At 40.1% G+C, this 60948-nt stretch overlaps 3 protein-coding genes across 5 annotated transcripts; 1 reads left to right on the top strand and 2 right to left on the bottom strand.

The window, feature by feature from the left end:
* Positions 1-606: 606 nt before the first annotated feature.
* On the top strand, positions 607-18290 carry elavl3 (ELAV like neuron-specific RNA binding protein 3). Its single transcript, XM_088007634.1, has 6 exons — positions 607-1288; positions 7692-7908; positions 7995-8098; positions 10566-10719; positions 10816-11041; positions 12819-18290. Exons 1-6 carry the CDS (start codon positions 1280-1282, stop codon positions 13144-13146), a joined length of 1038 nt encoding a protein of 345 aa, XP_087863760.1. The 5' UTR covers positions 607-1279; the 3' UTR covers positions 13147-18290.
* Positions 18291-20011: 1721 nt separating this feature from the next.
* Positions 20012-24994, bottom strand: prkcsh (PRKCSH beta subunit of glucosidase II). 3 transcript variants are annotated; one of them, XM_015011586.2, is made up of 18 exons: positions 24929-24994; positions 24468-24590; positions 24250-24366; positions 24070-24165; positions 23934-23991; positions 23736-23853; positions 23240-23369; positions 23016-23100; positions 22619-22697; positions 22438-22521; positions 22189-22353; positions 22015-22108; positions 21731-21800; positions 21553-21642; positions 21395-21469; positions 21211-21310; positions 20942-21101; positions 20012-20476 (listed from the first exon to the last, which is right to left on the bottom strand). In XM_015011586.2, exons 2-17 carry the CDS (start codon positions 24556-24558, stop codon positions 20955-20957), a joined length of 1599 nt encoding a protein of 532 aa, XP_014867072.2. In that variant the 5' UTR covers positions 24559-24590; positions 24929-24994; the 3' UTR covers positions 20012-20476; positions 20942-20954. The 3 variants fall into 3 exon arrangements, with proteins under 3 accessions (XP_014867072.2, XP_014867070.2, XP_014867071.2); XM_015011584.2 differs by having other exon boundaries at positions 24818-24937; XM_015011585.2 differs by having other exon boundaries at positions 24909-24934.
* A 1156-nt stretch (positions 24995-26150) lies between these two features.
* pde4a (phosphodiesterase 4A, cAMP-specific) lies at positions 26151-45185 on the bottom strand. The gene is made up of 15 exons (XM_015011582.2): positions 44196-45185; positions 42019-42204; positions 40810-40846; positions 40561-40631; positions 39796-39845; positions 37954-38066; positions 33186-33279; positions 32907-33070; positions 32598-32696; positions 31639-31803; positions 31445-31544; positions 30932-31086; positions 30704-30826; positions 30300-30482; positions 26151-30077 (listed from the first exon to the last, which is right to left on the bottom strand). Exons 1-15 carry the CDS (start codon positions 44390-44392, stop codon positions 29574-29576), a joined length of 2241 nt encoding a protein of 746 aa, XP_014867068.1. The 5' UTR covers positions 44393-45185; the 3' UTR covers positions 26151-29573.
* Positions 45186-60948: the final 15763 nt, after the last annotated feature.

The raw sequence follows: 60948 nt of genomic DNA, 5'->3' as shown, positions 1-60948 counted from the left end.
GGATAAAAGCTAGAAATTTAGCCCTTTTCTCAACCTTTTTTTTTTTTTTTTTTTGCTGCGTGGACAGTAATTAATTCAGGGGGTCTAATTTGGTATTCCCATGTCTGCACCTGACCCAGTGGCTAACCATCTGCGTTGCACGGGGAGAGGCCCAGAAATCGTCCACTCCTTGTTGTAGTAATGTAGTAAGGATGCAGCGCTTTGTCTCTGGCCACCACTCAAACCCAATTATTGCATATTTCTGCCTCTTTCTCCTCCACTGCTGGCTGTGTAGTTATCGGCTGAGCACTTGTGAATTGCTTTTATCTTGCCTGTTTGGGTGGAGGTGTTTGCTGTCGTGTCAGAAAGGCCCAAATGAAGACTGATACATAATGGAAGGAGCTGTGCCAACGCAGGACTAAGTGAGAAATGTGCTGAAGGAGAAAGAAAGAAAGAAAGAAAGAAAGAAAGAAAGAAAGAAAGAAAGAAAGAAAGAAAGAAAGAAAGAAAGTCCACTGCCTTTTGCTGCACCCATCTGTTCTGAGAGTGCAGGTGGAGTCCTATTCACTGCGCTCTGCATGTGTGTGAAGAGAGAGAGGAGGGAAGGGGAGGGGGTGGGGGCGGGGGGGCAGGAAGAAAGGAAGGGCAGCGAGAAGGAGGGAGTGGAGAGATGGAAGAGGGGAGAGAGGGGGAGGACTCTTGGTGATCTCTCCTGAAGGGGATAATGGGAGAGGAGCGCATTGCAATGGCTGCCATGTAGTACCCTCCCTGCACAATTAGCCAATCAGCAGCGCGCTCTGCAAGCCAGGAGGACGCATAAAAGAAGAACATTGCAGCAGAGGCACAGAAGGAGACTGCGAGAGGAGCAAGGAATTACACACACACACATACACGCACACGCAAAAAAGCAGCAAAACCAGAAAACCCTCCCCTGGACACACCCTGCTGAGGATCACTGCTTCTCTTTTTTTTTTTTTTTCCCTGAACCATCGCCCACGCCACACGGAGAGAAGCTTTCTCCATCATCATCCTCCAGAAGAAAACTCCTTTTTCCCCCCTCATTTTCATCCTGTAGAGGACATCAACAATTTCGCAGGGCTGAGATCCTTTGGCGAAGACTGTATTTTTTTTTCCTTTTTTTCTTTTTTTTTTTTTTTACTTTTTGCTCCTAATTGTACATAAAGGCCATATAATAATATAAAGGCCCAAGAGCGCAGAGAGAGAGAGAGAGAGAGAGAGAGACTTCCGCTTCAAGACCTGTGAAAAGAAGGACCTAGATTTCTTTCATTGTACGTCAAGAATGGTTACTGTACGTATGCCTCTATTTTTCTTATTTTAGAGAAACGGGGGTGGAAGGGGGGATGTTGCATCATTGGATCTTTTTGTGTAGTATTTGTTTTGGATGCGCACATGTGATGCAGCCATTGATAAATTAATTCAACACGAATTCTCTCGTTTATTTTCCACAACTCGGTCTGGTTTTCAGCAGCGCTCGCCACTTGTGTCCACATGCCGACACACACACACACACACACACACAGAGGGGCTTTGGGCTTGTCGTTTCTGTCCAGTTCACCATGCCATATCATTCTGATGAGATTAACGATCGATACGGGCATTTAGCAGTCTCACGCTGTGTGATGCGCCACACCGGCCGGCCGCGCTCCAGCCTACAGACAGCCTCGGCGTTGGAGGAAAACATTATCCTGCCATTTTAGATAGCTCTGGCTTTTTTTTTTTTTTTTTTCATTTTCCTTTTATAGTGTATGCTTACATCCCAAGCATCTCCTTTATGCGTTACTTATTTGTCAAGAGTGAGCTTTGCATTCGACATTGTGCGTGATAGTAGTGATGGAGACGGGAGGGTGTGGGGGGGGGGGGGGAGACGCAAGGATGCTCCGAGTTCAGAGGAGGAGGGGTTGGGTGGGGGGGCGGCTTTCTTTACCTGGTGCTGCACAAGGATGCTGGAGACGGGTTTGTGAGACAAAACATGATGCCTCGGAGGCTGAGGGCCCATCCAACAAGGCGAAGGAGGGAGGGGAAAAGGGTCGAGTCACTCTGAGATAGAGGGGGGTGGGGTGAGGAGAAGAAGATTACGCATCCGTTGGTTCGCTTTGAATTAGACAAAGTCCAAAATTCCTCAGGGTTCTCGTAGCGATGCAACCGAGTAAATGGGCTGGAAACCTCCGAGGCTGTGACGGCACCACCAAGGCCGCGCCCGGACAGCACCATTTTTATTTTATTTTTTACATATATATATATATATATATATATATATATATATATATATATATATATATATATATATATATATATATATATATATATATATATATATATATATATATATATATATAAAGCGCATTTCTCCAAGAATCATAGCGCTGCACACACACAACAAGATGGCCATGCCTGCGCTGCGCTTGTCGGATGAAAGGAGATGCGCTGATAAATTAGCTTTGCTGTGTGCGCCGACTGGCTGGATTGGGCGTGTCTCTGTTGTACCGGAGCATCAAACGAGGGCCTTGAAGCCTTAAACGACCTTTTCCGCTTTGCCTCTTGACATGATCCGCGGCTGAATGCACGAGGTTTATGTATGCAGACCGTTGAAGATTAAAACCATTTCCATAGAATTACAACAACGAATAATAATAAAGAGTAAATCTCGTCGGAGCACTGAAAAAACAAAAAAAGTGTGGAAAAAAAAAAGCATCAAAATAACTGAATAGCATATGGGTCATATTTAACTTGTATAAAAAGCCTGGACATTTTATTAGATGACTAATTTTAGTACAGAAAATAAATAATTCACAACATAAAGGACGCACACGTAAGATCCGGAACACACACACGCACTCATAAACGAGCATTTACTCGATAAACTGTCCTTATATTAAACAATTATTGTATTTTCTCTTTGTTTGAGCCCCGTTGTTACTTCCAGACCTATTATATATATATATATATATATATATATATATATATATATATATATATATATATATATATATATATATATATATATATATATATATATATATATATATATATATATATATATATAGTGGCAGCAGCATCTCTCCTCCACATGGTCCGCAGCCCCCCGTGCCTGTACCGCAGTGCCAAGCAAATAAAAGCGTTGAGTCAGACAACCTTTCCAAAGCACTTACACAATTCAAGGACAAGGACAGGCGAGGCCATCACTGTAGAGCGTTTCTTTGATCTTATAAGGTAAAAACTTCTCGCCCCATTCACTGGGCCTTACATGGAGTAAAATACTAAAGACGTGAATCCTTTTTTAAATTTTTTAAAAATTATTATTTTTATTTATTTATTTTTTTTATTCGGTTTTATAGGTGAGGGCAAATTATGCAGAGTGAAAATATCAAAAGAAGCGATAAATGCGATTATATAGGCAGAGATCTGCTTCTTGTAGGTCAGCATGTATTTACATATAAAAATGAATGACCTTTGTTCATGTATTTTTTTTATTCTATATTTAAGCCCTTTGATAAACCGCATTTATTTTACTATGGCGAATCTATTTTTATTCATCATGTTAATGTATTGTAAAAGAAGAGAACTATTTTATTGTAGCACAATTAAATATAAGACTCTCAAATAAAAAAAGAGGAAAAAAATAATACAAACATTATATACTATATAAACAAAACAGGCTTTGCACTGAGGATATTGGACATTTCTTTGGGTTTTTTTTTTGACTTGGAGATGGCAACTGTAACGATCATTGTTCCCGGAGAGTCCTGCAGCCCCTGGCCTCGACACAAAGCGCCACTGTTTACATTAATATTCATAGTGCTGCCATAGCCCTCTGCGAGAGGGAGAAGAGGAGGAACGGGTGGCTCTTTTGTTTGGTCGTTTCAATACGTTTATTCAGCAAATAGGCGCTCTGGTTTATGAATGCCAGCAGAGCTCACCAGTTCCTTGATTTAAAGCAGGCGATGCACAGCAGAAACAGAGAAATCAGTCGATCCTTTAAATTGTCTAAATAGGTTTGAAATATTCCTTTTACGGATCGGTGCTTAGAGGTTCGAAATGAAGAAGGAAAAAAAGAAATACATGAACAAAGTCGATTTTCTTTTGGTCGTTTCACGGCCATCTGTGTCTTCAAAAGAGCCTGTCCGAAAGCCACTCCCTTTTCAGCACGCTGGATAGCGCCCCGCATGATCCAAGGACTTGTGAGACAGATTTGTGTCCTGCAGCCTTTGACGCTGTCTGCTGTCATCTTATCAAAGCGGTCCATAACACCCAGGGATCTTTGCGATCTTTGAGAAATCTTTTATTTTGTCATCTGACTGTGTGGAGTCTCTGTTCGTGGCTGACAAGAGCTGTGACTCCGGTCGTCCTGTTGTGTTACATCTGCCACCATGATCCCCTAAGCTGCAGAGAATGTGGCTAATGCCCTTTGTTTGGGATAATCCTGTAATATGTGTTATTTAGATGGCTCATTTACACTTTACACTAGCATTCTGTTTTAGATTATTGTCTTGCACACCTAAAATCATTTGTATACAAAGAGGAAGAAGCTGCTGCTTAGGTTATGTTTTGATAAAACAAAATGGTTGGTCTAAATTATTTCCTAATGCTATATTATATACGGATTTTCTACTTCTGTCAGTTATTATATATGCTGACCCTTAGATAGCTAATGCTACTAGAAAATGTACATCCAGTTCCTATGGAAATAAACACTAAAATCACAGCATTTCATTGTAACACCCAATTTAAACTGCAACATGCAAACTTTGTGAGACACATGCTATTCCTCTGTATTATACAGCCCCAAGTGCTCCAATGCATTTGGAGCAGAAATGATTTGAATGCATCACAGGACAGAGACCACAAGACATACATTTACATTAAGTCTTGCAACGCTCCTTTGTTTTCTAATTTAATTGTGCACAGTGTAGGTAGTGTGTGTTTGGCGAAGGGAGGCAGGGCCTCTTGTTTGCGTGCAAATCTGGTTTCATGTGTTTGGTGGTGGAGGCTGAGCTCTTGTTGCGTGCAAGTCTGGGACCGTGTGTGGGCGAAGCTGATGCACTCCATTAAATATTAAGGGAGGTCTCACAGAACCCCTAAAATAGAAATAAAAACAACAGGCAGCGGGGGTCCCAACGTGATGAAAACAGCTGTGTTGGTGTGTTGGAGATTTAAAATAAGGAATTTTTTTTTATCATGTTTCGTCCTTATCAGAAAGAAATAAAAAGGTGAGCAATGTATCTAAGAAACTGTTAGTGATCCTATTTATTTTCTGGTTCAGTATCTCCGAACTTATGATTGCACTACATGTGCATACTAACATTTATTTAGCAATTCATGCTTTTATTTGTTTTTGTTAGAATTATATACCATCTTCAAGTAAAGCATAAATCTGTTAAATGTATTCTTATCTTCATGCTGTAGCTGGCTGTTGTTGTTAAATGCTTCTTTTAATTTATCTATTTTTGCTGCTTGTGTGTCTGAGAGGCACCGTGGATTTATGAATTATATAACCTCACACTGTTTGCTGGAAATGCTTACTCTGCCTCTCTGAGGTTTTCCAGTTGGAGAGTCAAATTTGCCCTGAAAATGTCTTTCCCCCACCCTTTGTTTTATACAGCTTTTGCTATTACTTGGACAAATTTTGTTTATTCCACCCCACAAAGTAATGCACTACTACTAGCATGAAAACAACAAAACAGTCTGTTTCTTTATAAAACATTAAAGGGAGTCATATCATTTTAGGTATCTTTTTAGCTTCATATCAAAATATTTACATGACAGGCTGTTGTTCTTTTTGCTGTTCAACCTTTGTACATAAAGGTGCATTTGATGTATTTTAGTTTTTACACTGTCTCAACTGTCACCACGCTGTTCTTTGTTTTCTACAAAGACAAACATTATCAGCATGTGTACGACATACATCTAACCTGTGTGTCTACTGCTAACAAGCTCAGACCAACAAATAGTTAAGTAAGGAAGTTTGTCAGCCGTTAGAAACACTGTCGTCTTTGAGGGGCTGTAACCAGGGCAACCTGAGTCAAGGTGAGTCTCAAAACAAGGCAGATGGATGCTGAGGTTAGGTAAAAACAAGTTTATTAGAAAAACCCATCAAACTTAACAAAAAAACAAAACAGGAATTTGTTCAATTTTAGTACTTTATTAATTCAGAGAGTGTGGAAACAGAAACAATAAAAGTAACAAAATTATGATCTACAACAGAATATCAAGAGAACTTTAATGAAGTCAATGAGGCACTCACAAGTCGTGAGAAATATTGTCTGTCAAAAATACATTTAAATTACATCTGCAGTATTTCTCCATCAAATTGGTCTTTCTTAGAATAACATTAGGGAATAATTTGTGGAAGTTGATAATTAACTCCTTTTATTGTTTGTTAGAATATTTTAATTCCCCATGAGATTCAGCGAGGGTGAGCCTCTTGCCATAAACAAATAATAACAAATTAACAACCTGCAGTAAGTCAAATATAGAGTTTGAGGTAACTGTTTACAAAACGACCCAACAAGCATTAGTATTTACTCAGATTGCAAAATTGCGAGCAAGAATGGTACAAAAAATGCAAGAAAATAAAAAAGAAATACAAAAATGTGGTTGGATGATGTAACAGGTGTACTAACAAGTCATAGAAATGCTCCTTAATCAATAACTTTTAAAATAAAAAAATTAGACAACTAAAAACTATTAACTAATTGTACCAAAATCTAGACTTGATTGTAGACGTGAATGTAGACCTAGTGTTTAAATATAAAAAATCAGACAACAAAACAAATAGTTTTAAGCTGTAGTAGAAAAATCTCGTCACCATTTTGTATTCTTATTCTCTAATTTTTCCCTTTTGTCATTATATTTTTTGTAAAAGTCTGGTTTTTCCAGAATAATAATAAAGTACAGCTCAATTCAGTGTTATTAAACTCGGTATGAATAAACACACACACACACACAGTCACACACACACGCACAAACATTTGCTGTGACTGTCTATGATATAATATACTATAATATTGATCTGGTCTCAAAGAGCTTGGTGCCGAGGGAGAGGAACTGGAGCAGGAAGTCTCTTTGTTGCCGTTTTCTGGTATTCTGCATGGCTCTAATTAGGTGCATCAAAGCAACACAAAATACTCCACTATACACCATCTCTATGCTCACTTAAAAACTGGGAAATTAAAGGCCACAGAGTCCAAAGACAAAAACTGTTTAGAAAAAAAAAAAGTATTTTAGCTAACCATGATATGCATTATTTATTGGAGCGCTAAATCCATCTGACAGCTCCCTTGGTTTTGTGCCAGTCTGGTAGCCACCATTCTGACCATCCGTCCCTGTGTAATGATGTAATGATGTTTGACCCTGGAAGAGTAGGTGGGGGGGGATGGGAGGAGTAAGGAAAAGGGACTGTGACATCTGCAGGACCAGAGGCGGGGAGTAGGAGAGCAGGAAAGATGGAGCAGAAGGGGGAAGGGAGGATGATAAATCAGACCTTGTCCACCTCCATTTTAGCAACGCTGATTCTTGACCTGCACTTCTGATGCTTAGAGAGTGAGCAGCCTCTGTGTGCTCTGCTGTGCGCAGCCTCTATTAGCATATGTATCACTGTAAGCTAAATAATGGATTCGAAGCATGTTTAAAGGTTTACTTTTGCAGAGTCTATTTGTGAATAATGAATCTAATTCCACCCTCTTCCTCAGCAGATAATCAGCACCATGGAAACGCAGGTGTCCAACGGTCCAAGCGGAACCAGTCTGCCCAACGGCCCAGTCATTAGCACAAATGGCTCCACAGATGACAGCAAAACCAACTTGATCGTCAACTATCTGCCTCAGAACATGACCCAGGAAGAATTCAAAAGTTTGTTTGGTAGCATTGGAGAGATCGAATCCTGCAAGCTAGTCAGAGATAAGATAACAGGTACAAAATTGGCATGGGCTGAAAAAGTCACTCCAGCTGGTTTTGAAAAATCTCAACATCCCCTGTCATTCTGTCTTTTCCTGCAGGTCAGAGTTTGGGATATGGTTTTGTAAACTATGTGGATCCAAATGACGCAGACAAGGCTATCAACACACTAAATGGTCTCAAATTGCAGACTAAAACAATCAAGGTGGGCAGAACTCGATGCTTTGAGAACAGAATCACTTCAAATTCATTTTGGATTCTTGACAACATTCCAGACAAAAAAAAGGAAGGAAGTGGAGATTATGTCAAGGGGGTTTGGTGAAAGAGGTGGCAACGGATGTCAAAGCAGGAGGGGAGCAAATACAGGGGGGCAAAGGGTGGGGGGCGGGGGGGAGGCTGGAGAGGCAGAAGGGAGTGGTAGCATGAACAAAAGAAGAATGAGAAAGGGTGAAAGGAGAGGGAGAGAGTGGAGGTCAGAAAGCAAGGGGCGGACAACATGCGGAGGGTTTTTGTGATGGAAATGCAATTAGGCAGCCTGACTGTGGCACACATGGGTCAGCGCAGGTTAGCCCATCTGTCCTCAATCTAGGCTAATTAGGGAGCTTCTTTGTCCCAAAATCAGATGACGGACAGAGAGGTGGTGGGGAGTAGGGGGGGGGATCAAATTATTAATCTCTAATTTCATCCAATCTCAAACTTGATCAAAGGCTGAGACAAACTGCAGGATCTACAGAGCAGATGCTCTGACTCAACAATGAACTTTAGGTCAAGTCAAAGATAAACATACATCAAGGAAATATCTAAGCAAAAAGCCAATTATTATCACAGTGACCGCAAAGATCATTCTTAAGAAGGAAAATGTCCACTCTTAGATATAAAAACACAGTAGCTGATGTCAGTACTCCAATCTTCTCCCGATTTTACAGAAAGCTTCAAAGAAAAGATCAAGGTGTGGGGGAAAGTGGGTGGAGGTGGGGGGCGGGGGGGGATGATGGAGGGGTCGAGAGCAGAATGCCAATGACGGGATTAGAGGCCATATGGGCTTGAGGCACCATCTGTACTGTGGGAGCGACAGCGAGAGGGTTAATTATAGGGCAGCCTCTGCTCCCCGAACGGAGCAGCTCCCCCCCGCGCCTCGTCCAGAACCCCCTAATCACCACGCAGCACAACCCTCCTGCTCACGCAGTCCCTCTGTGGACACAATAGACGCTGGTCCTTTGTGCTGATTTATGAAATCAAAGCACCTGTATTCATCTGAAAGATAACATGTTGACCAATTAACTAGCACCGAGTAGTTTTAATAGTAAAACATGGGTGCAAAACGACTGTACGGTTTTCACAGACGTCTGTAAATATATTTAGTGAATAGTATATTCATAAGTTGGGAGAACTCTTCCCAGCCTTAAGGTGCGTTTCACTGTTTGCTCGGTTGGAGCGTTTCGCTCACCCCCCCTCCACCCACCCTGGAGAATAGAAACAAAGAAAGGAGGCAGGACAGAGGGAGAACGGCTCAGCCTATCTCCAACAACACTCACACTGTCTCTCCATCACACACAAACACACCACTCCTAACAAAGAGCTGCAGTGGACTATCTGTCACTCAACCGTTCATGTTTCCATAAACAGGATTTATTTTATTTTATTTTATTTTTTTAAAGAGGCAACAAGAGGTCAGCCTCTTACACAATCACTTAGATATTACTTTTTCATAACAGAAAACAGGCCACTGAAATGAGACTGAGAAGAACAGCCATGTGGGATACGAACAGATGCATCAAAAATGACGCTGTACTAATTAACTCACTGGAGAATTTGGGAAACTGTATTGACTGAAGCCGATGTTTTTCAGTGCAAAGCAAGGAAGTCCCATGTGATTGTTAAGCAATGATTGGATTCAGCTGCAGTAATGGTTACGCAGCTGTTAAATAGTGTGTCTGTGATGAATCTGAAAGTCATGTTTTAAGGTAAATACAGACACAACTTTGTCTGTAGAGAAGAGCGAGAATAAGTGGGATTCTTACTTCAAACTACTACTTACATTGTAATTTAAAGGTTATTTACAGTACTTAACATGAATATTCACACTCCTTGAACTTTGCAATATTATAAAAACAAACTGCAACAAATGTTTGAGGTCTTCTATGGGATGGCCAACACTAAGTTGAGTATTTTTGTGAAGGTGAAAGGAAGGTTGAGCATAAAGGCATGTGTAACGACATTTTCTGTTTGTAAGATGAGAGTAAAACTGAACTTTTCGGCCAACAAGCACAATATTAGTTGTAGAGGAAAACTAACACTCTAAGCAATGAAGCATAGTGGTGGGAGCATGATGCTGTGGGGATGATGGACAAAGGTTCACCTGCCTTCAGGAGCAGCCAGAACTACAATTGACTGATTTCCATCAAAGCATATTCACGTGTTAAAATTGTTCCATCAAAGTTCAAACCTAAATTTATTTAAATCATCCATTTGATCTATTGAAAATAAAATAATTTTGTGACTAACATGTATTTTTTTTCTTCCACTTCACATTGTTTCAGTACTTTGTGTTTGTCCTGTTGCTCTAAATTCCAACTAAATACATCATACTGTCCGTAAAAGTATTCAAGATGTGTGAATACTTTTACAAGGATCTGTATCTGTGATTCAACAGATCATTCAATCTGTTTTAGGTATCATATGCCAGGCCAAGTTCAGCCTCCATCCGTGATGCCAACCTTTATGTGAGCGGACTCCCCAAAACCATGAGCCAGAAAGACATGGAGCAGCTGTTCTCCCAGTATGGTCGCATCATCACGTCCCGCATCTTAGTGGACCAAGTTACAGGTAAGGCCTTTTAATAAAACTGATCACCTCAAGCCAAGCAGACCCACCAACACCAAGGTAGTCACGCCAATCCTCTGTATTTTGTTTTCGGAGCAGGCATATCACGGGGAGTGGGCTTCATCCGGTTTGACAAGCGAAATGAAGCAGAGGAGGCCATCAAAGGACTGAACGGGCAGAAGCCTTTGGGTGCCGCTGAGCCAATCACAGTCAAGTTTGCCAACAACCCAAGCCAGAAAACAGGCCAGGCCTTACTGACTCAGCTGTACCAAACTGCTGCCCGCCGCTACACGGGACCCCTGCACCACCAGACTCAACGTTTCAGGTACTGAACCGTCACTAAACCCCGCCCTGAACTCCACCCTATCCCAAAATAAGTCCCTCATTTATTGTTCTATTGTTGCTTTAAAAAAAAAAAAAAAAAAAAAAACATTTCCATTTCAACAGCAAGTTTTTGAGCTCAATTAAAAGTGAGTCATTGTAAAGTTGAAAGAGATGGAAGATCTTTACAGTTTCTTTATTTTTATGCAACATCTGTACCACAAAATGGCTAAGAGATGAAGCTGGAGGTTGTAATCGTCAGTGGAAATATGCAAAAATGAAGACATGTAAACTGTTTAAAGAAAACAAAATCATTTTGATTATAAAAGCTATAATTAATTTTCTCCTTTAGGTTACTATTTCTTATTTGGAAACATGGTATTTTTCCCTCTTCTTTCTCCCTCTCCTCCTCCTCACACTTTTTCTCTGACTTTCTTTTAAACTGCAGTGTGATCCCTTCACTTGGAAAGGGACCAGATCCAAATAGCAGCTCAAACACAATGTAAGAAACTAGATTTTTCCAAGTACAAATAGAATCAAGTTAAATACATTATGATTTGCATACTGCTTATAAGTCATAGACCTTGCAAAAAAAAAAAAAAAAAAATCAAAACTATCGGGTAAGGTTGTATTTATGTGGATAATTGTGCTAAATGACAAAAAGCAAAAAGAAATCGCTCAAAATAAAAGCATTGTGGGATCTTTCCTTCTTTTGCCACTAGATGCAAATTTGCCTATATGTTTATACATTAACGCTAATAAAAGATATTGTAACTTATAAATACTAATAAATACCAGCAGGACTATATGTCACAAGACAAATTTGTTGCTGGATGATATGAGACTGCGTTGAAGAGAAGGATGCCCTCTGCAGGCCAGCTGATGAAGACGCAACACATTAACCATAAAAAGCCCACCACTCCCATTCCTTGTAGATCTCATAACTAACCTCTGCATCCCCTTCACTCTCCCTCTTGCGTTGCAGACTCGACAATTTACTAAACGCCAGCTACGGAGTCAAGAGGTAAATGCCAAAAGGCGTCCTTTCAAAAGCATTCATGCCAAAATAAAACCTTCAAACAAAGTGCCCGGAATACCACATGCTGCTTTAATCTCAAAATAAGTTGCATATATGGCCATAATTCTTAATGCCCACAGCCCATTTATCCATTCTACCGAATAAGCACTATCTGTAGCTTCCTAACAGCGGGGTATTCTGGCATGGCTTTGTTTAACCTTTTCGTTCCTTTTGTTTATTTGAATCAATATGAATAATTTCTATGTATTTATTTCTGAACTAACATTGTTGGTTTCAGTTGCTTTAATGTCCCCTTTTTTTCACCAGCATGGACATACCAGATTCCGTTTACGTCTCTTCTGTTTGCTCCAGTTTTTCGTATGATTTGATTCCAGTTTGCTTTTCATCCCTCTCTAGGTTTCTGTGTTTTGTTCAATGCTGTGATTTGAGTTGAACATCGTGATCCATGTGTTTTTAATTCTTCCAGAGGCTCTGGTCAGCAGAGGAAAAAAATTAAATAAATGCACATTGTGTGGGTGTCTTGTCTCAGGGCATGCAGTGTCATTATGTATAAAAGCAGGCAGTTAGGAGCCACTGTGGTGCCCACACATATTTATCTTCTTACTGTACAGCAGAGAGAGGATGGAGATGGGGATCCTCAAATGCGACAGATACCTAGTTATTAGAAGATAATCTAAAGCACTGAATGCTATGTGGAACTTCAGAATGACACCCATGGTAGTTCTCCTCCTCTCTTTCCCAGATTCTCCCCCATCACCATTGACAGCATGACCAGTCTGGCCGGGGTCAACCTAACCGGTCCCACCGGAGCCGGCTGGTGCATCTTCGTCTACAACCTGTCGCCCGAGGCGGACGAGAGCGTCCTGTGGCAGCTCTTTGGGCCTTTCGGCGCCGTCACCAATGTCAAAGTCATCCGTGACTTCACCACCAACAAATGCAAGGGCTTCGGCTTCGTCACGATGACCAACTACGACGAAGCTGCCATGGCTATCGCCAGTCTAAACGGCTACCGCCTGGGCGATCGCGTGCTGCAGGTTTCCTTCAAAACCAGCAAGCAGCACAAGGCCTGAAGCAGACGCCGCCGGTGGCAGCTAGTTGAACCTGCAGGGGGTCCTACCTGAAGCCTCCCTGCGCCATCACTCTACATGGGCCTGGACTGAGTCTCTCTGTCTTTCTCTCTCTGACATGCTCGCACACAAACACATACACACACACACACGCGCGCACACGCACACGCACACACACACAGACAGACGTGCAGATGCACAGAACACATGCACACACAAAGCATACAGACATTCTCCAGCGTAGATAAGTCAGAGTTTCAAACAAACACACTAGTGGAGTTCTTTCTTTTGTCTTTACACAACTTGCTAGTCTTTCCCTGTATTTGCCTGGATTGAATTAGAAAAGGGGTGCGTAGCTGACGGGGGGCTTTCTGAAAGGGAGGGGGGCAAGGGGGAAGAGCTTTCTATTTAGGAGACAGTCTAACGAATGTGACAGAGAATGTGTACTGAGTGCTTTGATTGAATTCAGGCAAATAATGACAACTGATGAACAAAATTATCAAAAAAAAAAAAAAAAAAAAAAAAAAAAAAACGTGCAATTTACCTAAACTCTTACCCCACCATCTCTCCCATTATCCTGCTGGAGGGGATGTAGTCACTTTTTTTACACTTGGGCATTTTGAATCAGTGATTTTTTTAGATCAAAGAAAATGAAACTAAAAACAGTGTTCTCTTATATACGTCTATTAAAATATTACTATATATTCAATATTTAAGGTGGTTATAATAGCCGAGTATGTAAGCATTTTCTAGAAACTTTGACTACTGTTTCCTGACCTGCGTTAGGTGGTGCCTCGCTTCAAGGCATTTTTCTCTTATATATCAGAGCTTGTCAGCTCAGACCCAACATGATTTAGCTCAACGGTCAATGAAAAGAACAGCTCAAAGGCCATCACTTCTATCCACACAGACTCACGAGAAATATCACAATAGAACAGTTAACGTATCACAAAAAAAACACAGTTCAGTAATAGGAAGATTTACACATATTTAGTCCTCTGAAGCTGTCTTCTTTTTTTTTTTTTTCTTTCACTTGATCTCATCCACGCGATGGATTGAATACGGGCAGACCGTCTGTGAACTTAGAGCAGAGCAGCAGCGCTCCCATGGTGACGACGTTCATTAGTAATTCTCTGCTGGGCGAGAGAGTGATGAGTGTGAGGGGAAAAACTGTTTCATCATCACACAGCTGCGTCAAAAGTACTGGTGTTTTTACACTTTGGCTGACTTGCAAAAGAAGCTTTATTGCGTCAAAAGTTGTTTTATTTCCGCAATGCCTTTCTATCAGCCGTTTGCCGTCAGAAAAAAAAAAAAAAAAGCAAGCAAAAACAGTCACTGACAGGCAGGTTTATTTCACTACAGCTGAATGTTTCTGCTCTTAGAGGGCATAGTCGGAAGAAAAACTTGAACATGTTTGAAATAGTACATCGTTAATAATAAAGGCAGACCCGCAAAGAAGCAAAAATGTGAAATTCACTAGTATTATTCCTCTGTTTCTTAAAGATAAATGCTACTTGTAGATTAAACTGGATCCATTATGTCCAATAGTGTATAGATTATACTGCTGATAACTGATTGCAGTCATATCTGAACACATATCCATTAAGCAGAAAGATTGCTCTGTATTTTACCTTTTTAGTCTGGAAAAAGTGATACGTTTTTTCTTTCAGACCATTGTTTTCTTCAAAAATCTTCCTGGTGACTTTGAACGTTCAAACATTGGCGGTACATCAACCTTGCAAATAAGTGTCATAGTTACCTTTTTGATCACAAAAAAAAGCATTTAACAAGTTTCTCTCGATCAGTTTGGTGCAACAAACAAAAATAGCTAGTGATTAAAATATCCCCAACCCAGGAGCATAGGGATTATTTATGGCACTCTTGATGAAACAATAAGGCCCAACCCGTCTAGTGGAAGTGTCTGCTGCAGCCCAGATTTTTGATGTACCATGTGGAGAGTGAGTGTCTTTTAATATCAAGACACAGGCGCATGATGATACGTTAAATAAGGTCAGCTATATTCAAGTCATTTTTGCTTTTCTAAGTGACGCTGTGTTAGCCAAAGAGGACGGTCTCTTTGAAAAGGATTACATTAGAGATAATCTATTTTTATACATACAAAGGAACAAGACCTTGTGCTGAATTTTTACAGATTCTTAAGCTTGGAAAAAAATTGGGACATCGCGTGGCTTCGTTTGAAACCCTCTGATCTTCACAGAGAAAGAGGGAAGAAGCAGCGTGGTGTATGGGCGGGGATATCTGGGGAGGGGGCGAAGGAGCCGCGTATCTCACACAAACTTAACTGCATCTGGAGAAAAAACAAACCCGGAAAATGCGAATCAGACCCACACGAAGATACATTTCAACAGCCAGGGTACGACCTGACAAGACACATCTGTATTTTAGAGCGTTCAGACGCACTCAGCATCTCTTGTCTTGAAATTTTGTTACAGTGTTGCTTCAACAATGGAAGTTCTTTGACCTGAAAATCCCAGACAGAGCTGCAGTGAGACTGGCTCTCTGCCCAGCTGTAAAACTGAAGAAGCTGCTTGCAGGTTGATGATAATAAAAAAAAAAGATTCAAAAAGTGCTGGTGATTCACACTGAAAATCCTTACGATGAGATAGATTTGAGTTTTGCCAAAGAATTGCTTTGCAAGTCAGTACTAAGAAGGACAAACTAACTATAATATCCCCTACATAATTGCTGTAAAAATCTATGTTATTTGTTGAGCAAGGACCCTCGACAATTTGAGTTAGAATTAATTTTGAGCATATATTGTAAGTTGCGCATATCGATTTCCATTTCTCAATCAAAAAAAACACCATACCAAATGCTAAAATCCACTACATTTGCACACATATCATGCAGTATAAAAAAGGCATATATATATAAAAAAGGGATGACTCAACTCACCTTATGACCGAGGCAAAAAAAAACAACAAAAAAACAAAATGCATCCACATATTTCCCCCGACATTCAAATCACCCGTTTTATCTGTATCTTTTAATACATCGCCAATACTTTTTTTGCTGACATTTTTTTTTTGATCCGACTCATACTGTTTCTCCCCTGCAAATGCCGATTGCTGTCGTCCACAGCTAATCACAGAAAGGTCTAATCTAGCTCATTTGGTTCCTGCAAGTGATAGCACAGCCAGTTTGAGCACGTGGTGAGCCCAGCGACAGACATTATAGCAAGAAAACAGGCCACATTGAACTGCAGCCATGAAAAAAGTCCAAAGGTGACCTCTCCCACACCCGGTCCATATGGAGACCTACACCTGATGTACGGCAGAGAGCCGAGGACTATGGCAGGAAACAGTAAGACACTGCTTGAGCAACAACAATAATCATTTTAAAAAAAGACAAAAAAACTTTCCTATGGAACAGTAAGTGCAATGTGCTTTGTTTTTATATTGACTGAGAACAAATGATATATATTTTTTAAAAAAGAAAAAGAAACGTCACACTGAAAGGGTTTTGAGGAATAGCAAGAGGAGCGACTGTTCAGGCGAAAGCGACTAAATCGAACAGACTCGTTACCAAATCAGAAAAAAGATCTCCAAATTGTTCCACGACCACTTCCTCGGTCCCTATATTTCGTGCTCTGTCCACACAAGCTCAAACTGCATATTTGGCTGACTTTAGCAGAGCTTTTCTCAATGACTTGGAAAGGAATATCGTCTTAACAGAACATCAGTTTTAGCCCACGTCAATTTCAAATATCATTTTCCTGTGATTTCTTGATTTCATTTACATATCAGGACTCACTTGTTAACTTAGTGTATTTGTGTTGTTGATGTTGCCATAGAGAACACACATGGGTCGAAGATTACGTTTCGGTTGCATCGATTGGGTACAGTTTGTTATTTTTCTTCCATTTTATTAGTTGCAGTTTTTACAGTGTATGCAGATTTTAGACTTAGTTAGATTTCTTTTGTTTCAATCAAACTGTGTTCAATTGTGTTTGTAAAGTCTGTGGTAGCTTTTGTTGCAACATAAAAATAATTTAAACTGAAAAAATTCAAAATAGCGCCAACAAACTTGTATTATTTGGGCGACTTTAAGCTTGTAGTTTTAACTTATTGTTAACTTAAAAACTATTTATTATGATTATTATTATTGCCTCGTATAAAGTATGTTTTGTGTATATTTATGGTTTATTTCATTATATTTGCAAGTTTAAAAGATTTTAAGTTTGCCAAAATTGTGGTTACACCATTTTGTTTCTTAAAAAGGGGGACAAATAGAAAAACAGCTTTAGAAGTACGATTTGGAAACGTTCTCCATAGTCAAAGAATGCACTGCTATATTTAACTAATTGAAGTGTATAAACATACATGCTGTGTGCTAGATGTTATGCCTTTACTGCCTGTGTTCTGTTTGTCTTGTTAAATGAAAATCTTTTAATTATTTAACCTAATCACAGTCTTGTTTTTTCCAACCACTCTGTGAGCCCCTGAGAGATGAAGGCGACCCCCCTTTAGTGAGGCTCCGGCTCTCTTCAGGGGGAGAGATTTGTTTGGTGTGCTCAAAAGATGCTTTCCTGTTTCGCTGATGGGCTGAATTTATCAAAATCTATTAAAGCCTCTGTATCTGTCAAATAAATGTTATCAGTGAGGCCATTTTTACCAATTCAGAGTCACAAACTTAGCCAAGAACTCTGGGGGAAAATATCGCAGAGCTCCAACAAGCTACAGGAAGGTTTTCTTTGGAGTGTCTAGAGTTGCAAAGGGATGAGTGGTCCTTCTGTTTCTCAACTGTATTTTGTGTCTATTTATTTAGAAGAGGGGACGCAGTAACTTAGTGATGTTTTTCTTACCTTTTCCTGGAATGGTAGAACAAATCAAAAGGTAAAAACGATCAAATAGTTCTGTCGACAGCAACGTCAGCAGAAACAAAAAAAAAAAAAAAAAAAAATCTACACAAAAAAAAAAATACTACAAAATCTCATACTTCCAAACATGACCAAATGAACAATGTCAAATTTAAACAAAGATAAAAAAATAAACCTTTCAGTTTAGACTAGGATATTTATTACTGGGATTTCAGCTGAAGACGCTTGAAGACTTTTTCATGGAATTGTTTAATTATTTGTACTTTACATGCCAGAAAAAAAAATAAAATGAAAGTTACAAATAAAAGTGTTGCAGGGGTTTTTATTTTCCTTTGTCAGAATTTCATTACACCAGCCTCTACTAAAAACGCCAATTAGGAAGATTATTATTTTTATATGCTTAAAGAACTGAATGACAACAAACTATTGATAAATTATGAGGAGTGTTTTTCAGCACAACTCACTCCCAGCTTTGAAAGAGGTTAAAAGAAACATGTTTCATTGCAAATGTTCTTTTGGTGATGTTCTCCATGTGCCAAACATATAGCTGCTTAGAGACTCCAGGTTTTTTGTTTTTTTTTGTCTCTCTGAGCTTTTTTAGACAAACACATATTAATATCAAACAAAGACGACTTGAGTAAAGGCAGAATGCAGTTTTCTAATTATTTTATACATCAAAAGGGAAAAAAATATATATATCCAAACCAACCTGGCTCCATGTAAAGATATAATTCCCCACCTGCTAAATCAGGAGTGTTAACTTTCATATTGAGCCATTTCAACATCGTGAAGGTTTTCAAAGGGCCGGTTGTGCCAGAATTGATTGATAAAACCCAATAACAAACTGTTAGAACATTAATAAATAGCTGTCTCTCCTGTCAATAAGTACTTCTTAAGATGAAATATTAAGCATCTTTTCACATTTTTATACTTTGATACAATATTATTTAAGGAGACAAACTCCTTTTTTTAAGGCTTTCTTTATGTGATCACATTAAAAGCCACATGGCAAGCCGGATTTGGCCCAAAGCCTTGAGAATGACAAGTGCTAAATCATGAATTTATCCGCAGCTGTACCCAGGCCCTGTCTGACAACATGAAGTAGGCTAATCAATTCTCAAAATGCAACACATCATGGCTAGATCTAAATTAGCTTAAAACCAAGCTGCTTTGATTCTTTCATGCATGTTTGAGAAATTCTCACAAATCCAGCCAAGTTTCCACTTCAAAAACAACCCTTTCCCCTCGCTTTCCCCACTCAGCTCCTCCAGACTAGCAGCAGCAATTAGTGAAACACCTGGTGGAACTTTGTGTCCTTTGATCTTATCATACAAACTACTTCTCAGATCAAAGCTCCTACGAAGTGGTTGGAAACGACATAATGGAAAGACCTTTTTGTGATAACGAGCTGAAGGCGGCGTGCAGAAAAGAGCTTCTTAAAGAGACAGAGATTATAAATTTCTCTTAAATTATGTTTGCTATATACAGAATTTTTATACCTGAAGGTAATATTACTTGATTGTGGTATAAATTGGCACAATGTGCCTGGAAAAATTTACAATTGTTGATTATGGCACAGTGAATTAACTTTTGAGAGAAGGGGTAGACTATAAAAGATATTTTCTTCCAACTTCTCCTTTCAGAAGTTTTATTTATATCAGCATGTGACATGTTCATTTTAAATTGTAAATTAATGAAGTTAGTAAAAATAATACCGCCTCTTTAATGATTGAACAATACAAAACAGGCTGTGCAAAAACTGCATCTCAAATGAAAACAAAAACATTGCTGAACTTAAGGCTATTTAGATTCTGTGCAAACTAGGGCTTAATTATGTAAATTAGAAGAACTTAAATATCTGGATTTCACTTCTGATTAATCAGATTAAGTTAATGACGGGTGTAGACTCAAGACAATGTTGTAATGAAAAGTGTAGCAGATGATATTTAAGAATGTACAAAAATATGCTGACCACATTACTAACAATAATTTGTTTTTAAGATGAATTGTACAGCACAGGCGTCACACTAGGAGGTGGAAGACATTTATTGGTCTCATTTTTTCCCAATCACAGAAACCTGATCTTACACAATAATTCACATCATCACATATACTTTTTAAACCTACAAAATAGCAGTACAGGAATTTTAAACCTATATTTTGAGCCAAGTCTGTTAGCAGCCAAATTTATCAAATCTAGGTGAAGTTTATGGAAATCGTACGACAGAAGAGATTTATTGGTTGGGAGAGTTACAACCGGGCTGAGACATGGTTAAAAAAACTTTATTTGATAACAGTGGAATGACAATACATCCGATTTAAAAAACTAATCTGAGCACATCTTGCAGGGGTGGAAGATAAGACGTGCCGATCACAATCATTTCACTTCTCCTTGGAATTTCCGTAACTATTACAAAGAAAGCAGACAGAGGCGGAACAGCATGCAGACTGGAAACATTTTTGCTGCAATGACTGTGGTCCCTTCACAGCGTTCTGCAAGACAGAAGACAACAGCTTTTGGCAAAGGTAGTGACTTTTTAGGTTCAACTTCATCCTTTGGTATTTGACTTTGAAGAACAAAGTTTAAATGAATGCATCTTTGAAATTAAGCAAACCAAATAAAGAAAATTTCAGATACAAGAAAAACAAATGTCTGTGGCTATCGTGCAACCTTACAGTGTATGACTTAGGTTAAAGTACACATAGTTCTCTGATATACAATATTAAAACTAAAGATAATTGTTGCCAGTAAAGAACACAGAAACCATTGTGTCACAACTGATAATATTTCTTTGGGCTTTATTGTAACCCCTCACCAAATTGTTAGCTTCTTATCGCTCTAAGATCCACTAATTTAAATAATCTAAGACTTAAAAATGTGACCACTATAACAACTTGCATGATTATATATAGCAATCAATAAGGCGTCCACAACCACTGGAAATATAAAATACTTACAGCTAATGAGCTTCTAGAGCTCCTCATGGTCAGGATGTCCTGAATCAGAGCTTGCGGGGTCCTGGCAGATAGCAGGGCTGGTGAACTCCATCAGATATTCACAGCGACTCGGCTCTGATGTAGATGTCACAACTGTTTCCTTTCCACATGTTAACTTAACCTAATATTGTACAAAGGCTGTTACTTATAGTTTTGAAAGAAAAAAAAAAAAAAACAACCAAAAAAAACAAAACATAAACAGAGATTGTCAAATGCTGCCTCAGGCTTACAGTGGTGGATCTGTTGGGGCCTTGCCAACACCCGGTTCCATGTTCGTACTTCATCACAGAGTAGATGTTATCCTCAGGACCTGCCCATTTACCCCATGTTCTGTGACAGAAACAGAACATATTGAATAAAACAAGTAAATCAACTCTAACAACAAACATGCAAACTATAAATTCCCATCCTTACCCTAAATTAGTCTCTGATCCACCAAATTTGGGTTTCTGTGACACTCTGTTAAAGGGACAAAGTCTATAGATATACCTGTGAGAAAAAGATATGTAGTCATTCAGAGATTATTCTATTACACTTGAAAAACATTTTAAAAAGAGTAAGTATGCACTTACTCGCCAGTGGTCAGTTCATAACACTGGCTGTAGAGGTAGGCAAACTCAGAACTGGGTCCAAAGTCAAAAGAGATTTCCTTCTCAAGGTTCCTGTAAACAAACCAACTCCAGGTTTCAGTTTGCAACCCCCAACACATGGCTGGGTGAACAGAAATTTTGATGTTATACTCAAACGTACCTGATCTGATCTTCCACCTCCCGCAGAGCTTTCTCTGCCTCATTGAACTCATCCCTGGCTTTCTGAGCGGCTGGAATTAAAACAGATGATTACACTGAATTTAGCAACACATAAAAAGTCAGATAAGTCAAATGTGAGAGACCACTGATGCACGTAAAAGTTTCCAAACATCAATTCTCCAAGACTTTTGATATAAAAGTTTTAAGGTCTGGAAGACCAAGCAGAAATCCTTCTAATTAGGAAATCACTAGTCATTGCAGGACTGCTGGGTCACAAACACGTACCATCAATCAGAGTCTGCGTTTCTTGGTCATAGGGTGGCATAGTGCCCTCTTCATCATCATCCTTCTTGTCATCAGTTTGTGACGTTGAAGGGGGCTGAAACCAAATTGAAGTGATGAATTACCCAAACCTGAGATTTGCCAAGTTTAAGTTTCACTGAGAATCAAAAAGTTTACCTTATAGTCTCCTTCATCCATATCTTCATCATCTTCATCCATGTCTTCATCATCTTCTTCCTCTGGGATGTCCTCATCAGGGTAGTTTTCAGAGTCATTGTCGGAGGATGGATCTCGGGTTTCCTCTTGTGTAGTTTCCCCTGGTGGAGGGACATCTGCAGTGGACTGATCCCAACAGACAAACATTTAGCTGCAGCATCAATATTTAACAAATAACTACTAACAACCACGATTTTGAATTTTTCTCACCTCAGAAACATATTTTTCTTTAATATTATTCCAGACAGTCTCAAATGCTACTGTGTCCACTTTGTCCACTCCACCTAACAAACCCTGAAAAGTTACAAAAAGCAATAAATTTTTATCAGTTCAACTTGAGTTTAAGTTTGGTTTAGCAACACTGTTTTAGAGGAAATAGCCAGAGTTGTACCTGAGCTTCTGCTTCTGTGAATGAAGCATCAGAATCTGGATCAAGCTCAGAATGGGACTGAAGTTCAGTGAATGACACACTAAAAAAAAAAAAAAAAAACAGAAAAAGGAACATTAATTTACAAAAAAAAAAAATAATAATTCAACAATCTGCCACGGCCTACAGATATGACATTTAATCATTTTATTAAAACCTGGACATAATATCTAAACGGGTGTGTTGGTTAAAAAATGAAGTAGCATACAGTAAAGAGAACCATTACAAAATAAGTTACAACACTAAATACGAGCATATAGTTTGGGTCCTTTTCCAAACTTAAATGGACGTAATTTTCGTTTCCAAATAACGTTTCATTTCTTACAACTCCTGAACATTTTGCAGCGTAAGCAGTACTCACAAGCCATCGCCATCATCATCCAGTTCAAGAAATACGTCGGCCATCCTAGCCTTGTCTTTCTCCATACGAATGACAGCTTTTTGTTCTGAAATAAAAGCCAAATTTACATTTGTCTCGTCTGTGATTCTGTTTGCCACAATTTAGATGTTGTGAGGAAGAACAGATTGAACATTGAAAGAAAGAATATGCTTTACAGACACCAGGTGGCGTTAATCTTAATTTACCTTCCCAGGCCTTCAGATGGCGCTCTTTAGCTTCTTTCTCTGGTTGCTCTGCAGTCTCCTTAACTGTTCTCAGTGCTTCAACCTTTGCTTCCAGATCTTTCTTACTGTTCTGGACATCTCCTAGTTTACTCTGTTGAACCGAAATGAAATTGCCAATTCAGCCCAAATAAAATCTGAATCAAGAATTGTACTGCACAGCTAAAAATAATCACTTTACCTAAAAAAAATATATTTTAAGGATACACTTCTAAACTAGGCCTGGGTTCATCACTTTACGAGCAGAACTTGTAAAAACAAAACAACAACAAAAAGAAAAGACTAGGAATGAAAACTAAGGACATATCAACTCTTTCCCAAACTCCATATTAATCCTGTATTCTATTGTTTGCACAAATGTTGCATGGATTACATAAAAACAATCAATACAATTATTTAACAGAATATACAATATTAATCCTGCACGGACTAAATTCAGAGCTTGTTTTTCTCTCCAAACCTTCTTGTCCTCAAGCCCCTGTTTGGCCTCATGGATAAGCTGTTTTTTAAACATAAAGCCTTCTTTTGCAATTTCTGCCATCTTCTGCAGTTCTTCCTTCTCTTTGCGACCCAACTCCCTGAAAAACACACAAGTAACGTCAAGACATTTTCATTTGGCAATTCTAAGGAACTTATTGTAACCATAGAAAATACACACCTGCAGGTGTTTTGACAGTCAACACCACTGTTGTACTCATCAGTAGTGTCACAGCAATCTAAAGAGAAAATGTAAGTGTTAAGAAGCTATTAAATATTTTTCTAAAGGTGTATTTGAAACTGGACAAAATGCATACCACATATTCCATCATTGACGCGGGAAGAAGGGATGAAGCCTGGTCTAAAACCCGCATTGGTGCAGTGAAAGTTGCCATTGGGGCAAGCAGCAGTACCTGGGAGGGAGAAACACCTTGAGTCACAATCATTCTACTTTAAAATCACAACTGGATAAATCCTGGGATGGAGGATTTACACACCTGGCTCATCAGAACCATCCAGACAGTCACAGTAGTCGTCATTTACTCTGTCAAAGGGAATAGTACGGGATCCATCCAGACACGTAAAAGGTTTGTCCTCTTCATAAAACTGGCGTTCTGTTATTCATTGAAACAGACAGCAAAGAGCTTAGACCTCCCCCAAATGAAATGATTGAATTACTATTTAATTCATCACAAGTCAGGTTAAGAATGCTTACTTGACAAGGGGACACCACGGGGACGTTGAACCTCCGCAGACATGGCTCCGCTGATCAGAACCAGCAGCACGAAGTGACCGAACATTACCATGGTCAACCTCTAGATTAATGATCCAACAGTGCCTATAGAAACACACATACACACAATTTGCACAATAGTAAAATTTGCAGCTTTAACTTCTGATGAGTAAAACCATGTATTGGCAGAAGCTAGAGGTTCGTAGCTACTAGCTTGTACAGATAAAACAAAGCTAACTAGCAAATTGTGCTAATGGCTTTGCCAAACGGCGAACAATAAATAGCAAATTCTAAATGAATCTGCGCAGTGACCATTATATAAACTTAAATACCTGAAGTGTGAACAAGTTACCAAAACAGAAAGGAAGAAAATGTATTTTTATCAGTGCCAATGCCTAATCATTATCTGGTGGAATAACCTACTTCCGTATAGAGGTACCCACCCTTCTTTTCTCCTTCTGTCGTTTTGCAATCTGATTGGACAAGAGATTCTCCTCTTCTTTTGTGATTTGGTGTAGAGAAGGAAATCCGTGACACGTAAGGACGACATTCTTCTTCTTTCGATTGGCGGACAGCAAGAGGTCGACATTTCATTGTAGCGAAAATTCTAAATTATGTCTATCATCAATGGGACACAGTTATAGGATTAATTAAAGATTCCTAAGACTTCAAAAATATGTCAGTGCATTGCACATGATCATTGTCATATCATTGCCATTGAAGTAGACGTTCCAGTTTCCTGTTGTGATTGGCGGAGAGCTGGAGAAACGTCACACTTGTCTTGAGGAGAAGCTGTGCAGCCATCTCATGCCAGCTCAGCTTTTTTACTGTTTTTAACACAGTAAAAACCTTACATAGAAGATTAAAGCTGAGAAGCCAAATATATCAATTTTAAATGTAAACTGTAAAGCAATTTTAAATATCGGCTACATTTTCTGAATGGTTTTGAGCTTAAGTTTCCTCTGAACTCATTTCTAGATTTAGTTTTATACTTTCATGTACATCCTTTTTTTTTTTTTTACTTCATTTTATTTATTTAATTTATGTTCTATTCAGGGGTACATTACTCACAATGTCACACAAATGTTATATTACTAAGAGATATATTTATATTTACTAATATTTAACACTGCATGGGAATAGCTTCTAAACAAATAAGCAAATTTGTTCTGGGGAAGTATATTCTAATGTATTCCCTTAAATTTTCCTTCTCCTAGTAATAAACAATTGTACTACTTCTGCCAATAGATGTAAATCATCTCTATGGACTAATGATTTGCAACAAACAACTTGCTATCCTTGTATATAATTAAACTTTTACATAAGCATCTAAAGCAGTCAGTCTGAAAGATGATGTATATCTAAAAGCATATTGCATTGTGAAATGCAACACACTGTTGATCATATTCATAGTTTTAAGGCCTACAAAAATAGCTCCTAGAAAAAGTAGTTTTGTATTTGGTTCTACAGAACTCTGAAGGCCTTTTATGTCTCTTATGTTCTTTTTTTATAATATTTAATCAGTTTCGAAACCAACTTTCTAACACTTTGACATCGACCAGTTACCGGTACTCTTTGATACCAGTAACAGGCCCATCATGCGTAACAATGTAAGGGAGTTAAAGAATAAACTAATTGACGTCAAAGGAGAATGTGAGTACTATATTTGTTTCAATATAAAAATCTTGCTTTATTTGTATTTTAACACACTTTACAGTACCGAACAGTGAAATAAAAGAAAAATATACTGATATACTATTATACTATTTTATATATATAGATGTCGCTTATTAAATGCATTTATTCACAAAAATGACACCTCGGCTCTGTCAGGAGGAAAAAACTTTCATAAAAATAATATAATAAAAAATAACTTGGACACATTTTACACATTACAGCAAGTTCATTTACAAATATTACAATCATTTAATGTATTTTTTTTTCCTATCACCCTTTAAACAAGCTCTGTTACTAATGACAAACACGTGAATTAAAGCCCAGAGGATTTCTCTCAAAGGGAGTCAGTCTGTGATAACATTACCTGACAGCAACACCAATGGGAACCAGATAAATAGGCCACCATGGGACGGACATTTAGGCCATCAGGCTAGATAGTGCTTAAAGTTACTAAGAAACAAAGGGAGTGTAAGTGCTGGAAATGACCAAGTCAATTAAGGACACATATTGTGACTTTCAGTAAAAAAAAAAAAAAAACCCACAATAGTCTTGATAATAATAATAATAATAATAATAATAATAATAATAATAATAATAATAATGATAATGATAATAATAATCTCATACTCTTTCAAGGGGACGTCTAATTTATTTTACAGTGCATCTCAGCCGCTGGATATTGTGGGTTTGGGACTTTTACCCAGATGGATACACAGACTGCACACTACCTGAACCCAACTGTTTTACCTTGAAACCTGATGAAATAAAGTGCTGGTACAAATTTATTTGATTCGAACAATAAGTGTGCACTATTAAAAGTTATGACAAAATGTTACCCACATGTAAGGAAATATAGTATTCGAGAATGACCAGGTGACGAGGTGGTTTGTGGTGTCTCGGTGGTTATTTGTCAATCATTATAATTCGGATAAAATTTTATTTTACAGTACATTATTACATTATATACAAGAGTGGTAATGATTATAGCTATATATCATCAGCATGTGATTCATTTTCCAGACCATCCACCTGAATGATATAAAAATAAACTGTACACAAGCTGTTAAAAGAAAACACTTTCCCATGTTTTCTTTTCATCATTTAAAAAGAATGGCAGCAATCAATCAATTGAATAATCTCCTTAATAAGAAACAATTGCTACAGTATCGTGTTTGTATGGCAATTAAATATTACTGTTTTTATAGCTTATGACAGAACAAGAAGCCACAAAAACAAAGGAATATGTTTAAAGTAAAAGGCCAGTGCATATGGGATAGTAGATATTTTTTATATTTAAGTAACTGTGATAGTAATCCTGAATTCCCATTTTCACTACATGAAAAGCCTGCATGGTAGCCTCACAGCTCAACCAAATACACAGGCTTCTGTTGCACCAATCTGTGGCAACTTCACATGAGCTCAGTTACTGACCTGCAGAAACTCGCCCTTACCTTTTACTTAATGTTCGATTTACCCTGTGAGAAAACAAACGCTCAAACAACCTGGCACAGTTTGGCTGTTACGATCAGATCCTGGACACTTGATGCAAAGAATGAGCGGACGACAACACGAGCCACGACATCTTTTAACGTCTTGCGGTATTTCACTCTTACCGTCTCACTCATAATCTCGTAATCTCATCACAAATGTCTCCAGGAAGCTATAGGATGCAATCTTATTTTTTTTTGTTTGTTTAAAAAAAAAAAAAAAACAGCACATTCTTTTAGTTGATCCAAGCACAGCCACGACAAAAATAACTGGCAGCAGTGTTTCCCACTTCCCCCTCCAAAATGCAAAATACATTGTTTCACACCAGCACAGAAATAAGTATACAGATGTGATATAAATATACTAGGATATCTGTATTATGTCTTTAAATCTACATACTTATAGGTATGTATCCTGCATCTGACGTTAAGGCAAAAAACCATCAAACATAGAAAGGATGATTCGGGACTGCCAGACCTTTTCCCTGACATTCTGCCTCCCTGATTTCCTTCATTTCAACTCACCCACTGACGCTTGTCTTCCTTAACTTTGGTGAGAATCGCTATGTATGAGGAGACAAAAAAAAAATAATACAAAAGAATGAAGACAGCAAATGAACTTTTGTTCTGCTGATGAAACTTTCTCTCCCTTTATAACATATTCAATAAAATCTCAAATATAAAATAGGCAAAAATGTATATGCTTCAAAGCATCACATGGCTTATTCTCTGAAAGTTTAGGAAAATAATAATAATAATAAAATCAGTCTAATAGGAAATAAATATATAAGCTGGAAAGAGTCCAGTGGTGGTAGTGGTGGGTGTTAGTGATTGCTCTGCATCTAAAGTTCTGAGTTGTCATAACACCCGAAGAGCAACTAAAGGAAGACTTACAGCTGAAGAAAACATGTCACCACAGAAACTTGTACGTGTGAGTCACACACCACAACACCATGAACAGTAAAGAGAGATCTTGAACAAGAGACAATCAAAAATGATTCCAAAAATCAGACTCTCCTGTTCCACAATGCATTGCTTCACCACAGCCTCAGTCAGGAAGCTGATGTTTCACAAAGGCACAGAGCCATCTTACACCAGTAGCACTCTCCTTGTAAAGGGAAAAAGGATACGGGGCCTCCCTGGGCCCCCTTCAACGCAGCATCTTCCTTTTCTTCGCTTCCACGTTACGCTCTTCTCTTTCTCCAACTCTGCGGACTTTTTTTTTTAAGCTTTATTTCCGACAGAAATGGAAAAAAAAGTCACCGAAGCTTCTCTGAAGAGAGCAGTTTCTATTGAGATTCTAACAGACATGAATTACTAATACTGACTTAGACACGAGTTAATAAACCAATAAGGAATGGCTTTTTCCAAAGAGATTCATCACTGATCAATGTCCCTTGTGTAAATGCACACATACAAACATACAGTCGAGTGTATGTAGGTGCCTGTGTAAGTCTATGTGTCTTTTTTTTTTTTAAATCAATAGGTGTACATACGAAATACAATGATACTGCATGGCTTGCTGCATGCATGTATGCACATTGCATTGTTGTACTCTACACGACTTACTTTGGATTGTGTTTTATTTTTTGTGTGGATGTTTTTGTGTGATTTCATGTGTGTTTATTTATGTGCATTCCAGTCACCAGAGTGCTACACTGTCTTCCTTTGCCCATCAATAATGGCCTTCTAGATTCCCATTAGTCTTAAGTTCCTAGTGAAATTAGTCCTAGAACTTATCACTCCAAATCTACAGTTGCTGTGTAATTAGCTTCTCTTTGAGCGATTTTGAATGTATTCCCTTTTTGAAAAATATACTTAAAGGTCTGTATTGTCATTGCAGTCATATTTGTTCTTTGTTTGGCCATTTAAAGAATCAACAACATAATGTGTGCAAGATAGGAGGGAGATACAGGAGCAGACCTCATGTATCTTCAGCTTGCGAAGAAGAATCTTCCTCTTCTTCTACAGGACTTGTGTCATAAAGTCTTTCCTTTTGTGGCTCCTCACCTAACCGAGGTTTCAGCTCTTCCTCTCCTTCCTCTTCCTCCATTGCCACTTCGTCCTCTTCCTCTATTATGTCCTCATTCTTCTCCTCTGACATCAGATCTTCCTTGTCCTCATTGTCATCGTCCTTGTCTATGTCACTGCAGTCTTCTGCCACGTGGTTTGGTGTGGTTTTGTCGTCCCCGTGTCCCTGCTCATTCTGAGAGCTCTCTTCCAGGGTGAGCTCAAACTGAAACTTGTCGATGCATTTGTTTAGCTCCTTTTCCTGACACACAGGAGGCGGCGATGGGCTTTGCGGGATTGTGCTCTGGTACCAGTCCCTGTTGTCCTCAAGGGTGTCCAAGATCTCCTGGGCGTCGGGATGCACAAGGTCTCCCCACGTCTCCCATAGTGGATGAACAATGTAGTCAATGAAGCCCACCTACATCCAGAAGAAAAGAAAAGAAAAAAAAACAAACAATATAACACTGACTCGACTCAACCTTACTCCCAGCAAATTGGCATTAAAAATGTAGGCGGGCGACTGCTGCGATCAGAGCTAATAGATCAGCCTCTGCTCTGTGGTTATCATCCCACCTGCAGCATTAACAGCAATCCAGCTGTTCGCCATCCATGCAAGTGTGTTCCACTGCTAATCATTTACCTGACTTTTTTCCACAGATGCGGTGTGTTTGTCGCACATGGGACTGATCTCCATGCCTCGCTCCCTTTCCTTGTCTCCCTGCCTGAAGAACTCCTCCATGATTCTCTCCGTCCATTGCCGATACACATGCAGAGGCTTCGTGGGATTGCTCAGGTCTGCACAGTGCACCATGTTCCTCAGTACCTGTGTAAAAGTCGCACACACACATCATTCAGTCTGCAAACTGACATCTCTGTGATTTTATATTTTATGATTACAATTACTTTGTGTGGCAGCTGCTCACTTCCACACAATTTTCTAACGCTTATCTTCACTGACAATGGCAAGATGAACCAATCAACTTGATCCTTCACAGCAATACTGAAAGCCAGATGTAAAAAACACACACTGACATAAAAAAGTACCTGTATTCTGTCGGTGTAGTGGTCGAGCATCAGAACTCCAGAACTCGTCACTTTCTTGGTTTCCACCATCGTCTTGAGGTCTGCCAGCAAACTCATGTGTTTGGACATGTCTGTAGCCAAAACCTGGTAACAAACGGTATGTATTATGGAAGTGTGGGGGGAAAAATGCTAAAGACTAATATGACAACTGAGAAGAGTTTTCTTTGTGGTAGTTTATCAGATATCTACCATATCAATCACAAGTTTCCTCAGGCTCTGTCTTTGCCTTTTGGTGAGGTTCTGGAAGATGTCACAGTTCTCCTCATGGAGCAGCTTAAACCCCACAGCCAGGTGGTGGTTCTCCAAAACGGACTCGTCGTTATACATCAGGGCCAGTTCTGAGTCTGAGGAGGCAACAAATATAGTGAATGGACGTGTTGGTTCAATAGTTAAAGTCACCCCTGTTTCAAAAATGATATAAATACTACTATTTATTCTAGAATCCTAAGAATTAAGGTATTATTAATATTAATGAAACAGCTTCCAATAAGTGAAATAACAACAAAAGCCACAGTAAGTGCAGAGCTTTGGTTGCTTAGTTTATGGTTTAATAGCAATAAAATCGCCTGTAAAATAAATTATGAATGTTATATATATATATATATATATATATATATATATATATATATATATATGTTTTTTTTTTGTTTTTTTTTAAATACTTGATATATATTTCTCTTTACTGCTCTCATTCTGACTCACTTGTGTTTATGAGGAATTGGTTGGACACTCCTGGATGGTCTACATCATGAATGGCGGCAGCAAATAAAGCTGCTAATATCTCCAGGTCTGTGAATACGGCCTGTCAGGGAGAAATAGCAAGAGGAACAACGGTCACTTCAGTCAAGTGGCATGTTTATGTTGGGTAGGATTGATGTTCTAACTTTGATCCTCACATCTAGAGCTGGTGTGGATAGCAGTACATGGGTGGACTGGGTGACATCAGCAGCATGAAGGCTGTTGTGGTAGGCGACATTGGCGTGATAGTGGTCCTCCAGGGTCATCACGTAAGTGACAAAAGTATCCACAGGGATCCGAAAAGTTTTTAACAGATCTCTTTCCTGCAGCAGAGAGAGACAATAAGGGGCATATTAACAGTACACATCCTAAAATGGGAAAAGATGACAAAGTTAAGTTTTGGTCTCATCTGTCCAGATAAACTCCCTCCATATGTTTACTGGGCCTCCAATACGGCTCGTGGCAAACTGCAAGCATGACTTCTCTTGGCGATTAGTTCCACTAGGTGATTTTTTAACTCAACAAGACATTTTTCCCATTTTATGGGTGAAAAAGTCTGCCAACAGTGCAATTACTTTTTCATTAATATCAAGTACAGTTATTTGTAAGTTAGTTGAGACTTATTTTAAATGTATTAAAATAGTTGCACTAGAAACTAGACAAAAAATACTTGGTAAGATTTTGTGTCTTTGCACTGCACGTTTTATGGTGCATAAGTGTGCTAACATTTGCTAATATTCTGCTGCTGATACTGAAATTTAATAAGGGATATTCCATTCAATTCGATTAAATTCTATTATGGTTTGTCATACAGTATATAAAGACAACGAAGTACAATGTGAAATCTGGAAATGTTCAAATGGCATGAATACTTTATCAAGGCAGTGTTGGTGCCAAAGTCTGAAAAAAAAATACTTTCTCATATAGCAGTTTATTTATTTATTTATGTCGCCTACAGTCACTAGTTGACTTAGGCACCTAACCCAACAGTAAGAATAAGCAAAATAAAGCCACAAAACAAATAAAAGTGAAGCTTAGTTTAACATAAAAATAAAAAATATATATTAATTTTGGTGACTAATACATTGTTTAGGTTTGTTTGCCATTTTCTTCTCACCTGGAAGATGGCAAACATGATGCAGCTTAGGGGTCGATTATTGGAGAACTCTGCCACACGAAAGATATTAAGGCCCCACTTGTTCAAGTCGTCCAGTTCCTGACGGCACAACAGACAGCTTTAAAAATCACACAGACATCAATTCTGTGTTAATCAATAACAAAAATACTATGTGTTTAATAGAATAAAGCATAACTGCTGGATAGCATGGTATTTCTGTAAATATGATGAGAGATTTGTTTGCTTAGAAACTGATTTCTGCTTTTGTGCCATCTCCAGCAGGTCTGATTTGCCCGTCAGTTCTTTTACCCTGGCTAAAGCTTCCTCGTGCTCCGTCTTCACGCCAAACCGAGGCAAGGTGGAGTTGGAAAGGCTGGAACTGTGCGTGAGCTTCTTCACACCGCTGATGTGACACATGGGCTTCTCTCTTTCCCTCAGAGTCGGAGATGGGATTTCCACTTCGTTTTGCTTATCTGAAAAAAAAACAACAAACAAACAAAAAAAAAAAACACATCACGAGACAAAGTTTCACCTGACAACCCCGGCTTTATTAACTTTAATAACAAGGAGATGTCGTGTTTGTTGTACCTAAAAAGGTGGTGGAGATGTATTCTGACACTTGGTTCCCTGAGCGACTCATCTCTGACAAATGGGACAGCTCCCTGTTCAACATCCTCTTGAACTGAGGGGAGAATAAGTTTATAGATTTAGTACAAACACGAGTTTCTGGTGATGAAGATGGCTGCACACGGTAACGCTGCGTTTTAGATTGAATCTGCAGAAATACGCCCGAAGAAATGCTCCAATACAAGTAAAATTATCACACTGATGTATTATGAGGCGAGAAAATCCATTATGAATCATCCGTCCTCCTTTCTCTCAGTTGAGAACAGGCTGTTCAACACACCAGCTTGAGTGATGTGTTGCAGTTATGAGCCATTTTTATACATATTGTTCTCTGTGCATCTGCAGTGTCAGACACAGTCTGCGGGTCCCAGACACAAATGTGAGCACACGCAGAGAAGCAAACGCTCTTCCTGAACGTCCGTCCCGATTTTACGTAATGCTTCATTTCTGGACACAAACACAATTCGCCCAACGAGAGGTGTAATGGCTCCGGATCAAGCGAGTCTTGAGAGGGCATGATGCGATTCGGACAGACCCCTCAGTCTGCGTCCTACTGACTGATCTTTCACACATAACAATCTCCATGGCAACCAGAGCAGTTGCCTTAGCAACTGCCTCCTCACAGTCAGTCCTTCAGCTTGATGTGAGAGCGGTGGCTGTTCGGGTGACAATCTGAGGGAGTCGGCAGGTGTCTCTGACCTTTACCAAGGTCAACTCTCTCTCCTCTTCGTCTCCTTCTATCCAGATCTCCCTGCTGTCCATTTGCATTCCTGCCTACCTTCTAAGAAAACTAAAGCTCTGTTCTTGCTCTCTAACCTTTAAATGTTTCCCCCTGTCTCTCAAGTTCATCTTTGCCTTGCTGGCATTTTGAAAACATGTTTCAACCCTTTCTTTTTTTTCTTCACACTTCCTCACTTGTTCTATACAGTCTGCAGCTCATCACAAGCAAATAGGTAGTATAACAACAAGCCCTGCTAGCAGTAAGGCAGAATCAGTCCTCGGTTGCTTGGAAAGCTGTAGCCCGGTGGCACACTTAGGCAACAGGCTCAGCCCAAGCCTCCCCACCCACCACCTACCCTTTCAGTCTCCCCATTCTTTCCTTCCCTAATGCTGTAATGCTGAGTCACCACTGCCAGTCGACACTTCTACCATGCCAGTCCAAGTGCCAGGACAAATAACACTTCCTCTGACACTGACTAATGAGGCAAAGATGCAAATAGTGTTCAGATATAACTGTGGGCAGACACACATGTACACCTGCATATGTGAAGGGCTACCCTCTCTTACAGTCACAACGTGTGCAGAGTGGGGCTCTGAGCTAGGACCTGTTAACCGAAATTCAAATAAAACACAAAGTAGTAAAAGGGAATCCTTTTAAGCTAATTCACTGACACAGTAAAAGGCCAAAGATATTCTGTGAGCAGCGCTAGGACAGGATACTACACCAGATCAAAATCTGACATGATCAAAGTCAATAACTTGTTACATTTGTTTGAAAAAAAAACTTCAGACAAGAAATGTGATCGTTTTTGAGAAAAAAAGCTCTTTCACATTTGTGTTGACAGCAACCTCACACAACCAGGAGGGAGTGAGATGGATGCAAGGAGGAAAGGAAATGTGTTGAATAGAATTTGCACATTTGTGATAAAGCTGAAATAATTATATATCATAACATACAAGCTTAATTTTTAAGTTGTTTATTTCTTCTCTTAGTAGACGGAGCCTTAAACGTGGTGTAGAGGTACAAAGACAAACTGGATTATGTTTTTACACCAGTTGTGTAGAAACAATGAAAAAGATCTTCCATCTCATCCTCTGTGGATTCAAGTATGTATTATGTACAGGAACATACAAATATATATGTTTACAGTGTCACTACCAGGCCTTTAAAAGTTCCCCAAATGAATGAAGTGTTAAGAAATCTGTGTTTGTTGATTTTCTTTCTTGTTACATAAAACTGCTAATTGCACTGCTGAGTCAAGCAAACATGCTGGAATAAAGTTAGTTAAGTACATAACAGTAGAGCATTAGGTGCCCACAGCCTCCACCCAACACTGGAACTCCCAGACTTTGTTTACACTCTGGCTCGTTTAGCATTACCCTACCTGGTCCCACCAACCGATGAGCCAGGGCCTTGAGCAGGTCTCGCAGAACAGATCCACCAATGGCGTCCTACGTTCAGCCGTTGTCCCACTTCCCTCCCTCACACCTCCATCAGCTGCACCGAGGTCCAGCTCTGCCCCTGACCTCCCCTGCAGAGGACTGTAGCTGGAGGAACGGGGCAGCCTGTAGCCCCCCGGTACAGGTGAGGGGCACTGAGATGGTGCCGGGTCGATGGCCTCTACCACACCCATGTTGAGAGAACCAGGGGGTTTGGGCCTATGGCACAGGTATGAGGTGTGGTAGTGAATTGGGCCAGGGGCACTGCGGGTGCCCCAGTGGCATGAGGGCGTTGTCAGGGTCCGTGGGGAGAGGCCACAGCCAGTCAAACCGGGACACTCCAGAGTGGCGTCTGCCCCAAAATGGGGAATGGGGAAGGGGTAGAGGGTAGGGGTAGCCTGTGCAGATTTTCTTTGTCTACATCCAGTTCTCCAAAGCAGGGCACCCAGTCAGTCCTGAGTCAGGCTCCAGCCTCAGTGTGCTCCAGAGATGAGGATCCCCCTGATGGGCAGAGCAGGAGCCCCCCCTGGATCTGGCTGCAGTGGAGACTACATCTTATCCCATTTCCTGAGCAGGCTGACCCAAATCTACAGTCACCGCAGGATAAAAGGTAGATGAGTGCTGAATGAGTAAGGACGGAGCGAAAGAGAGGGGAATGCGAGACCGTCTGAAGGACACCGAGAGGAGTTGATGGAGAAGATGTGTTTATTTGAGAAGGATGTAAACAAAAAGCAGCACCACAAGAGCTGGTTCTCTAGACAAACAGTAATAAAAAGAGTTAGATGGCAGAGGTGAGGAAAACAGGGAGAGTGACGTTTGTGATCTCGAACAGCGGCGGTGAAGGGAACTTGGATGGCAAGTGGAGCATCGAGAAGGAGAGGGATGCAGATGATGGCAAGAGGAAAACAAGAACACAGTGAATGAGACAGAGACAGACTGGAAGAAACAGAGAGGGACGCGAGCAGGCAGGCCTCCAAGCATACGATCCCGTGGAAGAATCCCACCAAAACAGTGGTCTGGAAAAACAAGTCTCCTTTTCCTTGCGTCGCCTGCCCCTCCCAAACGGTACAGATCCAAAGGCCCGGCCCAGTACTACCGGTGCAACAGCCCGTCTGAGTCGCCTCTCTCCAAACCTCAACTGCACACTGCCTGTGCACGGGCAATCGGCTCGCCTCCCGACAGCAGCGCAACCCAGTCCTCTGCTCCGAGTCAGTCCATGCCTCAGCTGCCCCAAAATGCCAGAGGTCTAATCCTGCTGCTTTAGGCTGCCATTCGTCCTCCAGTGCTCTCTGCCTCTTTCGCCATTTCCCTGGATGCTGTAGACAGCACTCGCAAGCTAATCAGGCAGTGGCTGCAGGCGCGTGCATGCGTGTATGCGTGTGTGTGTGTGTTTCTGCAGCTGCCTCCCTGTTGGAGGCTGAGTGCGCATGTGCGACACGACAGCATGTACGTCTGTCAAATATGTGTGTGAGCGAGGGTGTGAGTAAGAGTGAGAGACAGAGAGCCAACGTTCATGTGTGCACCTCCATGTTGGCATGGCGTTGAGGATTTGTGCTGCTCCTTTCTGCAGAATCACTGAAATGTTTCCACAAAGACTGTGTCCCCAGAGGCATTGTACATCAGTGGGCAAATCATATAAGTTACGCCCATCTGTTCTTTTTCGTCTTCGGCTCTTTCATTGCAAGCCAGATTGAAGATGATAAATAAAATCTTTTATTTATTAATGATGACACAGAAGATGAGGACAATTTCTGGGAAAAAAAAAAACCAAAAAAAAAAAAAAACACGGTTTCTGACACTGTCTCTTTAAGAGAGAGCACTGTTAAAGGAGAATTACCTCTCTTGTCATTGGTTCCTGCCTAAACCACATGTCTTATGGTCAGAGCGGGAAGCCAATGAGTAAAAGGGAAGGGCAGACCCTGCTGCCGTTAGATAGCAACCAAGGTTACAGCGGAGACATCAGCATCAGGACCACTTTTCCCCCTCCTTCTCATGTCCTCCTCACCCACAGACCATCACATCATTTCCCTCTCTCACTCCCTCTATGTCCCTGTGCCCCTGGAAATACAACTGCATGCATCCTTAAGAAGCTGCTCTAAATCCTCACATTCATGTGAGCGTGCAAATTCAAAAATTAACCCTCTGATATCTGGTGCAACATATTTGCATGTCGTGCTTCTTATACAACAAATGTGTAATATTGCAAACCATAAATAAAATGTATAATTTATTGATAAGTCATTGCAGGACTGAAAATAAACTCTGGAAGGATTGTGATTCCTTTGACTCTACATGTTGTTTCATTCTTGGATGATTTTTTTTAACAGGGGAGAAAATGTTTTTCTAAGCAGTGTTTGCCAAAGTTTTATGTCATAAGCATTTGGAGATTAAGTCCATATATATGTTGTTACCTATCCGACATCCCAGGTATGTCGGATAGGATATTGATGCTTGTGTGTGTCCCCTTTTACACAAATGGATAACACCACATTTGGACCATATGTAAAAATGTCACTAGTTATTACATCTTACCAAGCAATTGTTGGTGGGTATGTTTGTGTGTCTGTACCTTGTTGGAAGCCATCTCACTGACTGAGCGGTGGGTCTGAATGGTCTCCAGCTGGTCCAGACACCAGTCCAGCTCCTCCAGAGTCTCCCGAGCCATCTGCTGGTAAGTCTCCTCTGAGAGAGAAAGGCACACAGACTCTAAGAAATCATTTAAATCAACATATGGAGAAAAAGCACGGAAATAATAGCAAAACTGATAGTTTGATTTTTTTTTTGTTTGTTTGTTTTGTTTAATGCTTATAGTCTTTGGAAATTGGGAGTAGGCCCCTTCTGATTTACTGAGAGGTTTTACAAATCTGTTTTAAAGAAATTCATGCAAATATTCTATTGCTCAAAGTTAAACATGTTTGTTAATATATTTAATTTTTACTTAAACTTTAAGCTTATTAATTTAATAAGCTTATGACATGATTTAAGATGTTATTGAGAAGCTCTTCCTTAACTGCAGTTCTCTGATTTAATATGTCTGACTTTAAATAAACAAATTGCCCCACGTACAGTTCAGACAATTACACACACTCATCAACCCCGATGATGTCTATGTTTAAATGTCCGTGCCAGCCGACCTGTTCTTGAATAAAAATCAACCAATTCTGCCAAGACAGGTGGTCAAACAATTACTCACAACTGTGCAGAGCTCCTCTAAAATTGGAAGGACATGCTGGTTAAAAGGGCCAGAGCCTGCAAGGTCTCAGGTACAGGGAGGGATAATGAACAAATTGAAGGTAATTTAGAACAATTATAGAAACCCTCTCCATGACCTCGTGGAGTGTCAGAGGAGAGGTCGCAGCAGCCGGCTTCTCTCCGAGCGCTGAGACACGCCACATATTTCAGGAGGTCCTTTGTCTGGACAGCAACAAGGCTATTTCATTTCTCGTCTTAATCTAGGCGTATACATAACCTTACGTCATCAGATCTAAGTAAACATACACGTTTACATTGAGAGATTAATTAATTGACTAATTAATTCATAGTAACATGATTTTAAGCTACATTTTGTTTTCTATTTTAACTTTTTCAAACTTTTGCAAAATTCTTCTCTATGTTCCTTAGATTTTATAGTATATATGGATGTAGCGTGTCTGTTATCATGTTTGTATATTTTATGTATATTTGTATATTTGTATATTTTATGATGAACTGCTTTGGAATTTTCATTTGGGGAAACAATACATCAATAATAAATCAATAATACAAAATAAATAAATAAATAAATAAATAAATAAATAAATAAATAAATAAATAAATAAATAAATAAAAATGGTGAGTATACATAAGGTAACACTTAAAGGTGAAAGTTTTACGGTATATAATTATTTTGGCAGCCATTTGCGTGGTTTTAGAATGTACTTTCAATGTAATACAATCTAACACACTGTAAAAACCCATTTTGAAAGAACAGCAAATGGATGACAACAAAAATACTGAAAAACAGCCTTTACCTGTGCATTGTCAGGCTTTTAAACTCATGTCTTTTAAACTGTTTATAAATTTTTGCCATTGTTTATTACAAGAAAGGACTATATGTTTTAAAAAAAAAAGTATTTATTTTTATTTATATTTCTCCAGCCCCTTGTTTTAGCTACAGTATAAAACGCTCAGACTATGGATTTTAGTTTAAATTAATTCAGGTTGACACAGACAAAAAAGATAAAAATAAATAAATAAAAGTATATGAAATATTATCCCTCAGTTTGAGTATAACACACATTGTGTTCACAGTGATGGCAGACAGAGTTTGTATGACTTTTTTTTTTTTTTTTATCTTTTGGAGCGTGGAGCCTTAGTGTGTTATTAAAAGAAAACTCCTTGGACTATAAATTTTAATTAGCTGACAGCATACCAGAGAGAGTAGCTTGGGGAACAGTGGGCTGGCTTGTCACTGGTGACCTCCTGTGGACGAACACATAATGATATGAGAGGATGAATAAAACACTGCTGCCCCCTTGTGGCACAAAAATACACTGCTATCAGCATTACAGTATCAGGCAACAAAAGGCTTTGTTCAGACAATAGTAGATAGATATATTGATATCTTTAATCTTAAGATATTTATGACAAATATATATCTTACATTAAAGCTTTTATGTGTATTTTTAAAGCGCAATAAATCCATCCAAAAACAAAGCCTGACTCTCACTTTCATTCTTTTATGACTGCGTTCTTTGAAAGGCCTTCTCACTGTGCAGCACTGTGTAATTATAGATGCTGATGATTCTGTGCTGCATTGCTTTATATATCATATTGACGTGGTGCTAAAAGCCTGCCAGCTCGAGCTCCTTCTGTCTACTGCATTACAAGGGAGAATAATTTTAGCATTATTGACCGTCTCCATCGTCTGGGCAAAGAGTCAGGGACATACATCTGAGGCATAAAGCTCCGTGCACTCAGCCCTCAGTCAGTTGGCTGGAAAAATGCCAAATGATGCCGATTAAATTTTCCCTGAGCATTGTCTGAGACTCATAAACCAGTTAATCACGACGGTTAAAATGTTTTCCACACGGGAGCAAGGAAATGGAGATATTTGCATATGCACAACTACACAATAAGCAGGCAGTTGTGATGAGCACAAGTGTGGGGAAGGGGTGTTCGACAGCATGATACTGACTTGTTAGTGGGTGTTGTGACATTGGCGAGGATGGTGAAGTTGCTTCTTACAGTTCGTAGGCTGGCCAACACCTGGGGGATGGATGGACAGCGTAGGAGGGAAAGAAGGAAGGAGAAGAGGGGAGGGAAGGAGCAGAATTGAGAAGGGGGGGGGATAAGTTCACTGTTCTGTTTTTCCACCTGCTTTTGCAAAACTGCAGAAAATGAGCAGTATGTAAAAAGCATGATAAACAAGTACAAGCAAACATACCTGAGCAAAAGGGGTGACAATCATGTCTTCGGCGTGCCTGGCAGACAAAAAGGGGAGTAGAGAATGAGATGAATGTGAGTGTTGGTGTTTGTGCAGAGGTACAGCTTATAGAATAGACATATATATATATACATACATATTTTTTTCATTTAACTTTTAATTCAACACAAAGTGAAAGTCATATGTCGAAACATTACACAAAATGAAGTGTGGGCCTACTAAAAGTGTCTCAATGAACTGTTAAGTATGTGCAATGAATATTTTGCCAGGGCTCTTTTTGCGTGAATCATTGCATCATCAGTGCAGCGTAGCACGGATGTGGTCAGCCTGTGGCTTTGCTTAAGTATTAAGGAAGCCCAAGTGGCACTGAAGGTGTCCTTCCTCTCGTGTGCATTTTTTTGGGCGAGGTCTCTCTTGCCTTCTTCTTGACAAAACTGTATTGATTCTCTGTGTGGTTTAAGTCAGGCCCAAATTGCTGGCCAATCGAGAAGAGCGATATCATGGCAATTGAAGCAGATGTTGGTAGTTTTGGTTGTGTGTTGTTGGAAAATGATCTCGTGTCGGCAAATGGATGCATGGGGTGCTCTAAAACTTCCTGGTAGACTGTGCTGATGTTGGATTTGATAAAACATAATGGACCGTCATCATTTTATGGCTCCGTAAATTGAATATGGAAAATTCCCACTGGGCCTTTAACCATTTGGATTCTGTGCCTCTCCACTCCTCATTCAGAATTTTGTTTTCCACAGCCTTGTGAAGCTTTCTCCCTGAAGGAGCTTTGCTTCAACATCCTGGTATCGTATATTTTATTTCCAAACTTTTTCCTTCCACACATCTTTCTTTGGCAAAGCCCATTTGTAGGTAATTTTCCTTTGGGACGGACAATTGTACAGTCAGCATCTTTCCCATGATTATGTAGTTCATGATATAACATTTCTGTATTAAAACTCACTTTATTTTAGTTGTCATACACAAACTTCTAATTTGCAGAGAAACTGAATTTAGGCTTTTCTCTTTGGCAGTAAGCTCTGCTTGAAACACTTCTTAATTTGAGTTAGTTTTTTTTTTTACAAAAAAATAAAAAAGAAGCAAAAATAATTATAATTTTCTGGCTAATTTGGAAAGTTACAACAGTTGCTGTGTTGTATGAGATCATTTCAAACTACCGTATGTGTGTACATATACACCCAGGAGCGGTTTTGCCCTTACCCCTCACTGTTGATGGAGGAGTTGCGGGACATGGTTTTGGGAGATGTGTCGTAGTCCGAGTCCGAGCGGTACAGGAAGGACTCTCTCCGCTGGCTCTGGGGGAAAGAAGGGTGAAGCACCAACCCAGGACTCGCCTGCGAATCCATGGGACTGCGGCCTGGTGACGGGCCATTTTCTGAATCGAAGCTGAGGGAAGAAAAGAAGGAAAAATTAGTTTTACATCTGATATAAGTCAAAAAATTTTTTAAAAAGTTGTGGTTTTGCTACTACTTCTTATCTCTCAGCGATAGTAAATAGTGTTTGGGGAACCCTGAATGCCCATCCAGCAACGTTGCAGCCGGCAGTGTTTGTCGTCTTCTTAACGGGAATATTAGAGGCAAGAGATGATGAGACCTGAGATATCATTGCGAGTCTGCACTAACGTGGAATTGGCAGATTGCCACAGGGCTGCTCTGACAATTACACTTTACTGACATGTCATTTTTCAGCAGGAATCACGTTAGTCAGCAAACCGAGCAATAATAGCTGCCATTTCTCTGTAGCTGGAGCTGTTTCTTGGAGAATGTGAATGACTGGGAGTTTGATGAGGGTGGAGATCTGTTTTAGAGCCCAAAGGTCTGAAGATAAAATGAATGATTGAGACCACTTGCACACATTCAAGGTTCTCTGAGGACCTTTGACCTTCTGTCTTCCTCTGACTAGAATGCCAGTTTGTTTATCCCGAGTATGCATGAGTGGATCCACGTGAATGCATTGTAGATGACGTATTCTAAATCAAATCAAATCAAATTTTATTTGTTTTGCACATTTCAGCAGCAAGGCATTTCAAAGTGCTTTACATAATTAAAAAAACAGCATGTGACATTGAATAAACAGTAAGAAAGAGAAAGAGATTTTGAAAAAAAAAAAGATTAAAAAAGATAAAAACATTAAAACCCGCACCCCTTTTCAACCAGGGGGGACGACACCCACACCCCTGTCCTTATCTGGGACTCAAACCCGATCTAGGACTTTAGTCAAAAACGCCGTTTAACTGGGACTCTAACCCACGTTTTACTCAAGGGACTCTAACCCGAATAGGGCTATAAGTGGGGGACAGTACCCGGGCCTCTCCGGTTGGGGCTGTACATCATTAAAAGCGTCCTATCCATGGCTATTCCACAAAAAAGGGTTCTGCACTGAATTTTAATAGAAGCTTGGTGTTTGAAAAGAGAAAAAACACATCAGTTCCAGAGGACACAAAACATTTAGAGCTTTCAAAGGCAGTTCTTTCTTCCTCTTTTAGTTTGGGAGCAAAAAGATAGCAACAGTGCCCAATTACAGTAAAGCTCAAATGAACAAGGAACTCCACACTTTTTCAATTACGCATCTCTGTTACCCTGAAACCAGGCCTCAGCAGAATCCCTCAGACCATTTTTCTTTTCAGAAATGAAAAGATTGGATCTTGCAGCTCTGAAATAAACTCTGTGTCCACAGAGCGGCACAGTATAGATTGAAATCGGTTCATCTGACAAAATGTATAACTTTTTTTTTTTTTCCTGCATGTAGAATTCAACATAAGCTCAAACAAATTTGTTACAGTCACTTTTATTTTGTCTGAATGTTGTGTGGATAAAGGTGAATACTTTGTTGTGTTACTGGGCCGCTCCAACGTTCGTTTTATAAGAGTGAAACTCATCTACTCACTTCACCTAAATGTGTGAAGCTTCTAAAGCAAATAAGGCCTTGAGCGCCTCTCGGTTTGATTCCTAAAACAGAGCCTGATATTTTTAGAATTCATACTTGTAAATTGGCCAATTAGGAGCCACTCCTTCCCCCCTACAGGGCTCCATAAATGTGGTAACAGATCAAGTTATCATTAAACAACTTTTCCCCTGTAATGAAAAACACATCAAAAGTGTCTGCCGGGGGACGCTCTCTAAGCTACATAAGCTAATCCTCCCTTTTATTTGTTTCTGTCTGAAGTCTGAGAGTATTTTTTTAAATCAGACTTAAGCACTCTGAATTAAAAATAAAATCTAAAATATTCACATTGCACTGCTGTTCGCATCATTTCGAGCCAAACTAAAGCAGAAGATCACAAAGATCAACGTACCTACTTTCATGTAAAATAATTAAAAAAAAAAAAAAAAAAAAAACTGGGGCACATTAAATATAAGTGCCTTGGTGAACTGTACCTGCATGTACAATGAGACGAGCGTCTGCGCTCCTGAATGCTGCGGTTCAGTTTCAAGCGGCGAAACAGAGCGGACCCCGCATGTCCGCGTGATTGATCATCTGGCGACACAGGTGAGGTGAGGACTGAGGGGGCATGAGGTGGACCCTCGGGACTCTCCCACAACCGCAGCTGTCGCGTCAGCTTCCTCTGACTCATCTCTGCCAGCTCTGGCCCTGCCGGGGCTGACCATCTAAAGAAAACTCCCCCAACCCTCCACTTACAACGGGCTGTCTCACTCCCTGTATGGCTGCCTCTCTCCCACGCATCCACTTCTTCAGTGAGCACACGCGTATCAGGCAGACATGACTGCAGCACCAGTTGTACGTGCAGCAAACCGTCCTCAATCCACAGCCAGATTCAACAATAAGGGCCAATCCCCCCCTCAGTCTTTTTCTCCCACGCGTGTCGTACCGGAGGAGGCAAAGTTCATCAACATGCATATCCCTTCTCTGTGATCCTCAGGCCCAGTAAGCTCGGATCTCTGCGTCTCACATCCACAGTTTTGCTCCCAGTTTTTTCTTTTTTTTTTTTTTTTTTTTGTTCTTCAATCCTTTTCCTGTGCAGGTTGTTTTAAGGTCCCAAGGAGGGGAGATTTTGATATTTCACACCAGAGCAACTCACTGACTCCCAGCACTCCTGTATGCTGGAACCGGACCTTCTTCCCATGAATTATCCAGTCTGCTGCGGGTTTTCCTCCTCAAAACTCCCCAGACACTCCAAAAACAACCTGAGATCATGTGTTCATTTTCTGAACAAGCCAGCCCTTTTTGCCCTCTCTTGTGTTTTAGTTTCTCTCCTCCCCCCACTGCCCCTATCGCAAAGCATGCGCTCTGACTATGCTTATCTCACAGCTGACAGTTCCTCTGCAGCAACAGGAAGGCCGATCAGTGAGAGAAACAGACCACAGGCGCTAGAACAGAGAAGCATGCGAAGCCTGTGTAACGAGGATTTGAAGTGAATATACAAACAACCTAAAAGGAGGGGAGGGCGAGGGGGAAATCAGGGGGAAAAGGGGCTGACTCATACCCCTGTGTAAATGTTTACATGCCCCGCTAAAGAGCGTGCAAGGTTTGTCCCCAAAACATTTTTTTGTATTTTGACATCAACAGCCTTGTTCACCTAAGGCATTTTATTTGGCCTGTAGATGTGAACAGACTCTCCGGCTCCTAAATGTTCTCAATTTGCAGCATTTAGACCTGGAAATAGCATTCACCACAAGGAATGTACCAATTATATCGCAGCCATAAATGGTTAAAACTCTCAAGCTGGAACTAATGAACTCATACAGTGCTGTGAAAAGTGTTTGGAACGAATGCAACATCCATGCAGTTTTCAAATGTCTCGTGTTTGGGGAAAAGCAGCTATATTCTTGTGTCGGCTACAGGTTAGCATCGAGTCCAGCGGATGGGTGGACCGACTGCAAGAACTGCCATCATGTTTGTTGCTTTAAAGAAACAGAATGAGCCTTCGACATTACTGTGGAGGAGTTTTGATTCGATCCACTTTGCAAAATTGTCTTAATTTTGCAACACTGGAGGGTTGTCAAGCCGGAACAACCTGTTCAAGGTCACAGCAAACTCTTCATTTGAGGTTTATTTTCGCTTCTCAGAAGTTTAACTGCTGACTTGCGTTGTTGGCTTGATGACAAACAGGCCGAACGTTTTCCTTCAAGGGAGCAGAATTCATGTTTTTATCCGTTATGGCAAAGCAGCCTCAGACCTTTACGCCACCACAGCCCTCATTTTTGACCGAAGGATTTTTGTTTTCCTTCGGAAATTCTCTATTTCATTAACGCTAAATGTAACAGTGCACACAGCTTCTGAAAACACACTACCTTCATCTCACCAAAATATTTTTCTCTGTGGATCATCAAGATGATTTTTTTTTTAATTTTAGTTCCTGTTGGTCAGCCTCAGAAATAGATGAGTTACCCTTTTAGACAGCTAGATGTCAGAAACTTTGTTTTTGACTATTTTTGTCTTTTATATTTGGTATGATCATATTTTTTTTAAGCGTTTCTAGCCTACTTCATGTTGTCAGACAGGTTCTAAGGTTTACGTGATTTCTTGATTCTTACAGCTGTTAATTGGCTCTGGCTGTGGTTTGGAAAAACGTACTAATAAGCACGTAAAGCACAGTAATTGCATAACGGCATGAGAAATAAGGTTTTCACATAGAGGTTGGTTAGTTTGGATCATTTTTTTCTCCTTTATCAAACAAAATCATGATCTGAAAATAGTTTTTGTTTCTAAGAAAGTGATCATGGGCTGGTATGAAAACAATTTCAGATGTTTTGAAACATTTTGGTGTGAGGTTAACGGAAAATACTTTTTCAGAGCCCTGTATGCCACTTCCTCTTAAAAAAACTTCTTAAAAAGACCACAAAACATTTTGCTTCAATACTAAAAGAAAAAAGGTTACAGCTGCTCGACCGCTGCACATGTGAAGTTTTACCGGCTGCTCACTTTCTGCACAGCCTCTTGAGACGTAATTTATTGCTTTCATAAAAGCAGCCATTGATTAATACCTCTGTAGCAACCTGATTAACCCCAGAAGCTGGTGGAATGACATTTTGAAACAACATGTTGGGGAATGAGGCAATTTCCTCTGAGAACAAAAAAAAATTAAAAAAATAAAAGAGGCAGGTTGCATAAGAAATAATGGCTAAGTTTACTGTAGAAATGACTCAAGCTTCTGAAGAATATTTCTAACTCAGCACACTGTAGTTACTTTCTGAGAATTAAACCTTATTAAGTGAAGTTACAGATTAGTTGTTAGAAATATGAGAAATCTTCATGTAGGTTTAGAGGTTGGTAGTGCTCCAAACAGTTTTAAGTCCAATACAAAAGTCTATTTAAACTCTTCCATCGTGGTGGAAAACTCCATGCAAACATCGGTCTTATTTTGTTTTTGGTTGCAGCACTAACCTTTTGCTTTGTGTTTGGAATACGGATTAGACATTTTAAAGTGTGCCTATGTTTGCCTTTTCTGGTTATTATTTTATTCTTTTTTTTTTTGTAGCTGCTCACATCTCCATATACTCTGCACAAACCACACAAGAGCACAAATGAGATGTCTTGTGAGAAGTGTCTGTTTTTCCCCCCTTATCTTCATCCTTTCTCCAGCAAAAAAGAAAAAAAAACCTGCTGCATGAATTCTACCTCTCAGCAAGCATCTTAAAGCATGAGCACAGTAAGAAACACAGTGAAGATAAGATGCCTTGTCAAGCTGTTCCTCCTCTCCTCCTGCCTTGCACATTCAGGAGTTTACCCGTTCTTTTGAGTCTTTTTTCTCTTGGCGAGGGTAACTACCGTTTGCTTATATGACACACTGGGGATTGATGATAGAGCTCGTCTTGGAAAGTCGCACACAAAAAGGGCCTTACACAAAGTCTGATTGAACAATGTCTTCCAATGACAGACTAAAAAAAATGTCAAGAATTCTGATTCACTTGACAGTTACTATTGTAATCTCTGGAGAGCTGATGAAGAGACAATTATTCTATCTGCTGCTAAATACAGAGTCCCCGCTCAACGTTAACTCATGAAACCTCTGAAAGTGACTCATCCACACCCCTGTATGCACACGCACACGCGCACACACACACGCACACGCACACACACACAGAAATACTGTAGCAAAAACACTCCTCACTGTTTCTCATATATAGGTGCACCCACAACTCTTCAGCTTTAATGCATGAACTCACATACACAGTGCTTTCCAGAAGAATTTTTCTTTCTTTCTTTTTTTGGAGGTTTTCAACATTTAGTCAAACCTCTAAGTGGCGCATAAATCTGAAAAAAGGAAGGAATTTAATAAAGAAGCCCATTTTGCAGGGATTACGCTGTAGGTGTTTTTTTTGTTTGTTTTTTTTTTTCAAATCTGAAGACTGACGTTTTTGTCCAATTGCAGTGGCGGTTTCTGATATGGACCACATGGGCCGTTGCTCAGAGAGGCATGAGCGCCAGATAATAAAAGACTACTTATCTGTCAGTTGTCCCCAGAACAAGTGTACTAGCAATTTTATGCACGTCTCATCAATGTAAGTTGTGCTGAGAAGGCATCTCCTGCCTGCTGCTGAATATAAAAAATATAAAATATAAAAAATGAGTGTATGTTGCATGCTTTTTGCAGGATTGCACAGCATTGTGGTTCGATCCAAGTCGTCCTTTGTAACTCTGGCTGTACGTCTATGGTGGACTGGGACTTTTTGGTTGCAACCCCTAATCTATAAAACAGTGCATTCAGTGATCTGTTGCATTGTTTACAATTTGTTTGAATAGTACTTTTGTGAAATTTGCTTTGTTTTAAAATATTCTTTATAAAACACTACAGTAAAACATGATTTAACAGATTCTTCCACCTGAACTGTGAATCTTAAGCTTCTCCAGAGTCGCCATGGGCCTCTTGGGTGTTTCTTTGATTACTGCTCCTCTTGTCAAGAACTTTTTCTTGTTTTGTTTTCTTGGAAGCAAATGTTGAAAACCGTCTATCGTTTTGCTTCTGCCTCACAGCTACTAGTTCATGTGTCTGTTTATCACATGCAATTTCAATAAAATGGATCGTATTTTGTCGTTATTACAAAAGCAAGCATGCAAAAGTTGGTGAATGCCTTTGCAAGGAACATGCTCTCCCCATTCGCTGGTTTCATCATGCGAGTGTATCGATGTGGACGATCGCATGATAATCAGAGGTTTCAGAGGGACTGGGAATTTGTGCCAATAGACTGACTCCTTGTGGAAGATAACAAACTGTCTCCGTCTGGTTGCAGAGGAACACATTAAAGCTGCCGTCTCCCATGTTGCCATGCTACCTGAAAGGCATCTCTGACGCACGCCAGAGACAGCTTTGTGATAATGGATAATATGGCTTCTTTTGCATGACTGAGAAACACAGCCACTGACTCGGAAAATGTAAAGTTCATTCGCCGTGTGTGCTCCAACACGGTTACATCGCGACGCATTATATCTTGGCTGAGGGTGCCTTCTGTGCAGGTTAGAATTTGGTGTGATTATTAAATTACCCCCGTGCGTTTTCTCACACAGAGTTTTTGTATGCAGAATAAGCCGGGGAAAATTGGACTGTGCAGCAGCAGCAGCAGCAGCAGCAACAGCAGCAGCAGCAGCAACGGCGGCTCATTTAGTCTCCTCTCAGCACACATTTCTGCAACAAAAGAGGGAGCCTGATTTCATGTCATTAATACAGCAGGCTTCAAAGGGGCTTTGGAGCCCTGAGTCAATACAGCGATTAGTTTAATTAAACTATTAAGTCTATATGAGAGTGTAGAGGAGATTTACATACATCCCCTCCGCTGACCCTCTCTTGCCATTGATTATTCATTAACTACCATCACTGAGAAGCCCCTGGCGAGGGCAGGGCCGCCAGATCAGCTAATTCCCAACTGTCTGGCTGGTGTCAGCTCCTCTATCTCTGCCTCTCACTGTTCCCTGTTAATGATCAAGTTCCTCTGAAGGGACGAGCCAGTCCTCATTCATTTAAACTACATACAAAAAAAAAAAAAAAAAAAAGAAAGAAAGAAAAGAATAAGTTCTGGTCCCCCTCACCAGCCTTCATTCTTCTCAGTTCACTAAGTTAATGATTAACCTGCCTGAGTCCATCCCGTGGTCTTTCCCTACAGGACATACACACATAATCCATAGCCTCGGTGGAGAATGACAGTTATTTCCTTCCCCCGCTTCCCACACTGCCAAGCAAGCACAGATGCTTATTTCCACGTGCAATTTCAGCCCCCCACCCCACCCATGAGCGGTGCCTCACCCTGGCATTTAGCACCTGGCTGATTGCTACTACTGTGGGGGAGGCAGTGAGGGCAGGGGGGAAGGGAAGAGGAGGGAGGACTTGCAAATTGGGAAAGTGCGCTCCTTTTATAGGTTGACCATATAATCACGGCTGTACTCTGTTGTCAAGCTCGAGTCATCCTCACGACTTTAAAGTACATTAGTGTTTTTTTTGTTTTTTTTTTAAATCATTATTATGAAGCACTCTCAGCCAGGGGATGATTCAGGGCAGCACTCCAGCAACGGACACATCTCAAATGACACGTCCAGATCGGGCTCACCATGTCCACTTGCCTCAGCTTGCCCTTTGTGCTTCTTGGGCACACACAGGAGACGCAGCCACGCTCGAGCCTGCTTACAATTTAATGCCGACATTTACAGTAGGATGCACAAGGAGCAGGCGCTCCGAGGGGAATGCTGGCGCCTCTCTGCATGAGTAAAGAGAGGGGCATCTGGCCACTGTAGCCACATGGAGAGTGGAGGAAATAATCCTTTGACATGCATGGGGGAGAAGGAAAAACACAGGACAAAAGAGCGGAAGTAAACAGTCGGAGGGAGCCCCGGGAATTCTGCTAATGAGACTTTGACAAGTTGGTCAGCAGCTGCTCTAAAATCCCAGAATTTATTGGAATCTATTAATATTTTATCATCTTTCAAGAAATCTCTTGCTCCGACAAATGAAAGAAAAGAAAACTTCTCTTAACAACCATGAATTTGACTCTTGTGGCTCCTGTTGCTGAATGCTCATTAAGTTCATCAAGCTATTGCATTAAGATCCTTTTAGCAATTCTTCCCAGCACACGGTTGCATGAATGAGACGGCGTGGACAAAAAGCACAAAAATTCACTTTTGTCTTGTCAGTCAACAGAATTTTTTCCCCAAAGTCGTCATTAATATGTTTTTGGCAAATGTAAGAATAGACTCTGTGTTCTTTTGGTTCAGTAATGATTTTCCCGTCAGAGTTCTCCCTCGGATGCTGTTTTGTTGAGTCTCTTTCTTGTTGTAGAATCATGAAAAGTGGCGTTATCTGAAGCTTGCACTGCTGTAGTTTTGTTTTTGTTTTGTTTTTTGACCTCCTGGATGAGTTGTTGATGTTAACTTGTAGTAATTGTGGTTGGCACACTTCTCCTGGGAAGGTTCACCTCTGTTTCCAGGTTTTCTCCTTAAGTATATCATGTTTCTCACTGTGTAATTTGGCTTTCCATTATTATTATTCTTCCTTCTGCTCTTGAATTTGATTTAGAACGGTGCCTAATGCTTTGGGTTTTTATATCTTTTAGCCTACATCATGTCGTTAGACAGGTTCTATTTCCTTGACTCAGAGGGTCGGGTAGTTATCAGTCCTGGATGTGGCTAGTTGAAACTATAGCTTTCAAAATAAAAAAAAAATAAATAAAAAAAATGGGGGTTTGTTATTGAAATCAGAAAAATCTCATAGCAAACAAGAAATTGAGCCTCCGGACTTTTTTTCACTCAGCTTTCCGAATGTTCATGAAACTCTTTGAATCTCGAGGGTTCAGAATCAGTTTCATCCTTTTTTCAAATACTTCTCTGTGAAACATAGTGTGGAAGAGAGAAAGACTCTTCCTTCACCCAGTTGGATGAAAAGCGTCAGTCTTTGATGAGTCACGCGTATTTTCTCAGATAATAAATGAAAATGTTGCTAACCCTGATGAAAATTCACATCCACTTCAGCCCCGTCCCCCGCGCTCTCACTCTGCAAGTCACCAATGTCGCAAAGAGATCCACTTCTTACTGGAAAACTAGACTGTGTGAAAAATCTAATCTTAAAGAAAAAAAAAAAAAACCTGAATGAACTCGCAGATGTTTATTCCACTCTTGTCTGATAATGTAGTTAGTGTAAACAAGTCAGTGTTTTTCCCAGCGTCACGGCCCTGACCTGATTCCACCCTCCCTCGTGTGTGCCCCCCAGCCCCCAGCTGTCCCACCCATGGCCTCTCCCGCTCGTCCAGCCCCTCGCTGCGCCCCGTCCAGATCACAGAGCGACAGATTACAGCAGATTATCCTGCCCACAGGATAACCAACCTAGCTTTCGGCCTGCCAAACAGAGCCGGGCACAGACTGTGAAAGTGCAAAACGCATCCCTTTCAGGAAGGGCCCGGAGGGATTGGCTGCTATCATACACCTGGCAAATGCCACAGGAAAGGGATTTAGTTCATGGGATACACTGGATGGGGTAATGAGCCTTGATTCTGCACAGCAACAGGACCTCCACATGCTGAAAGCACAGTCACAGCAATGCCTCTTTAAAGAGCACGGTAATAAATAAATTCCACCAGGATTCCTGGTGGCTCACTCACATTGCTCTTAGCGCTGTGTTTTTACTCACTCAAGGAACCTGGGCCTTGCTGGGGTTTTTTTTTTTTGTCTTCTACTCTGTCTTCCTCAAAACCCACCGGAGGCGTCCGTCACTTCACATCAGCAGATCTCTGAACTCCTGGAAGCTTTCAGGAGTCTCTCCTCAGGTGCAGACCGACATGTTCTGTCAATGCCTGCTTCACAGGCTGCTCAACTTTCGGCTGTGTTGAGTTGTACCTTTGTGACACGACCTACTCTGTGACTCAAAGGCGATGAGTGTTAACATGCAAATGAAAACAAATGAAGTCCCTAAAAAAAAAAAAAAAAAAAGGCAGATGATTTATTTCCATTCCGGTGTTTTGCTGGGGTTATTTTGTGCAGGAACTACAAGGTTTCTAGACATAATAATTTGGAGCTTTTAAGGATTTATCAACCCCCCGCCCCCTCTTTTTTTTTTCAAACAACTTCTATGAGTTTTAAAACTGTGATTAAATGTACAAGGTTTTGATTACGCAAATGCATTCCTTTTATTGACTTTGACAAGCTTCTGGGATAAATCTGGATGGATATTTAACTATTTCTTATTACAAACAGTACGGCTCATTTCACTCGACTGGTTTGCTGGCACAGCTCAGAAATTCTTAATAAAGCTGCAGTCGTGACTTAGGGGAAATCATTCTGGAAGCTTAACGTTAGCCTGTTTTACCCATCTGTAAACAGCTTTTATATATGTTTGGGCATATTGGAAATGTCCAAGCTTTAACCAGTCTAGCTGTTGATTTGAGGTGAATTTAATGAACTCCGTTACCCCACCCAATTTGTGCAATGCACCAGTTCCACTGGCAACTCACTCTTCATCCTATTTCTGGTTTAGGAGAGGCTTGAAACATGGAATGCAACATTTGTAGCCAACATCTAATATCTGTCTCTGTGTATTCGCTCTTCTAGAATGGGTTTCTTTTAACAATCAACTCAAGGCTACGGGTTCTCCCTATTCCTGGTGAACTTTTTTCAACCCCACGTCTTCCTTTCATTCCATATTTCTGCTGATATGCTCTCATACAGAACAGCCAAATTCTTCAGTAATGACCTTTTGTAACTTACCCTCCTTGCAGAGGGTGTCAGTGACTGTCTTCTCGACGTTTGTCAAGTCAGCACTCCTCCCTATGACTGTGCAGCGTACTGACCCAGAGTGAGAAACCGTTTGAAGGATCAGGTAGCCTTTGCAGGTGTTTTGAGTTAATAAGCTGATTAGGCTAAGACACCATGAGTTTCCAATAATGACATTTTTCAAAGTAGTTTAGTTTTCTGGGATACTGAAATTTGGGCTTTCTTTTTCTATAAGCTATTACTCATCAAAATCACAGAACAAAATGTCTTGGATTATACCACTATATGTGTGATGATTCCATATAATATAAGAGTGCAAAACTTTATTGAAAACTGACATACATTACTTCACCAGTAGGGCGCATTTGAGATTAAATTTCAGTTCTTGCATAACGAGCATAAAAATAATTTGTGCTGCAGGATTGATTACTGCTTACACAACACGTACGAACTTAAGTCCCATCTGTTTACATAACAGGAAGTGAAAACTGATTGGGCTTCTTGAGAGAGTGTCACATTTCTCACTGGAATATTTTAACCACCTCCGGAGTTTAGTTCCCAGTGGTTCGGGTGGAAGAGACGGCCAGTGGGACTGCTGGTGTTCCAGCGTCTTCCAGTTATAGTAGGGTGAGCCTTAGTGATTTCCGAACACTGTGATGTCCTTGAATTCTGGGTCAGATAGTTGAAGCTTGGACCCAATTATGTATTTTAACAGGGCCCCCACGAAAGCCCTAACACTTGACCACATTGGGAATTTGGTTATTAAACTTAAAAAAATCAACTCTGCACAGAAAACTAACCAATTTAAATAAACTCTGCCAAAATGAGTGGTCAAATATCCAGCTAAAGTTTGTTGAGGAAAATGCTAGTGAGATGCAACTGACCAAGTGATGTGTACCAAATATTATGCAATGTATATATGTGGGTCTGTGTGTGTAATTATAAACCACGATAATCTTATGCAAACTCACAGCGAGTGTTTTAAGACGTCATCATATGCAATATTTCGGTCATAAATCCTCGCTGTGCTGAGCTTGAAAAGCAGTCATCCTCGCTCGTCACTCGTCGCGTTGGCCTCTTTGCCTCCATGCTGTCATCGTGAAGTAAAACACATGTTCAATTAGGCTGAGGTCAGAGGAGTCGCTTCAGGCGTCAGTGTAGTTTAAATGTGTAGAAATCAAACAATTTGATCCTCAGTCTGAGCATCAAAGATTGTTTCAATATAACCTCCTAAAATTGGGGGCAGGGGGGGGGGGGCTCCTTTTTTCTTTTCAGGGAACACTGAGCATTTTGAGGTCTCTCTAAAAAACCCTCAAAGCTGGAATCTACCTCTTTAAAAATTCACCGCCTGTACTCCCTGCCAGCTATTTTGCTGTTGTCTGCTGCATATATTATACGGTGGGGGGCAACAGGGTCGGTCTAGATTGACAGAATGGTTATTTCCTTTCTCTGTCTCTCTCTTTTTATATATGGGTCTCTCCTCTATTCGTGTTTTTCTCCTTCTCTCTCTTTTCTCACTGGTTTCTCTCAAAAAATGATTCATTACAGCTCAGTAAAGTACAAGCAGCAACAGCAGAAACACTTTTTTTTTCCTATTCCCAAGTCACTCTTCAAATTTTTTTATTACTCCATCGAGATCTGTAGCCTTCTATATGTAAATGTAACCCCCCCCCCCACCCTGCATTCCCAGCGGTTGTTGAGTGTGAAATGTAAGTATTTTAGAGTCGTGACTCCCGAACCCCAGTGTTTTTCTTTTTTTTTCCTTAACCAGAGTTCCAGTTTCAAAATAGCAGGGCAAGGGAACCAGTGCAAGTCGTATAATGGGCATTGTTCCACCTTGCTGGTTGGTTTTAGTTACACGCGCTGCACTTTATTTCTCCTCCACTTGAGACGGAAACTGAGCTAAACAGATGGATCAACTGAACCATCCGAAATGACAGATGGAGAGATGTAATCAATAGGTGCTCTGTTTGGTTTCCTGCTACTCACTTCCAGATAAATTGGGAGCGAAGAGACAAAAACTCTTCGAGGGGGGAGAGTAACCGTGCTATAAGAGCGAGGGCAATCTTATCATATTGATTCACTTTTGATGTTTAATGGAGGAAATGCAAGCAGCGGGAGGTTTTATGGAAGGAAGCGACATGGATCAGAAAGATTAAAAGAGGCGCAATGAACTCGATTTTCATTGAAGTGACCAGATTTCTTAAAAAGTCAAGGGGTGTGCTGACAAAACTCCAATTAGTGCAACGCTGTGATGTTGAGGCGATGAGGACCCACACGAGCAGTAGGGAAGTGCGGGGAGAGGACGGGCATCTCAGCCAAAACCCATAAACCTGGCTCCTCGTGCCTTTGCCCCATCAGCCCGTCCTCCCCAACCAGCCCACACGAGGGGCAGTATTTTTAGCACATCACCCGTAACTGACTCTCTGCAGGCTGGAGCTGCTGGTCCTTTTATTTTATTCCAGATGGGAGAGAGAGGAAGAAAAGGAAAAGAGAGAAAGAGAGAGAGAGGTGTGAGTCATCGGGAGCTACCTTTATGTCACTGTGGCACTGTTCCTTCCTCTCCACCATCAGACTGTTAATGTAATCCTGTTTTCACTTAGTCTGCTGTCTGTCTATCTACCTATCTATCTATGAAAATGTATTTTCCCTCTTATGGATTACTTGATCGTGTTTCAGATAATTAGAAAATAATATTCAAATACAAAAAGCAACTTTCAGATATTAACTTGATGAGACAAATATTTTGTCTGATGATCTGGAAAAACTAAAACTGTAAAACGCGAAAACAATCCTTTTTTTTATTATTATTTTGGGAGGGTAAAACTCTGATTTGAATTTCATGAGACAAAAAATTTCCATATCATTTCTGCAATTTCAGATTCTGTCATATTGAATTCAATCTAGATATGAACTGCAGCCTAATAAGCAGCCCTGGCATCCCATTCATCACAGTCGTTTCTCCAGAACAAAGGCGATTTGCAGAATATTACCCCCGAATGATAGATAATTACGGATATAATGTGATGCAAAAATAAATGCAGGGCACGGTGCAGCCAAGCGTGAAAGTGTTCAAGGTCGATTTGAACACATGTGAAACGGACCATTTAGCTTCACGCTCTGAATCGTACCGTAGCGCGTCGATGTTGTGCCTGAACACGAGGCTGAGCAATTTCTTCCTGCTTATCTGTTTTGCACATAGTTCCTTATTTTAGGTGTTCGACGTCGTGCTGTGAGCTTCTTTTCTTTTCTTTTCTTTTTTTTAAGCATTAAAAATAAAGTCACACCTCCCTCTTTTTTGGACACTTTGAGGGTAGCTCTGACAGAGACGAGCTGAGAGGACAACACTGACAGTTTTACACTTTTGAAGTTGACTTGCCAGCATGTTAGCCACTTGCCTGTCCACTATTTGATCTGTTTTCAGGCCTGTTATGTTCTCAGCTAACCCCTCAGGGAATTACATGGCTCTTAGGAGGAATTATGTGGCTCCACCGTGTCCACCAGCAGGCCATGTCTTTTGGCAGATAAACGATGTGAAGGAAGCCTAAAATCTAACAGCTTTAGGATAAAACAAGAGGGGAAAAAAATGTTTTTGGGTTGAACTCCACAGTCCACCCTTTAGGCCTGAGGGGATCCACAGATTCGGATGATAATTCAATTGTCATGTGACAGCTGTCAGAGTCATTATATCCATTTTTAAATAACAGCATTAAGAATCTAAAGGCATGCTAGCAGCTCTGTTACGACGCGCACCAGTGCTTTGAATTAAACATGAATGTCACAGTGCATCATGTTTTTTTACGGTCAACACATTATTTGAGACGAAGCTTACAAACATTTAGCGCTAATAAATTTCAGACTGGAAAAATGTTATGATGGCTGTGGAAAAAAAAAAAAAAGTATGATAACCAACTAAAAGTCTGACCTCGCCACTGGTGGACACTTAAAAACAAAATTGAAACAAAGGTAACAAAGCAACCAGACGCATGTCGAATTTCTTGCAGAATCTGAACACATTCCAAGCTATAACATCAGAGTTATATAGGTGGAATTTCACTGAGGAAGCGTTCTTTCTCTTTGGGCCAAATGCTTGAAATATGCATAAAGCATGCTTACAGTTTTCCTTGTTATTTTTAAAAGGAAGAACATTTATATCCTCTGTCAATGGAACAGAGGCAGAGATGGTTAGAGGTTAAAACCTCACATCAGCAGAATAAAAATACAAGACTTTTGCAGCCATAAGCGAGATTCAGATTCATTTATTTTAATTAAAGTGAACTCAACTAGGCTGGTTTCCTGGGTCTAAAAATGACTTATCAAGACCAGGAGAACTTTTCTTTCACAACTCCACAAAGTGAACAAGTATTAATAGATCATTCTGATTCTCTGGCAGCAAACAAGTGCCATTTTAGGCTTTCGAAGTCTGTTGAAGATAACAGCCAAGAGAGGCCATACTCCAACTGTACATCTGTGTTTATCTCCTGATCCTCTCAGCAGAACGCGAATGATCCAATAAAGGCTTCGCCCATCAGACATAGCACAGCAGAGGATAATCTTGTATCGATGCTCATTTAACTGTTGTCACCTCAGTTGTAATTTTGAATGCTTTCTGTTTTGCCTCCGCAGGCGACATTGTTCTGGACTTATAAAGTCGACTGCCTCAGTTCCATGTCTCCTTCATTGAGTGGGTTTGTTCCTCTGGTTATAATTTTGGAAATGAGAACGGCAAATGAAACAGATTTTATCTTCTCAAACTTACAGATGACTTGTTAGAGTTCTGAGGGAGCTGGCATGTGCACATTTCTGCTTTAGTGCACATTTTAATTTGTAAATCTGCAGCAGGATCAAACATGTTTACATCTGAGCATGCATTATTTCCTCATTAATGTGCGTTGTGATATCCAGAATGAGTCTTTAGAGCGAGTTTGTTTTACTTGATATAAGGCACTATGCATACATTATGTTTGGGGGGTTAAAGACAATTCAGTTACAGAGATGATGAGGCAGATTTCACTCAATTACTCCGGTTTTTATTAAAGACAGATTATGTTGCCAATGGTGGTAAAACAGTATAAAGCAAATTGTAACAGCCTTAAAGTTTCTACTCCTGTTTTCTGGTGAAGAGATCAATTTAAAACTGAGATTAAATTTGGATGGAACTCAGTGAAGGAAAGGGGTTTAATATAAAGAAGGGTTCGGTCGCAGCCTGAAAAAAGAAAGTGGTAAAAACATAAGCGCTATGGGGGAAAGATTTAATCTCTATGTTGAAGTCTGTTTGTCTGCCAGACCCTCAGGGCTGAACTCTGACAGAGATACTCTCAAGGTCAAATTTAGCAAAAGCTTTAAAGCATCACAGAATGGAAATAATATGATATGTCAATGTGACCAAAATAGGAAGTGAAAGTTTTGACTGGTATTTTAAAATTACTTAAGCACATGCTGACATAAACCCTTTTTTTGTGTGTCCAATTTCAGTGCATGTTTCATTGCTAGTGCTACTCCTGCTGTCAGCTCACAAATCGGTAAGCAGGTTTTCAGCAAGATTTATGTGTCAGGACTGAAGAGCTAGCTTTTATTCATATTTAGACATATGTTTTTGATAATTATCTTGTTTACAAAGACAGATGGCCACTGACTACCAGACTTTGATTCAATAACGTCACATACTCTGCCAAATTTCACAGCGAATAGAAACAGGCCCACAGCATTACACATCCTCCACCGCACTTAACGCTGAGGTGTCCAGAGCAACATGGAGACCTCAGTCTTAGTCTCACCTGACCAAAGCACAGTCGCAATTAAAGCACCAAACGAGTATAGGAAACTTCTCCTGTTTACATTATGAATGTAGGACAGAAGCAGCTGATCTTCGACCCCAAACAGATGTTTGGCATGTTTTCTGATGGTTGTTCTGGAAACGTGATGATGTCAAGATGCCACTCTTTGTTGCAGTTCTCTAACAGTGAGCGCTTGACATTGTTTTTACCACACTTACCATGTTTCTCAATATGGTGACAAAAGAAAAAACTTGGCTTATCATCCTGCCTGTTGGCCAGCAGATAAGACAAACCAGCCAACGTGTCACATCATATTTAAACCCCAGGGAAACAAAAAGTCGCGAATTACTAATTAGAAATTACTTCAAATGTAATCAGCTTAAGAAAAGTGCAAAGTGGGGCATAAATGTCAAAAATGTTTTGACTTCATTCATTTAAAAAATTCTTCATTAAAATAAATGTGTCCCCACAATTATATAGATTTGTCCACATCTATATTATCAGTATTTAAAAATACCTAAATAAGTATAGCATATAGTAAAAAAAAGTAAAAATCTAACATAATTTTCAGTTAAGCTGAATTATTTGTCATGTTATTTTGTTTCGCATTAATTTATTCACAAAGTGTACCCGGAAAAGACCAAGCAATTAGACAAAATGAACTGCATTTGACTTGCTCTTATAATGCTAATAAAAAAATAATAATAGGCACTGCTTGGGACAGTCATTTTAGTTAGAGAACAATAAGGAAATGAGCATGATTATCCTGGATAGCAATGAGACTGCATTAGTAGGAAAAAGGCAGGCTTGTCAGTAGAGATTCATTTATGGTGAAACTGCCTCGGGGCCATTGCCTTAAAGCGGAGCTTGTCTGATGAGTCAATCTGTCTGTCATTTTAATGCCATGCTGCTCCCTGCCCTCTTGTGCCTCGTTTGGATTCGCTCTCTTTTTAAAGCAAGAGAACTTTGATTACCCTCATTCGGTGGCGTTGTTTTTCCTTTTTCACTTCATGTGACAAACAAAACTTTTGCTATTTCTTTGCGCATGTTTTGTCTCATAGAGACCTGAACAGAGTTCAGCGCCACTATTCATTCTCTTATCGACCGGTTGCCGAATTCAGACTGAATGAAAAACCGAAAGCCATAAAAAATAAAAGCTTGTGAGTGACGAATGTTTTCCTGTCATCTTCACGGTGGGTTTAAATCCAAAGATAGATTGAGCTGCCGTCTTTCTCCCTCCCCTTTTTCATCTGTCCACGTTGTTATGATATTGCAGTGTTTGCTGCTAATGGGAACAGAAGTGGTAGATTAGTGACTTGTAGTATATTTATCAGCAGAGAACTGACTGAACATGGGGAGCCATGTTCTCCATAACTGATGGCGGTATGATGGAGGAAGATGCTGAGACTGGGTAATGAGCCCTGCTTGTGATAGAAATAGCAGTCGGAGTCTAGCAGACCGTCTGAAAATGTCAGACTTTGGGAATATGGGCTGCGAGAGTCAGCAGTATGTCTAAACAGAATGCACGTCTCCCACTCTCCGTGTCCCCAGACACTTTTTCGTCTCACAAAAGGAAGCATTCACCCAAACACATGCTCATGCACAGGCATCCACAATTAATTGTGCCAAAGTGACTCGCCGTCTGCCTTTATACGAAAGCAGCGCGGGAGAATTACGTACTGCGGTTGGCTTTTGTTTTTCCACT

Source organism: Poecilia mexicana, unplaced genomic scaffold, assembly GCF_051168715.1.
Source record: "Poecilia mexicana isolate PSO_F unplaced genomic scaffold, ASM5116871v1 scaffold_8, whole genome shotgun sequence".
NCBI lineage: Eukaryota > Metazoa > Chordata > Actinopteri > Cyprinodontiformes > Poeciliidae > Poecilia > Poecilia mexicana.
This window is presented reverse-complemented; position numbering and strand designations above follow the sequence as displayed.

What these genes read in the sequence shown, in the direction of transcription:
- pde4a (XM_015011582.2), bottom strand. Translation starts at nt 44,392, where the DNA reads ATGAGTCAGAGGAAGCTGACGCGACAGCTGCGGTTGTGGGAGAGTCCC. An exon ending in GTCACAACACCCACTAACAA is followed by an intron (nt 39,846 to 40,560) that starts GTCAGTATCATG and finishes GTTCGTCCACAG; the next exon opens with GAGGTCACCAGTGACAAGCC. An exon ending in TCCCCAAGCTACTCTCTCTG is followed by an intron (nt 38,067 to 39,795) that starts GTATGCTGTCAG and finishes TTTCTCTCTCAG; the next exon opens with AGGAGACTTACCAGCAGATG.
- elavl3 (XM_088007634.1), top strand. An exon ending in AGTCAGAGATAAGATAACAG is followed by an intron (nt 7,909 to 7,994) that starts GTACAAAATTGG and finishes CTTTTCCTGCAG; the next exon opens with GTCAGAGTTTGGGATATGGT. An exon ending in TGCAGACTAAAACAATCAAG is followed by an intron (nt 8,099 to 10,565) that starts GTGGGCAGAACT and finishes AATCTGTTTTAG; the next exon opens with GTATCATATGCCAGGCCAAG.
- prkcsh (XM_015011586.2), bottom strand. Translation starts at nt 24,558, where the DNA reads ATGGTAATGTTCGGTCACTTCGTGCTGCTGGTTCTGATCAGCGGAGCC. An exon ending in GATGATGATGGCGATGGCTT is followed by an intron (nt 22,698 to 23,015) that starts GTGAGTACTGCT and finishes TTTTTTTTTTAG; the next exon opens with TGTGTCATTCACTGAACTTC. An exon ending in TATGAACTGACCACTGGCGA is followed by an intron (nt 21,470 to 21,552) that starts GTAAGTGCATAC and finishes TTTTTCTCACAG; the next exon opens with GTATATCTATAGACTTTGTC.